Below are 70,455 nucleotides of genomic sequence, written 5' to 3' on the forward strand. Positions count from 1 at the left end.
CAGTCAGAAAGGAGATTAGTGGTTGCCAAGAGCTGGGGATATGGGGGAAGTGGGAGGCTGAAGGCTAAAGGGTATAGAGTTTCTTTTCTGGGTGATGAAACTGTTCTAAAATTGATTGCGGTAATGATTGTACGACTCTATGCACATACTGAAAACCATTGAATTGTACACTTTGAATGGGTGAATTGTATGGTATATGAATTATATCTCAAAGCTCTCACAAAAGGAAGGAAATACACTTGAGCTACAGGGCTTAGTAAAGGTCCATTTCAAAAGCATGTGTGGGTTGGCGGGGTGGGCAATCAGGCAGCAGAAGGATCCTCCTGTGCACAGACACTGTTTATAATGAACTTTAAAAACATGCAAAACAATGCTCTAGGGACTTCCCTGGTGGCGCAGTGGTTAAGAATCTGCCTGCCAATTCAGGGGACACGGGTTCGAGCCCTGGTCCGGGAAGATCCCACATGCCGCGGAGCAACTAAGCCCGTGTGCCACAACCACTGAGCCTGCGCTCTAGAGACCGTGAGCCACAACTACTGAAGCCTGCACACCTAAAGCCCGTGCTCCGCAACAAGAGAAGCCACCGCAATAAGCCCGCACACTGCAAAGAAGCATAGCCCCCGCTCGCCACAACTACAGAAAGCCCACACGCAGCAACAAAGACCCAACACAGACAAAAATAAATTAATTAATTAAAGCAAAATAAAAAAAATTCTCTAGACTATGCTCAGGGTTGCCTGTGGTACAGAGAAATGGTCCACACAGTAAAACCAGGTGCTGGTTCCCTGTGGAAGAATGCAGAGGAAATGAGGGGGGGAGGTACAAAGGGTGGCAATTTTATCTCTACACTTTTCTTTAAGAGCTTTGTTTCTTTTTTTTTTTGCTTGGGCCACAGGACATGTGGGATCTTAGCTCCCCAAGCAGGGATCCAACCGGGCCCCCTGCAGTGGAAGCACGGAGCCTCACCCACTGGACCACCAGGGAAGTCCCTTTACAAGCTTTCTTAATAAGATTGTCAGTTAAATCACCCACATTTCCCCTGATGTCAGTGCCTCTCCATCCCTGCGCAGGCCCAGCACCTCACAGCGAACGCCAGCCCCACGGAGCCTGACTTCCCATCTCTGATGCAGAAAGAACACCGGAGAGTTTAAAAAAACAACCCTTGAAGCTTGTTTTTTGCTTCCCCTGGGAAAGCGCAACTATCCCACCACACTTGCCCCTGCTGCGTCTCTCCCAACCTTCCCAAAGCCCCAGAAAATCTTACCGAGCTGGTGCAGGCTGCCGTCAGCGGAACCTCGTGGGCCCAGCGGGGTAGCTGCTCCTCCGAGCCCACGACCAGGGCCCGCATCACTCTCTCCGCAGCCCCGCCGGGCCGCCACGCCCCCGCCACGAGCTCCCGCACTAGCTCAGCTGCAGCCCGCCCACAGCCTCCAACAAGTAATGCCAAGCTCATGATAACCCCCACCTGCGGGCCGCACGCCCACCTCTTAACACATCAGGAGGGGGTTAAACCGTTCATCAAGCCTGTCCTCTCACTCCAGCTGGCGCCCCTGCCTGAGCGCTCACTTTCTGCCAGCCTGGCCCCCCAGTGCAGAGAGCCCGACAACCCACGGGTGGGGGCTGGGAGCAGGGCTGTGCTCAGGGGACCACGCATCCTTGGGGCGGGACTCCAGGGCCCTGCCCAGCTCCCAGGCCTTGGCTCTGCCAGTTCCTCTGCCTGGGACCGCTTCCCCGACCCCACCCTGTTGCCTACTCATTCTTTTTAACTTCTAAAAAACTGTGAAATGTCACCTCCGTAAAGAAAAGCACATAGCACAAATGTACAGTGTAACAAATCATTAGAAAGGGACACCTGGGTAACCAGCAGTCAGGTCAAGAGACAGAACGCTTAACTTTTTTTTTTTTTTTTTTTTTTTTGGCGGTACGCGGGCCTCTCACAGCCCCGGTCTCTCCTGCTGCGGAGCACAGGCTCCGGACGCGCAGGCTCAGCGGCCATGGCTCACGGGCCCAGCCGCTCCGCGGCATGTGGGATCCTCCCGGACCGGGGCACGAACCCATGTCCCCTGCATCGGCAGGCGGACTCTCAACCACTGTGCCACCGGGGAAACCCCCTACCTGTACTTTAAAAAAATACTTTTAAAAATTATGAAACGTTTTGAGCATAAAGCACAGAGAATAAAATAAACATCTGCAGACCCTCCACCAAGCTCTATGAACCTCTGATGGTTTTCTGTACATGCTTCAAAAATTTTTTGAAAGAGGTAAAGCATTACAGACAGAAACCAAGCCCTTAGGTAGTCTCTGGAGCCCAGGTCTCCCCCGACCCCTACCCTTCAGAGGAGCCAGCGTCCTGCGTCCTGGTTGCACACTCTGACTCCTGGCGTTCTGGGCGCTTCACACAGAAGATTGCATCCCTGAGCTCGTGCAGCTCTGCGCTGCCCTGTTTCATCACCCCACACATATTCTTCCACATTTCCTCTTAACGTGGGTTTGAGAGTCAGTCGGTGTTGAAGCTGGCAGCCCTGTCCACTGTGAAGGCGGAGGCTCCATATCCACTGCACGAACTCACCTCCAGTTCTCCATTTAGTCTCCTGTGTGGACATTCGGTTGTTTCCAATTTTGCATTTTACAGTGTGGCAATGAACAATCTTACCTGTGTGGCTCACAGTGTCGCGACCAAGCCTTTCTCCAGCAAGAAGCCTGGGTCTTCAGCAGTCCCAAAGGGTGCCAAGTTGCCTTCTGGGGGAATGAGGCCAATTACGTTCCCACGATTGCTAACAGGGACCCGCAGCTTTGCATCTCAGCAAAACTTGGTATTAGCAGACTTTAATAAAAGTGTTGCAGGTCCGACAGTGGGACCTACTCATTCTTTGGATCTCAGGATTAAATGTCTCCTCTTCCAGGAGGCCTTTCCAGTCCCTGTTGCCCTCCCAGGAAAAGCCGGTACTTCCTCTGGCCACCCACAGCCCCAGTGGACACCCTGACCCCCACCCTCCCCTGTACTGTAATTTGCTTACACACCTGCCTCCCCCAGGAGACCACAAGCCTGTTCCTCATTTGCACAGTTTCCCACCATGCTGCAGAGCCCTGACATGCACTCAGTGCTTACTAAATGCTCACAGAGTGAATTGACGAGTCCAGCCTTCATTTCAGAGACATGACCACAAATACACTAGAAAAGCCTCCAATGCAGGATCTGACCTTAGTAGCTGCTCAAGAAACATCAGCCCAACCTGTGTATCTGCATCCTGGACGTGATTTGGGGCCTCCCAGGAGGCTCTCCAGCTCTGCCTCTGGAACATGCTGGGCAAGGTCCTGAGGGGTGAGGGAGAGGTTTTAGTGTGGCCCTAAGACCAAACAAGAGGGCGTGGAGAAGGGGAGACCTCCAGGCATCTGTCGCTCCTTCTGCTGCTGTGGCAACTTTCAATGGAATTTTGTGACAGTGGGAATTACTACCTTTCATGTCATTTGATTTTAGTTTTTGCCAAGAACTGGGGCTTTTTTTAAAAATTTTCTTTATTTTTTTATAGAGCAGGTTCTTATTAGTCATCCATTTTATACACATCAGTGTATACATGTCAATCCCAATCTCCCAGTTCATCACACCACCACCCTCACCCCCCTGCCACTTTCCCCCCTTGGTGTCCATACGTTTTTTCTCTACTTCTGTGTCTCTATTTCTGCCCTCCTAACGGTTCATCTGTACCATTTTTCTAGGTTCCACATATATGCGGTAATATGCAATATTTGTTTTTCTTTTTCTGCCTTACTTCACTCTGTATGACAGTCTCTAGATTCATCCACGTCTCTACAAATGACCCAGTTTTGTTCCTTTTTATGGCTAAGTAATATTCCAGTGTATATATGTACCACCTCTTCTTTATCCATTCTTCTGTCAGTGGGCATTTAGGTTGCTTCCATGACCTGGCTATTGTAAATAGTGCTCCAGTGAACATTGGGGTGCATGTGTCTTTTTGAATTACGATTTTCTCTGGGTATATGCTCAGTAGTGGAATTGTTAGGTCATATGGTAATTCTATTTTTAGTTTTTAAAGGAACCTCCGTACTGTTCTCCATAGTGGCTATATCAATTTACATTCCTACCAACAGTGCCAGAGGGTTCCCTTTTCTTCACACCCTCTCCAGCATTTGTTGTTTGTAGATTTTCTGATGATGCCCATTCTAACTGGTGTGAGGTGATACCTCGTTGTAGTTTTGATTTGGATTTCTCTAATAATTAGTGATGTTGAGCAGCTTTTTATGTGCTTCTTGGCCATCTGTATGTCTCCTTTGGAGAAATGTCTATTTAGGTCTTCTGCCCATTTTTGGATTGGGTTGTTTGTTTTTTTAATATTGAGCTGCATGAGCTGTTTATATATTTTGGAGATTAATCTTTTGTCCGTTGATTTGTTTGCAAACATTTTTTTCCCATTCTGAGGATTGTCTTTTTGTCTTGTTCGTAGTTTCCTTTGCTTTGCAAAAGCTTTTAAGTTTCATTAGGTCCCATTAGTTTATTATTTTTTTTTATTTCTATTACTCTAGGAGGTGGGTCAAAAAAGATCTTGCTGTGATTTATCTCAAAGAGTGTTCTTCCTGTGTTTTCCTCTAAGAGTTTTATAGTGTCCGGTCTTACATTTAGGTCTTTAATCCATTTTGAGTTTATTTTTGTGTATGATGTTAGGGAGTGTTCTAATTTCATTCTTTTACATGTAGCTGTCCAGTTTTCCCAGCACCACTTATTGAAGAGACGGTCTTTTCTCCATTGTATATCCTTGTGTCGTTTGTCATAGATTAGTTGATCATAGGTGTGTGGGTTTATCTCAGGGCTTTCTATCCTGTTCCATTGATCTGTATTTCTCTTTTTGTGCCAGTACCATATTGTCTTGATTACTGTAGCTTTGTAGTATAGTCTGAAGTCAGGGAGTCTGATTCCTCCAGCTCTGTTTTTTTCCCTCAAGACTGCTTTGGCTATTCGGGGTCTTTTGTGTCTCCATGCAAATTTTAAGATTTTTTGTTCTAGTTCTGTAAAAAATGCCATTGGTAATTTGATAGGGATTGCATTGAATCAGTAGATTGCTTTGGGTAGTATAGTCATTTTCACAATATTGATTCTTCCAATCCAAGAACATGGTATATCTCTCCATCTGTTGGTTTCATCTCTAATTTCTTTCAACAGTGTCTTATAGTTTTCTGCATACAGGTCTTTTGTCTCCCTAGGTAGGTTTATTCCTAGGCATTTTATTATTTTTGTGGCAATGGTAAATGGGACTGTTTCCTTAATTTCTCTTTCAGATTTTTCATCATTAGTGTATAGGAATGCAAGAGATTTCTGTGCATTAGTTTTGTATCCTGCAACTTTACCAAATTCATTGATTAGCTCTAGTAGTTTTCTGGTGGCATCTTTAGGATTCTCTATGTATAGTATCATGTCATCTGCAAACAGTGACAGTTTTACTTCTTCTTTTCCAATTTGGATTCCTTTTATTTCTTTTTCTTCTCTGATTGCCATGGCTAGGACTTCCAAGACTATGTTGAATAATAATGGCGAGAGTGGACATCCTTGTCTTGTTCCTGATCTTAGAGGAAACGCTTTCAGTTTTTCACCATTGAGAATGATGTTTGCTGTGGGTTTGTCGTATATAGCCTTTATTATGTTGAGGTAGGTTCCCTCTATGACCACTTTCTGGAGAGGTTTTTATCATAAATTGGTGTTGAATTTTGTCAAAAGCTTTTTCTGCATCTATTGAGATGATCATATGGTTTTTATTCTTCAATTTGTTTATATGGTGTATCACATCCATTGATTTGCATATATTGAAGAATCCTTGCATCCTTGGGTTAAATCCCACTTGATCATGGTGTATGATCCTTTTAATGTGTTGTTGGATTCTGTTTGCTAGTATTTTGTTGAGGATTTTTGCATCTATATTCATCGGTGATATTGGTCTCTAGTTTTCTTTTTTTGTAGTATCTTTGTCTGGTTTTGGTATCAGGGTGGTGGTGGTGGCCTCATAGAATGAGTTTGGGAGTATTTCTTCCTCTGCAATTTTTTGGAAGAGTTTGAGAAGGATGGGTGTTAGCTCTTCTCTAAATGTTTGATAGAATTCCCCTGTGAAGTCATCTGGTCCTGGACTTTTGTTTGTTGGAAGATTTTTAATCACTGTTTCAATTTCATTACTTGTGATTGGTCTGTTCATATTTTCTAGTTCTTCCTGGTTCAGCCTTGGAAGATTATACCTTTCTAAGAATTTGTCCATTTCTTCCAGGTTGTCCATTTTATTGGTATAGAGTTGTTTGTAGTAGTCTCTTAGGACACTTTGTATTTCTGCAGTGTCTGTTGTAACCTCTCCTTTTTCATTTCTAATTTTATTGATTTGAGACCTCTCCCTCTTTTTCTTGATGAGTCTGGCTAATGGTTTATCAATTTTGTTTATCTTCTCAAAGAATCAGCTTTTAGTTTTATTGATCTTTGCTGTTGTTTTCTTTGTTTCTATTTCATTTATTTCTGCTCTGATCTTTATTATTTCCTTCCTTCTGCTAACTTTGGGTTTTGTTTGTTCTTCTTCCTCTAGTTCCTTTAGGTGTAATGTTAGATTGTTTATTTGAGATTTTTCTTGTTTCTTGAGGTAGGCTTGTATAGCTATAACCTTCCCTCTTAGAACTGCTTTGGCTGCATCCCGTAGGTTTTGGATCATTGTATTTTCATTATCATTTTTCTCTAGGTATTTTTGATTTCTTCTTTGATTTCTTCAGTGAGCTCTTGGTTATTTAGTAATGTATTGTTTAGCCTCCATGTGTTTGTGTTTTTTACATTTTTTTCCCTGTAATTGATTTTTTAAAAAGTTTTATTGGCGTATAGTTGATTTACAATGCTGTGTTAGTTTCAGGTGTACTCCCCTCTGTTTCTTTCTTTTTTAAAAAAAAATTGATTCGTTTGTTTATTATTTATTTTTGGTTGTGTTGGGTCTTTGTTGCTGCACACGGGCTTTCTCTAGTAGCCTGTAATTGATTCCTAATCTCATAGCGTTGTAGTCAGAAAAGATGCTTGATATAATTTCAATTTTCTTAAATTTACTGAGGCTTGATTTGTAACACAAGATGTGATCTATCCTGGAGAATGTTCTGTGCGCACTTGAGAAGAAAGTGTAATCTGCTGTTTTCGGATGGAATGTCCTATAAATATCAATTAAATCTATCTGGTCTATTGTGTCATTTAAAACTTGTGTTTCCTTATTAATTTTCTGTTTGGATGATCTGTCCATTGGTGTAAGTGAGGTGTTAAAGTCCCCCACTATTATTGTGTTACTGTCGATTTCCTCTTTTAGATCTGTTAGCAGTTGCCTTATGTATTGAGGTGCTCCTATGTTGGGTGCATATATATATTTATAAGGTATAATAATTTATAACATTTATAATTATTATATCTTCTTCTTGGATTGATCCCTTGATCATTATGTAGTGCCCTTCCTTGTCTCTTGTAACATTCTTTATTTTAAAGTCTATTTTATCTGATATGAGTATTGCTACTCCAGCTTTCTTTTGATTTCCATTTGCATGGAATATCTTTTTCCATCCCCTCACTTTCAGTCTGAATGTGCCCGTAAGTCTGAAGTGGGTCTCTTGTAGACAGCATATATATGGGTCTTGTTTTTATACCCAGCAAGCCTGTGTCTTTTGGTTGGAGCATTTAATCCATTCATGTTTAAGGTAATTATCGATATGTATGCTCCTATTACCATTTTCTTAATTGTTTTGGGTTTGTTTTTGTAGGTCCTTTTCTTCTCTTGTGGTTCCCACTTAGAGAAGTTCCTTTAGCATTTGTTGTAGAGCTGGTTTGGTGGTGCTGAATTCTCTTAGCTTTTGCTTGTCTGTAAAGCTTTTGATTTCTCCATCAAATCTGAACAAGATCCTTGTCGGGTAGAGTAATCTTGGCTGTAGGTTCTTCCCTTTCATCACTTTAAGTATATCATGCCACTCCCTTCTGGCTTGTAGAGTTTTTGCTGAGAAATCAGCTGTTAACCTTATGGGAGTTCCCTTGTATGTTATTTGTCATTTTTCCCTTGTTGCTTTCAATAATTTTTCTTTGTCTTTAATTTTTGCCAATTTGATTACTATGTGTCTCAGTGTTTCTCCTTGGGTTTATCCTGTATGGGACTCTCTGTGCTTCCTGAACTTGGGTGACTATTTCCTTTCCCATGTTAGGGAAGTTTTCGACTGTAATCTCTTCAAATATTTTCTCAGGTCCTTTCTCTCTCTCTTCTTCTGGGACCCCTATAATGCAAATGTTGCTGCATTTAATGTTGTCCCAGAGGTCTCTTAGGCTGTCTTCATTTCTTTTCATTCTTTTTTCTTTATTTGGTTCCACAGCAGTGAATTCCACCATTCTGTCTTCCAGGTCACTTATCTGTTCTTCTGCCTCAGTTATTCTGCTATTGATTCCTTCTAGTGTATTTTTCATTTCAGATATTGTGTTGTTCACCTCTGTTTGTTTGTTCTTTAATTCTTCTCGGTCTTTGTTAAACATTTCTTGCATCTTCTCGATCTTTGCCTCCATTCTTTTTCCGAGGTCCTGGATCATCTTCACTATCATTATTCTGAATTCTTTTTCTGGAAGGTTGTCTATCTCCACTTCATTTAGTTGTTTTCCTGGGGTTTTATCTTGTTCCTTCATGTGGTACATAGCCCTCTGCCTTTTCATCTTGTCTGTCTTTCTGTGAATGTGGTTTTTGTTCCACAGGCTGCAGGATTGTAGTTCTTCTTGCTTCTGCTGTCTGCCCTCTGGTGGATGAGGCTATCTAAGAGGCTTGTGCAAGTTTCCTGATGGGAGGGACTGGTGCTGGGTAGAGCTGGCTGTTGCTTTTGTGGGCAGAGGTCAGTAAAACTTTAATCCACTTGTCTGTGATGGGTGGGGCTGAGTTCCCTTCCTGCTGGTTGTTTGGCCTGAGGCGACCCAACACTGGAGCCTACCCGGGCTCTTTGGTGGGGCTAATGGCAGACTCTGGGAGGGCTCACACCAAGGAGTACTTCCCAGAACTTCTGCTCTCAGTGTCCTTGTCCTCACGGTGAGACACAGCCACCCCCTGCCTCTGCAGGAGACCCTCCAACACTAGCAGGTAGGTCTGGTTCAGTCTCCTATGGGGTCACTGCTCCTTCCCCTGTGTCCCGATGTACACACTACTTTGTGTGTGCCCTCCAAGAGTGGAGTCTCTGTTTCCCCCAGTCTTGTAGAAGTCCTGCAATCAAATCCCGCTAGCCTTCAAAGTCTGATTCTCTAGGAATTCCTCCTCCCATTGCTGGACCCCCAGGTTGGGAAGCCTGACATGGGGCTCAGAACCTTCAGTCCAGTGGGTGGACTTCTGTGGGGTATCTTTTTTGGTGAGTTTCAGTGTTTTCTTGTCGATGACTGTTCAGCAGTCAGTTGTGATTCTGGTGTTCTTGCAAGAGGGAGTGAAAGCACGTCCTTCTACTCTGCCATCTTGAACCAATCCTCTATTTGTACTCATTCTTCAATCCAACTCAAGTTCTGAAATCAATAATGAGTCGTACGAGATTTGAGACATTCCTTTTTTATTTTCCTATCACTCATACTTCTTTCTTCCTGGCAGTTTGTTGGGGCGGGGGTACGAGGAGGACTCTCCAAACTCCGGAACTCCACACTCCAGAGGCAGCCCTTTGGATGTGCTGCCTCTCCACTTCTGGGCGGGTCCTAAGCAGAGGCTCTGCCCCATGCTTGAACGTCACCCCACCTAGCAAGAACTGGGGCATTTGATATTCAAATTTTCTTTTTCATAATTTAAAACCACATGAGACCCACCTGCCACTCACATCAGCCTTAGACTCTCATTTTCCTGCTGTGGAGCTGGCTGATGGCCCAAAGCCCACAGTAACGAAAGGGGAGACAGACCCTGCTGCCAGGTCTGGAACCTACTCCTGACTCGCAGTCCAGGGCTCTTCACTCCATTCCCATCCAGGAAAATTGTGTCTCCTTTCTACAAGATTCCCGGACACTAGCCTGGGCCCAGCCATGCCTTGTACCTACGGCACTGTTGTTAGGCAAACATGCTTGAAGACATGGAAGATGTTCACAGAGTTAAGAATAAGAACAATAGTCTTAGATTTCCTGAGTACTCACTGTGTGCCGGGCTGCACGAAGAGTTTTCCAAGCTTCACCCTCATAACAACACTGTAAAGCAGATATTATTATGCATAAGCTATAGGGGAAGAAACTGAGGCTCAGAGAGGGCGAGTAACAGTGGAGGGATGGGACAGGCAGGTGTAGACCCAGATCTGACTCCAAGTCTGCATCCCATAGTTTGTCATCAGCGCTGCCACTTCCTGGCCCATGCTAGGTGAGTCTGAGTATGGGTCCAATATAAAAAGGAGCATTTGATATCCAGCTACTGCAAACCTGAGCCAGGGTTTAAAGACAATCTTTCTTTCTTTTTTTAAAGAAAAAAGAGATTTCCAAACAGAGCGCTCAAGAACAATTAAGCTAACAAGATCCATTTTTAATGGAATGCAAGCATTTTGTGAAATGAGTTATTTTGAACTTATCATTGATGCAAAGTGGGTCTAATTGGCTTAATTTTTGAGACATTCCTTTTTAATTTTCCTATGAAAATGAAACTCATGATTTAAATCCAGGAAGTGGCTCAGAGAGGTTTTGCCAATACTATCGATGGCAGGTTTCTAAAGGTCTGTGGTTGGCCACAGCTGTCTTGCTCTTGAACCATGTCCCAACCCTCAGCTGGGACAATGGGTCAATGCCACCTGCCAGCTGGAGGACATTGACTTATGAGTTCCTGGGGTTTGGTCACCTGTCGCTTCTAATGTCACAAGGCAGGACTGGCAGCCACCCTTGTTTTACCGACTCCTTACCCATGCCTCCAGAGCAGGGGGAGGGGAGCTCATATCAGTCATTCACACCTTAGTAAGGAAGAAATTGGGGAAATGGGATTCTAATTGTGTGATGGAATGGGGTTGAGATTTGGGGCAGCCCAGAGACCCTCTTAATGCCAGGGGAGCTGTCTAGATGTGTAACCTCCACATCTCTGAATCTCTTCAAAATGGTCCTCGGGCACCCCCTTGCTGGACTATTTCCCCAGGGACTAATGACAGGAGGTGGTTTAGGAACCGAGCACTGTACCTGGCACAAAACGGTCCTCCCTGGGCCTGCAAGCCTGCCGGCCACCAGAGGGCACTGTAGCTTCCCGGGGCCGCCGCAGGCTCCCTCCCTTAGGGCCCACCGATCTTCCGCCTGTGATGGGCGCTCACGCAGGGGTCCCAGGGTCCAGCGGTGGAGCCTTCCACACACGGGGGCTGGGCGGTACTGGCTGGCGACTTCGCCTTCCAGGGTGTGGCCCACTCACAGCCGCATCTCCTTGCTCCACCAGGACGACTGGGTGAAATGCAGATTCCCAGATCTCAACCAACTGGCTCTCAATCCTGGTCCCCGTTGGACCGTGGGGCGCTTTAGCAATACTAACGTGGGGTCCCTTCCAGAGATCACCTAGAACTAGACGCGGGGCAGCCTGGGCATCAGATTCCTATGTACAGTCAGGGCTGAGACCTGCTGGCTAGAACTTGGCATAAAGGGTGTGTCTTATCAGTGTGCTTTGCACGCTGACTGTGAGAGCCCCTGCCTTAAAGGGATTGTGGTCTGCGCAGCCCATGCATTCATTCACTCATTCACTCATTCATCCTTCATTCCACCTTTGGGTGCCCTCACAAGCTGGCACATGGAACCACAGGGTGGAATCACTCGGAAGTTCTGGTTCTCTAACTTGCTCATCTTGATTCCTTGGCCCTGCACCATTTTCCACATCAGGAAAGTATTTAACTACCTCCCCAGGTGCTGGGTGTTCTGCTTGCTTCCAGTTTTTCCCAATTAATCCACGAGGTGGTGGGCATCCTGGGCCAGCCTCCTAGGGCCTGTGGGTGAGACTCCTCTGGGTAGCTCTGCTTGGGAAGGGAGATTGCTGAGCAATGGGGCGGGTGCATTTTAGGGTTCATTCATTCATTCATTCATTCCACGCCACATGGCTTGCAGGGTCTTAGTTCCCAGACCAGGGATCGAACCTGTGCCCCCTGCAGTGGAAGCGCAGAGTCCTAATCACTGGACTGCCAGGGAATTCCCGCATCTTAGGTTTTAACTGAAACTGCCAAGGTGCCCTCCTGCAGTCTGGTCAAAAGGCCCACGGGTTCTGATGTGCAGCTGACAGGCCCGCTATCCTGAGCATGTTTCATCCCCTTGAGGGGATGGGGTCACAGTGGCTGCTGTTTACTAAGCATCTACTGTGTCCTGAGACCGTGGGATGCACTTACAGAAATCATCCTAGTCCACAAGCATCAGCATAGTTACACGCATACCTCGGAAATATTACGAGTTCGGTTCCAGATCACCGAAATAAAACATGAGTCACAAAAAATTTTGGGTTTCCCAGTACATATAAAAGTTATGTTTACACTATACTGTAATCTATTAAGTGCAATAACATTAGGTCTTAAAAAGCAATGTACATACCTTAATTAAAAAGTACTTTATTGCTAAAAAATGCTAACCATCATCTGAGCCTTCAGCAAGTTGTAATCTTTTTGCTGGTGGAAGGTTTTGCCTCGATGTTGATGGCTGCTGACTGATCAAGGTGGTGGCTGCTTGAAGATTGAGGAAGCTGTGACAATTTCTTAAAATAAAACAAAAATGAAGTTTGCCATATCAAATGACTCTTCCTTTCATGAATGATTTCTCTATAGTACACAGTGCTGTTTGATAGCATTTTACTCACAGTAGAAGTTCTTCCAGAATTGGAGTCAATCCTCTCAAGCCCTGACACTGCTTTATCAACTATGTTTATGTAATATTCTAAATCCTTTGTTGTCATTTCAATAATCTTCAAAGCATCTTCACCAGGAGTAGATTCCATCCCAAGAAACCACTTTCTTTGTTCATTCATAAGAAGCAATTCCTCGTTCGTTAAAAGTTTTATCATGAGATTGCAGCAATTCAGTTACATCTTCAGGCTCTACTTCTAACTCTGGTTCTTCTGCTATTTCCATCACATCTGCAGTGACTTCCTCCACTGAAGTCCTGAACCCCTCAAAGTCGTCCATGAGGGTTGGAATCAACTTCTTCCAAACTCTTCTTAATGTTATTTTGACCTCTTTCCCTGGATCACAAATGTCTTAATGACATCTAGAATGGTAAATCTTTTCCAAAAGGTTTTCAATTTTCAGATCCATCAGAGGAATCACTATATGTGGCAGCTATAGCCTTGTGAAATGTATTTCCTTTAAAAAAAATAAATTTATTTATTTATCTTGGTTGCGTTGGGTCTTCGTTGCTGCACACAGGCTTTCTCTAGTTACAGCGAGTAGGAGCTACTCTTTGTTGCGGTGTGCAGGCTTCTCATTGTGGTGGTTTCTCTTGTTGTGGAGCACAGGCTCTAGGCGCATGGGCTTCAGTAGTTGTGGTACGTGGGCTCTAGAGTAGTTGTGGCTTGCAGGCTCTAGAGCGCAGGCTCAGTAGTTGTGGCCCACGGGCTTAGTTGCTCCGTGGCATGTGGGATCTTCCCAGACCAGGGCTCGAACCCGTGTCCCCTGCATTGGCTGGTGGATTCTTATCTTTTTGTGTTTTTCTTGGCTGCGCTGTGCGGCATGTGGAATCTCAGTTCCCCGACCAGGGACTGAACCCATGTTCCTTGCAGTGGAAGCACAGAATCCTAACCACTGGACTACCAGGGAAGTTCGTATTAAGTTCTTATATGGGCACAGTTGGTGGTGCTGCAAAACAATTACAATAGTAACATCAGACATCACTGATCACCATAACAAATATAATAATAATTTAAAATTTGAAATATTAAGAGAATTACCAAAATGTGACACAGAAGCACGAAGTGAGCAAATGCTGTTGGAGAAATGGTGCCGATCGACTTGCTCCAAGCAGGGTTGCCACAAACCTTCAATTTGTAAAGAACGTGATGTCTGCAAAGTGTAGTACAGCGAAGTGCAGTAAAATGAAGTCTGCCTGCAGCCCCATTTTACAGTAAAGGAAACTGGAGCTCCAGGAGGTTGTCACTCACTGAGGTCACACAACTAGGGACATGCAGGGCTTGAAACCAGGGGTATCTGACAGCAGAGCCCTGCTCCTGCCTGCAGGCCCTCCTGCAACTGTGTTTACTTGGCTGTGAGTGTGCGGCCTGGTACACATTTCAGGTGGAGGCCAAGCTCGCTGCTCTGCCTACACACCTACCTGGCAGGTGGAGGGCCGTCTTCCAGACCCCCAGTTCCCAGTGAAAGCGCAGCTCCGGGCCCAGCCATGAGAGGCATTTCCTGGGCCACCCGTCAGGCCTGGTGCCTACGCAACTCTGGGAACAGGCCTCGAGCCGCACAGCTTCCCAGGCAGTTTGGCAGCATCCCTGGCAGCTGCTTCCCCGTCCCCCAGGCTTTGCCCGGCCCCATGGGGTACCGAGCATCAGTCTCTGAGGGGTTCCCCAGAGCCGGGAGCTCCAAGAGCCAGTAGGGAGTAATGGTCCCGTTTTACAGATGAGGAACTGAGGCCTAAGGAAGAAACTCATGGTGGTTACAGTGTGTGAGAAGCAGAGTAGAACTCACACTTCCATTCTTCCCGCCACCCTCCACAGCCTCTGGCTGAAAAACGACTTAGTCTCCCAGCCCACGCAGGAGGAAATGGGCTCTGGCTGCACGGCTCTGCCTTGGAGCTGCAGGACGATGGGACAGGCTCTGAATTCACTCACCAACTGTAGTTCTGTTCTAAACACACTCTGGACCACCCTGGGGGCTTCTGGGGCCTGTGCAACAGAAGTAGAGAACAGGGGTCCCCAGGCTCCTCCTCTGGGCTCTCACAGCCCCAGCATTCCCCAGCACAGCCCATGTCACACTGTGTCTCCCCCACCTGACTGTGAGCCCAAGGGGAAAAAGCCCCACTTCTGGGGCTTTCACTGCTGGACGCAGAGCAAGGATTCAAGTGTTTCCTGAGAGGGTGGCAGGTGGAAAGGACAGGGGGACACTTAGGTCTCTCTGGGGAGGCCTCGGCCCCCAATTCCCACAGCATCAGCCCCCCCTCATCCGGCTCCTCTCCAGCTGTGGAAACTTGTACCTCAGCCCAGAAAAATGAACTTGCTTGAAGTCAGCTGCTTGGCTGCCAGGGCCAGCCAATCCGGCACTGGGGGCACCTCGCTCACCACCAGGGACGAGGGCCGGGGGCTGGACCAGAGGGGCTGGAGGGAGGGCCCTGCCTGAGGCCTGTGCCCAGAGAGAGGTGGAGAGGAAGGAACAGGAAGCTGAGAGTGGGTGTTGAAGTGATGGGGACAGAGAGCTGCACGTTCAGGGGGACACCGGCTGCCACCAGTTTCCTCGCTGCACACGGGCACACTGAACAAGTCTCTCAACCTCAACCCGGCCACTCGGTATTTTCTCACTTTTTTCTCCTACCCTGGTCCCCTCCCTGTCCCCAGGTAGGAAAGAGCTCCTGAGATATAGATTCTAGAACTCAGACACAGACGCCTCTGTGGCAAGGGCAGGGACAAACGTGAGATGAGGAGTTACACCGAGTACCGCCTTGCTTTGTCCCCATTTTACAAATGAGGAAACGGAGGTTTCAAATGATTAAGTGACATCTTAAAAGCCGTACCTTTTGGCTACTCTGCGATTTGAATCCAGAGCTGTCTGAAGCCTGAGCTGTATTTCCTTCCTCTCCCCTGTCCTCCTCACCGGTCTGGGCTGGCCTCGACGACTTTGCTCACGTCTCCCGGCCAGACCTTGCACTGTCCTGCTTTTCAGCGCTCGCCCCTCACTCTTCTGAGATAGACTCTCTGCAGCTGGTCCCACCTCCTCCCATCACCCCACAGAGACACCTGGGGCTCCCTCAGCCACCCAGAAAAGTTTTCTGCTTTTGGCCCACGGCCCTGGAGCCAGAGGAAACCCATAAATACGAACACATTTGCATGAAAGCCCAGGGGTCTGCATCTGCAGCTAACAGCTCGGTTTAACTTCCAAGACAGAGCTGCCAGAAGTGGGAGCAGCAGCCACCAGCTTCCTGGGAGAAACATGTCCCGACAGCCAGGTCGGTATCAGTTGGTGTTTATTTAGACACACAAATAAAAGAACCTGGCGGTTCAAACAGCTTGTGCTCCTTTTTTTTTTTTTTTTTTGGGTGGGGGGGTGGTGGGAGGTGGGGAGGGTGTGCGTCATATATATAATATATATATATTTTAAAAGATCAACATATTACCAGTCCCCCACATTTTTCTCTACTGAGCAATATATACAGCCTATATATATATATATATATATATATATATATATATATATATATATATATGTGCGTGTATATATGTATATATTACATATTTTTTTCAATAGATAACTACATTCAAGTAATGAAACACAGGATTTACAATTTCCCTCTGAGGGCAGAGGAAAAGCAAATTCACATACAATTCACAGAGGAAGTACCATGAAAGCCCAGCCAGACAGGAGCTGAGGCCTCTCTGGGGGACGAGGGAGACAGGCAGCAGCAGAAATTATGACAATCACACTGCTGCTTATCGTGGGGGACAGGCAGGTGCCGATGAAGTGGGGGGCCCTGCCTGCTCTGCCTGGGCCAGGTCAGCAGGCCGTGCTGGCTGACCCAGGCTCCCTGGCTGGGGTGGGTTGGGGGCACATGTCTGGCAACCTCAATTTTCCAGGAGCCTCTCGAATTTGGGGTTCACAAAGGAGAAGCCGGCAAATGCTGTTTGGTCCATGGAGTCGATGAGGTTCTTGTCGCTGTAGGAGAGGCGCGGCTTCTCGTTCAGGAACTCCTGGTCGAAGTTGCTGTAGTCTCCAGGGGACCTCTGCAAGCAGAAGGCAGGGGTGCGTAAGCAGGACCCAAAGGGCAACCTTCCCATGGGCTCCTGACGTTCCGGGGACCCATTCCCGGAGCCATAATCCCTGTTGGACTGGGCCAAGCCAGAGCTGTCCTTATTTAGAACAGAAAAGAGAGTCTTTCCGCTGGAAGGTGGATGCTGTTACCAAGGGAATGAGGGAAGCCAGCAGGGGGCCTGGAGGAGGAAAGGTGGACATCCACCCAAGCAGGGTTCTAGAAGACCACAGCCCTGGGCCAAAGCCCACCCACCACCTGTTTTTGTAGGTCCCACGAGCTAAGGCTGGCTTTTGCATTTTAAATGTTTAGGAAAAAATCAAAAGGAGAATAACACTTCATGACATGTGAAAATTAAATGAAATTCAAAGTTCGGCATCCATAAATAAAGTTTTATTAGTACCCAGCCACACCCACTCACTGACATACCGTCTATGGCTGCCTTGAGACTATCCGGCCTCCAAAGCCTAAGATATTTACTATCAGGCTGTTCACAGGAAAAGTTTGCCAACTCTCTGCTTCTGAAGGTACAATGAAAGGGTGATTGAAAGAGGTCTTAAGCTGGTGGCCCTCAGGCCAAACTGAGCTGCAGGTACAACCATTTTGACTAGCCATGGGTTTTAATGGCATTTGAGCCAATATTTTAAAATTGGGCAATTTGGGGCTTCCCTGGTGGCGCAGTGGTTGAGAGTCCGCCTGCTGATGCAGGGGACACGGGTTCGTGCCCCGGTCCGGGAAGATCCCACATGCCGCGGAGCGGCTGGGCCCGTGAGCCATGGCCGCTGAGCCTGCACGTCCGGAGCCTGTGTTCCATAACGGGAGGGGCCACAACAGTGAGAGGCCCGCGTACAGCAAAAAAAAAAAAAAGGGCAATTTGACATAAAAATCCTGGTTTCTGGCTTCTTTGAAAACTGACAGAGCAGAGCAGCCCCAGGCCCATTTCCTGGCATGACCGCCCACTCTTGGTGCTGAAACCACTTGGCCAGCTCATCACAGGCCCCACTTCCCACTGACAGGGGCTGCCCATCAGCTGCCTGGTGTTATTTAAAATCAATCTATCCCTCTTTCTATCAAAAGTGAGACACTGAAAGCAGGCTGTGTGATTTTCCCACAGCTGGCCTGGCCTGGTAGTGACGTGCCCAGGGCAGGAGGCACTGAGTTTGAGATCCCTGGAATGGGGGTTGCTCTGCGGCTTCAAGACACAAACACGGGGGCACATTACACAGGCTGCTCAGTGGGAACAGCGTGTCCTGACAGAGGAGGGGGAGCAAAGGAGAGAAAGGGGAAGGGAGGGAAGACCTGCGATCAGAGAAGGGCCACAGAGTTCAACTTCTGAGAAGTCCAGCCTGCCTCTGCTCTCCTGCTGGCTCCTTGGCGGGTTCTCTAGATTCTAGGCCTTTATGCAAACCATCCCTCCTTTACCTGGAATACCTCCCATCTGCCCTTGGCCTGGCCGAGCTTCCCCAGCCCTGCCGACATCCCATTTCCTCTCAGACCCACCCCGATCTCTGCATCTTGGGCACCTGCCCACAGACCCTCCCAGTGGCAACTGATTGTGTGTGGCCTTGTCTTGTACTGCTGTCATTTATCACAAATGACCATCAGTGTGCAAGTTTCCTATCTGAGGAGCTGGGGCCCCTCTAGCTCTGGGACTGGGCCTCCCACTTCGCTATGCAGCCCAGCACAGTGCTGTGTACCCAGAGGGCACTCAGCATTTCCGGTATTTTTTGGAAAATGGATTGAATAGATGGGTAGATGGAGGGAGGGGGGCCTTAACTCTGATCCCCAAAGCTTACTCCCCTGCACACAGTGGGTTTAAAGAATGTATGCTAAAGGGTGGCTGGATCCACTGTCACCAATGTTTGTTGAATGACTGACTGAGGAGAGATGGTGAGGATATGAGGGTAGAGGCTGTGGCTCAGTGTGCCAAGGAGGTTGGGAAAGCAGATTTGCTAGAAGAAGGGAGAGGGGGAGAGCATGTGAATGATGCAGGAGAGAGGCAGGGCAAAGCAGGAGGAGTCCACTCCGGAAGGCAGTGAGGGACAACATTGAGTGGGCAGCCCCCACTGGAGTGGGATCACGTACCACTCTGGGCTTGAAGGGTGGCTCCACTGCACGTTTCTCCAGCAGAGCCCAGTTGATGGTCTTGAAGAAGGGGTGGATTTTGATGTTCCCTGTCACTCCCAGCCTCCTGGTCGTATCCCGTTCAAGCAGCTGCAATGCAGCAGGGAACCTGGTTAGCACCCGAGGGCTGTAGGAAATGGGAGCCTCAGACAACCCCCAAGCAGGCCGAGGGGTGCCCAGGCTGGTCCAGCCCAGCCTGGTGTCACAGCCCAGGGCCTCTGGGGCTGAGAAGTCCTCTCTGGTCTCTGGTCCCAGGCCCGGTGGAGAAATAGGGCGTGGACTGGGGCTGCCAGGACTCTCAGCTGGTGGGACTTGTGAGTAAAAGCAGTAGCCCTTATTGGGTGTTTACCACCTGCCTGGCATCATACATTTATGGTTTTTTCCCCAAAACTCTGTGAGAAAGGTTCTCTTCTGGCCTCATTTTGTAGATAAGGAGACAGACTCAGAGTTTAGCCTAAGGTCTACCTGTCTTCTGACCCCAAGCCCATCATTGCCAGGCCAGGCTGATTCAGTGCAGGGAACATAGACAGGAGGTCCCAGGAACGTGGCAGGAGAGTGACCCCCCAATGTGTTAGGACCGGAGCACTGGTGAGGCTGCCATCCCTGAGACAGGAGGCTTCTGGCATTCCCGTGACCTGGCGTCTGCCAGCTCCTGCCCCTGCCAGCCCAGCCCAGGGGCTCCTACCTTCTCCAGGATATCCTTGGACTCCTTGGTAATCCAGCGGGGATAATATGGTGAGTCCACACGGATGGACTCAAAGAGTTCGTCCTCATCATCACCGTGGAAGGGGGACTGACCAATGAGCATCTCATAGAGAAGGACTCCAAAGGACCACCAGTCCACGGAGAATGAGTACTTCAGGCCCTGCAGGATCTGGGGCAGAGTGGGTGCCGGAGCTGAGGGGGCCCTGGAGCACAAGCCCCGGCCAGCCCTCCTCAGCCTCTCGGCTGTGACTGGGACATCGCCACCTGTGGAGACAAGGTGTCAGCCAGAGGCGGGGCCGGGAGGGTGCTACTCACCTCGGGGGCGATGTAGTCAGGGGTGCCGCAGAAGGTGCTGGCCAGTTTGTCCCCGAACATGTTCTCCTTGCACATGCCGAAGTCAGCAATCTTGATGTGGCCGTCCCGGTCCAGCATCACGTTGTCCAGCTTAAGGTCCCTGCGGGGAGGGGATAGGAAAAGGAGTCGTTAGGGTCCAATTCCCCTCCTCCCCGTAGTCCCCTCCCATGTCCCCATTGTCAGCCCGGAAAGCCTAGGACTCTCTCCAGCGGACGAGGGAATGAGGAAGAGGAGGGGAAAGAGGTGCTAAACACAGGTGCTTCCTGCAAGCTGCCTACTGTGTGCTGTGTGCTGGACACACACCATCCTACTTCCCGAAGCCCAAAATGAGGCTCAGCGAGGTGCTATCACTTGCCTAGGGTCACCCAGCTAGTCAGCTGTGGAAGCGCCCTGGACTCAGGTTTGTCAGACTCCACAAGGGCAGGGAGCCCGTCTATTTTATGTAGGTAGTTGAGTAGGTAACTTAGGCACACGGTAACAAGCACCAGAAAAGCAGAACAGCACAAGGCCCATCTTCCACTAACCTTGCTTGCCGGGCCCTCCCTAGACTGAGTCCAGGCACGGACAGCACATTACAATGTGCATCTCATGCCACCTTTTACAGCCTGGCCCCTAACACCCAATATGCACTGTCCCATGGATTGGTTTTCCACTTGACAACATACCTTGGGATCATCCCACAATAGTACACACAGCACGGGCTCAGCCTTTTGGATGAGTACATATTAATCCATGGCAGGATGGGACTGTCATTTATTGGGTGAGAATTTATGAAACCTGAACCCATTGGTGGAACCTCAGAGTGCTCAGCTGCAGCTGCAGAGGGAGACTGATGGCTCCGAGGGAGGGAGACACCATACCAGTCAGTGCTGCGCTCCCGCCAAAGGTGTCGAGTATGGGCAGGGAGTTCCCAGTCCCTGGAGCTGTGCCAGCCTCAGCTAAGGGGCCACAAGGAATTGTAGCAATGGAGTAGGTGGTTTAAGCAAATACCCAACTAAAGACTGACTCCAAGAGGAGATGGGGCCACAGCTGGACCGGGATCCACTCAGAGCATTTCAGAGGATATGATGGGGTTGGGGCCTCCCCTCCTAAACACCCCCCACCTTCCCATCCCCGCACCTGTAAATGACCCCTTTCTGGTGTAGAAACTGTAGTCCACAGACTATCTCAGCCGCATAAAACCTGGATGAGACACACACACACACACACAAAGTGTCCTGAGATTTCTGTGAGCAGCCCCTGCTTCTCCCTGGGTCTTCATCCCCACCCCCAGTGACAGGAAATGCTGAAAATAACTCCACGGACAACCTGGTCCTGATCAAGCACATCTTGTATCAGGCAAGTAGGGGCTGGTAGCCAAGGCAGCAAAGAAAATTGTGAAGAAAAAAGCTCCAAATGAGACAATTCTCTGTCCTAAGAGTGTATGCATTTATATAGATACGCCTATGTGCACACACACACAGTCTGGGGGTGCATGCTAGTTTGGGGGCCACCCACCTGGGTCCTGCATTGTGCAGGATCAACCACCCGCTGAGGCCCAGGGAGGGGACAGGACCTGGCATGTCTAGGTTGTGTTCCCAGCCACAGCTCACCCCTCACCCCTAGCTTCCCACATGGGGCGGGGGATGGCCCTGGCCACCCCAAGTCTCTCCAACCCCAGCTCCAGTCCAGGCTGGCTTCATCAGGGGGAGGGAAGAAGGAATGGAAGGCAGATGGGCAGAGGGCTCTTCCCCCGACAGGGCCTCGCGTACGTGGCACGGTAGAGCTCGAAGCGGCCTTTGTCCTGGATGTGATACATCAGGTCGCCCCCATTGAGGAACTCCATCACAAAGAACAGGTGGTCCTGTTGGGGGAGGGTGGTGAGCAGAGGCACAGAAGGCAGCAGGAAGCTCCCTCACTGAGGACCACTAGGGGCAAGCCCCAAAAGGAAGCAGGGGACATCTGCCCTGGCGGATGTGAGGGGGAAGAACGGCCCTGCCCTGAGGAGTCTGAGGAAGGGGGACTCAGCCTTGCCTTAAGTGGTCTGAGGAAGAAGACTGGGCCCTACCCTGGAGAATCTCAATGGGAGACATGGCCTTAACCTGAGCAACTGAGGGGGGCTGTGGGCCAGGGGCACTGATAGTGGGCGGGCCGGCACCTTGGTCTGGAAGGTGCAGAAGAGATGGGTGAGAAAGGGATTCTCCCCGGAGAGCGCCAGCACCCGCTTCTCCACCATCGTGCACTCCACGTCATCATCGATCAGAACCACGTCCTTCTTGAGGGCCTTGATGGCGAAGAATTCCTTTTTGCCCTTCAGCTCTGCGAGCAGCACCTAACAGATGGGCAGAGGTGCTGAGCAGGGGAGGTTCGGACCAAAGGTCAGGGCGCACGGCCCAACCCAACCCGGAAGCACCCAGGGAGGGTGGGAAGCAGGTGCCCCTTGGCTACCGAGCCCAGGTCCCTCGGGCTGCCTGCCCCAGGGCCATGGGGCCCTCACCTTCCCGAAGCTTCCTTTGCCCAGGACCTTGACGAAGGTGAAGTTCTCAATGCTGCACGTGGTGCTGCTCTCCCAGATCTTGCCGTAGGTCCCAGTTCCTGCCCGAGAGACAGCTGCTTCAAACTCATGTCTCATGTCCAGAGGGTGGGCCTCCCCTGCTGGGTCCCTCCCCACAGAGGTGCCTCCTCTCCAGTTGCACTCAACTGTGTGGAGAGGCTGGGTCCCATGCTGGCGTGGGGGGGTAGGGGCTTTCCTGGAAGGAATGGGCACAGCTTCACCTTGGACATCATCTCCAGAGACTCCTGGCTTCTTCTCAAAATTCTGGTAGATCCCAACAGTCTCTGCAGTCTCGGAGTCCGACCTCCGGGCAGGTCTCTGGAGGGGGTAGGGGTTGGGGGGCCAGAAGTCATACCATGGTCAGAACTCCCAACACAGAGGGAGGACCCCAACCATCCATAACTCTACCCTCAATACCAATGGGGGACAGCAGGGGCAGAGCCCGGGACCCCAGACAGTGCATGTGCATGTACACATGTGTGAACAAGTGCACACATGCGCGCACGCGCGCACGCACACACACACACTTCCGGCACAGAGACGCCTGGGTGGTCTGGAAGGCACTGATTACAAACAAAAGTTCTGGAAATTGAACCCTAACTTCCCAGCCACTTACTCAATAGATTTTTATTTGTGTTGCCTTCACTTTTTTTGTTTTTCCTCACTTGTGATAGATTCTAGAATCTTAAAGTTCTGTGGCCTCCTTCAAGCTCCACCCATACCCAAACACACACACACAAAACATGTACACACTGTACTTCCCTGGTGGCGCAGTGGTTAAGAATCCACCTGCCAGGGCCTCCCTGGTGGCGCAGTGGTTGAGAGTCCGCCTGCCGATGCAGGGGATACGGGTTCGTGCCCCGGTCTGGGAGGATCCCATATGCCGCGGAGCGGCTGGGCCCGTGAGCCATGGCCTCTGGGCCTGCGCGTCCGGAGCCTGTGCTCCGCAACGGGAGAGGCCGCAACAGTGAGAGGCCCGCATACCGCAAAAAGAAAAAAAAAAAAAAAAAAAAAAAAAAAGAATCCACCTGCCAATCCAGGGCACACGGGTTCGAACCCTTGTCCAGGAAGATGTCACATGCCGAGGAGCATCTAAGCCCATGTGCCATAACTACTAAGCCTGTGCTCTAGAGACCGCAAGCCACAATTACTGAAGCCCGCACGCCTAGAGCCCGTGCTCCACAATGAAGAGTAGCCCCTGCTCGCCACAACTAGAGAAAGCCCGCATGCAGCAACAAAGACCCAACACAGCCAAAAATAAATTAATTAATTAAAAATAAAAAGTAAAGGAGGAAAAAGAGATTTTAGGTAAACTCTTTTTTTTTTTTGAGGTACGCAGACCTCTCACTGTTGTGGCCTCTCCCGTTGCGGAGCACAGGCTCTGGATGCGCAGGCTCAGCGGCCATGGCTCACGGGCCCAGCCGCTCCGCGGCATGTGGGATCTTCCCGGACTGGGGCACGAACCCGTGTCCCCTGCATCAGCAGGCGGACTCTCAACCACTGCGCCACCAGGGAAGCCCTAAACTCTTTTTTAAAAAAAACAAAACATATACACATAAAGGCTTTAGTTCCAAGTGTTCCAACCTTGCAGTCATCCAGGTTCACCCTCAGGAAAAGCACTGCTTGAATAACTAATTTCTTAGGAGAACAAGCCCACCACCCTCTAATGTCCAATCCTTGAACTGGATCTTCCAGAAGTAGGGTCTTATGTATAAACGCCCCTCACTGCAGTTCCCCAGGAGCGGGCATGAGCCCTGACTCGTCCCCAACCCTGCCACCCTCTGTCCAGGGTTCCCACAGTGCCTGCCCACCTGGGTGACTTGGTTCAAAGCCTCGGCCAAGAGCTTCTGGTTGATGCCACAGAGGTTGGCCACCTTCATCTGGCACTTATGGTGCACGTTCATGCCACAATCTGGGGTGGGAGAGAAGCAGAGCCATCAGGGCCCCCGCCCAGTCAGGCAGCCAGCAGGCTCCAAGAAAACTGTCCCCTTGTCCCAGGCCCAGCCAAGGGCAGGGAGGGATGGAGGAGAGAGCAGGAGAGACAAGGGCTTTTGGCAGGGTCTGCGGGGTTTCCTGCCTTTAGAAAAAGATGTATCTGAAGCCATCACGAGCACCTCAAATCTTTCATTATTTAAAGAAGAAAAAGAAAAAACAAATGTCTGGGACAAGCTAGACAAGTCACTTTTCCTCCAGATGTCTCTCGTTTCAGTGAAGCCTGAGGTGGGGGAGGGCCTGCGAGGAGCACAAGCTGAGCTGGTGTGAGACAGCCCCGGCCAGGGAGCACCTTCCACCTGCTTTCCCCTCGGTGACTCTCTGGGGCCGACTCGACTCTAACGCCTATTTTATACTTGAGGACGTGGAGCTCTCAGCGGTGGGGCCACCTTCTGACGGTCACACAGCAGTAAATGACAGAGTCAGTCGGGCCAGTGGGGAGGGGCCAGGAGGCCTCACCCACATGAGAGTCCCCGAGTGAGGGGGCAAAGGCAGCCTCAGCTGGTCTCAGCTTCCGGGGTCCGGGTGGGCCCCCCTCCCACTTCCGCCGCAGCCCCCGCCCTAGCCGGCACGCACCTTCACACTTTAATCCCTGCTTCACCAGCCCCCAGAGCAGGCTGCCGCAGTGGTCGCAGAAGGTGGGGCTCATGTAGTTATAAACCTTGAACCGGTGTGGCATGTCAATGTTGAAACGTTCTTTCTGGAACTAGGGGTGCGGGATGTCACAGATCAAGGGTCACATGCCAGCTCCAGCCCCTCACCCCCTAACTCTCCCTGACCCAACCCCATGCATGGCAAGATACCCAAGAGGGCTCCGTGGGGACTGGGAAATCCAGGGATCCCAGGGGCCAAGCCAGGGGAAGGAAGGAAGAAGGAAAACGGGGAGGAAGGGTGACCCCACAGGGAAGGGGTGGGGAGAGCTCGAATCCCTCCCGCCCTGCCCTGGGCCCGGCCTCACTATGGTGTCCCGGCTGTTGGCTGCAGTGCCCGTACACCGGCCAATGATCTTGTCGATGCATTTCTTGTGGATGGCAGCGTTGCATTCTTGAGGAGGCCCAGGCCCAGGAAGGGGACGGGAAGGCCCCGGAGGGGCAGAGTCTGTGAGCTGGTGCCCTCTGGCCCAGTCCTGCCCTCCACACAAAGCCCCCGTGCTCCCCGACCACCCACACCCTCACCACACGGAGCCCTCGGCCTAGAGCTTGACTTTTCTCTCCTCCGGTCAGTCCCTGTGGGAGGAGTCTGGGAAGGATGCGGCGGGGAGGACAGGTCGATCTGGGGGGGGTCTCAGAGGTTAGGAAAGGCTCAAGGAGTCCCGGTGGGCGGGGAGGGGGGCATGGCAGTGAGAGAACTAGAGGCAGGGGAGCCCTCTCTGTGGCTCAGGACAGCAAACAGCTCTTAAGCACGCACACGCACACACACACACACACACACACACACACACACACACACTGACAGATGCACCCCAACACAAAGGCACTCAGATACACGTACACAGCATATATAATGACAAACCTTCTTACATAGAATGCTTACCGGGCACCAGCCACACTTAAAATACAGCTTTACATATTTTATCCCATTTGATCTTCACAATGACTCTACTGTCCCTATTTTACAGATGAGGAAATTGAGGCACAGAGAGGTTAAGTAACTTTGTCTAAGGTCCTACAGCTAGGAAGTGGTAGAGCTGGGATTCAGACCCAGGCAGGCTGGCTCCAGAGCCTGTGCTCACCACCACCGGTCCACACTGCCTCATGCATGCACCGACGGCCATAGAGAAGGGTGTGCTCATACGTGTGTAACAGATGCACACAGCTCTCAACAGAAGCACATGCAGCCAGGGATGTGCTGGCAAAGGTCTAATAGCCTCTCTTGGGGGAAAGAGCCCCGATGTGCAGCACTGGCAGATTCTGTGTACATACGCCACCGGGGCCTATTTCAGGCCGCCAACGTGATGTCACTGAACGGGAAGCGCTGGGAAGAGACACGCCGGCTCCAGCACTCACTGACGCAGCCGCCGTCCACACACACGCTACCACATGGAAAGCCTCACGTGCACACACTCAAGCACAGGCTTCATCCAGACACACCGTCCCAACACAGGGACACAGGCTTCTCTGTGAAGGCACGCAGGCACATGCGTGCACACACATGTGCATACAGACCGGGCTGTGGAGACACTTACGCCTGCACTTGTAGCCTTGCTTGTTGAGACCCCTGAAAGGCAAGTACCCAGGCAGGGTGAGTGAGGGGAAGCACCGGGGATGGGGGCCCTCCCTCACCCACCCCACCCCAGCGGACACAGCCAGTCTCACCAAACAAAGTCTCTGCACACAGAGCAGAAAGTGGGCTGTCCAAAGAAGGTGGCGATAAACTCGTGGTTCTTGATGTAGTGAATTTTGGCCTGTTTGATGGCTCCACGGCGGTTCATCGTTGGGAACTTGGCCCCGTCTTCACTCCGCATTGATTGCTTGCAATCTGGGGGCCGGGTAGCAGTGAAGTCAGCCCCAGCCCACGGGAGGGGCCACACCCCTTCAGTTCCTCCCAGGGCAGTCCTGGACAGAGCACCAATGGAGGCTTCCCTAAACCTCCGTTCTGGCTCTGGCCTCTGAACCTCCGTCCCCAGCCCAGGTAGGGAGGGGCTTACCTATGTCTTCCAGGAAATACTGCACAGACATCAACACCTTGGCCTGGGGTTGCAGGTCCAGCTGCAGGAGTAAGGGTGGGGGAGTCAATGAGGGCGAGCCTGGGCCAAGCCAGACTCAGAACCCGCTCCCATGGTTGGTCCCTGAAGGGCCAGGGAGTCCCAGCAGCCTAGCCAGACACCTGTCTGCCCAGAGTGGGCAGGGCCCCACCCCTGAGCCCCGTCCCCAGCCCTCACCCAGGAGTATTATTACATTTGGGGAAGTAAAAGGATCCAGCCCACACCCAGCTTGGCCACATGGCCCAGGGAACAGAGTGGGAAGGGAAACTCCCCACCCCCACCCCCGGCTGCCCGCTTCACAAGGATCTTAGAATGGAGGCACCGCATGCCCCCACACATGCAGACACACAGACACACGCATACTGACACAGCGTGCTGGTTCTCTCTCTCTCTCTTTCTCTCTCTCTCTCTCTGTCGGGGGCTCTGTCTGTCCACTCTCCTCACACAGACTGGCTCGTCCTAAGGGCAAGACCCTCAGCTCCCCCAGGGCCTGGTGACTGACAGTGTCCCTTGGGGTGGCGGACAGAGAGCACAACAGGAGTCTCTGCCGGCTTCTTCAAGGGTGGGTGCAGCCCTGGGTCAACCTCTCTCGGCCCAGTTCCTTCACCCCTCACTGGAGGCTGAGTAGAGTCTCCATGGTCACAGGTCTTTCCTGGCGGGGACATCTTGGCTGCAGGAGCCCACATATAACCCCAGGGGGCAGGGATGCCCTGCCAGAGCTGACGTCCTGTGGCCACAAGGGACATATGGCCACGTGTGCGTGCAGAGTCCAGGTTTCAGCAGGTGAGTGGAGGGCCATGAGCCTTCTCCTCCCCGACCCCCCCGGCTGTGGAAGATCATAACTGGTGTTCCCCGATGCCTGCCTGGGTTTGGAATATCTGTGAAGATTCCAAACAGAACTGGGAACAGTGGGGTTCTCTGAGAAGGGGGACCTGGTGTTGGGGCTAGGACCCACCCTTTCATAAAGCTTGATATGTTTTACTATGTGCACATACTGCCTTTGCAAAATTAAAAGGGAAAAAAGCAGCTGTAATACCAAGGAGGGCTCTCTTTAGCACTGCCTACGTGCCAGGTTCTGCAGTAAGCCCTTTGCATCCAGCTGCTCATTCCATCAAAACTGACCCCACTGTAGGTCTTTTAGTAGTTTCTCCTTTTACATATTCAGAAGCAGACTCAGAGAGGCGAAGGGTCTGATGAATCGCAAGACCAGGATTCGAACACAAGCTGTCGGCTACAGAGCTGCCCCAGTGGCCGGAGCGGCCGGGTGCCCTCAGCCATACCCGCTCACGTTGCCCACACACACGCGTGACTGTGGCTGTGCCCCTCACCCAGAACTCGGCCTTGCCATTGTTCTTCTTGCAGCGCTCGGCCAGCACCGACACACCCACTGTCACCTCGGACACTGGCTCCTCCGCGGCTCGCATCAGCACGATCTGGATGACGCGACCTTCGTAGATGTGGGCATCGAACGAGGACTTCCACTCGGGGTACATGGTGGGCTTCTTCTGCACCAGCGTCTTCCCACGCTCTGCAATGGGCCAGGAAGGCAAGGTCAGGCTAGGGACCCTCTGTGCTTCAAATCCCGGGCCTTCCACCAGCCTTCCATCCTATGGAATCTGCCTGCTCTCTCCCCCAGGGCCCAAGTCTCCACTCCTCAGCTCTCATGACCATGCTCTGCTCGCCTCACCAGCCCTATCTCACTCACAACCCGCCTGAGAGCACAGAAACGCCGGCAGTTTCCCCCGGGTGCCCTGCTAGGTTCCACCCCGGGCCTCTGCTCCTGCTGTCCCTTCTTCCTGTGACCCTCTTCCTCTAGCCCCTCTTAGATGTCACCTTCCCTTAGACATGTACTCAGTGACACTGCCACAGGCTCCCACATGCCAGCCATGGTGTTGGAGGAAAGAACACGGTACCTGTCCTCCTAGAGTCCTAGTCCTGGGCAGAGACATGAATCAGTTCACCCCTCAAGTGAACATTAAATCACAGCTGTCATGAGACTGAAGAGGGCAAGGTCACTGGTTCTAGACCCGCCCATGGTCACGTGGCCTGCCCCAACCTAAGGGTCAGAGAAGGCTTCCTAGAGGAAGGGACAGCTCAGCTGAGACCTAAGGGATCAGCCAGGGGTTCACCAGGTGAGGGTAGAAGAAGGAATGGCGTGAGATGTTTGCTTCTTCCAGGATGACCTCCCTGACTGCAGCCTGGGATGGTTCCTCATCTGGACTTCCCTATCACAGGATTCACTGTGTGCCTCCTCCACCAGACTGTAAGCCCCATGAGGGCAGGGCCTGGTCAGCCCTGGAGCATGGCAGTGTTCTCAGTGCCCAGCACAGGGCCTGGCACAGATGGACATGTGGAGCTCCTGCAGGGAGCCTGTTCTTGGGTGAAACAACCAGTGGGGGAGGAGCCAGAAGCCCTGAGCTCCACAGAAGGTTCCATGTAGCCAGTGCAGGTGGTCCTACAGGCAGTGAGTAGCCTCTGTTGTCCTGTATCGCAAGCTGAGCTGGGCAGGGAGACGAGGACAAGGAAGAGAAGGATCCCTCAGAGGCTCTAGGAGAACAAGGCACAGTCCCTTCCATTGCCTCCTCCTGGCCCTGGCTTCCCCACCCCACTGGCTGCTGCCAGTGCCTGCAGCACAGGTAGGGTCCAGCCTACAGCCCTACCTGTGCTGAGTGCCTCCTTCATCTTCACAGCACAGAAGGGTTGGCTTGCCTCATCTGCGGCCTGCAGGGAGCCCAGCTCGTAGGAGTTGAAGGAGATGCGCAGGAACGGTGCCATGTTGGGGCTTGCAGCAGGGCTGTGGAGACAGAAGGTGTGAGGCGGGCAGCAGGGACAGCCCTGGGAGGTGGTCAGGTATCCGCTCCCCCCCAGGGCTCCCACAGCATTGAATTTGGCCCACGTGGTGCTTAAAATGCACTAGTCCTAGTTGCCACCATTAAAATTGAGAAGTTTTATTTAAGACTAGATTGGTGGCCTCCCTGGTGAAATTGGAAGGTGCGACATCAGGCCTACTGGGCAATATCTGGCTGGCACTGACCCCTTTGTTGGGCACCCCTGCCGGTTGACTCCAGTTCAGAGGCCCCCTTCCACTTCTCTCCAAATCCTATCTAGGCCCCGGAGGCGTGTGAGCCTGTGACTCCCATGTCATTCATTTGGGGAGTCGGTCGTTCAATGCCTCCTTTAATACCCAATGGCTGTTACCTAGTATGTGCTGGCCATAGCACCTTGGTGCCAGCCAAGATGGGCAGGACAGCACCCCTTCCTCCCTGTACCCTGCCCCATGCAGCCCTCTTTGGTTTCAAAGTTTGTTTTTTGCTCATAACTACCCAGGCAGACAAGCAGGGCCAAGACAAGTAGCAGGGCCAAGATGATCACCCCCACTTTTCAGATGGGAAACTGAAATCCTGAGGTTGAACCAGAACCCAAAGCTGGGATTCTACTAATTAAGCACCCACTTTGCCTGGGACCAGGGTAGTGAAAGGCCCCACCCACATCAGCGTGCCTGACACTTCTGAACCTGAGCCCCTTGGGGTCAGGCGCTCTCGCCTACCTGGAAGTTTGTCCGCACTTTCAGACTAAGTTTTTCCAACTATAAAACTACTTTAATGTCGAACGTAACGCTGACTTTGCTCCTTAAACCACACAGGTTGGCCCCACACGCCCCCATTCCTCACAGTTCCTCAAATCGAGGATCACTACGGGTGGCCCTGAAGGTCTTTCGGCTTGTCCTCGTGGAGGATGCTCAGCTGTGCAAGCCCACAGGTGTACACTCGTACACCTGCGCAGACACTGGCTCCGGGCCGAGGCCCCACAGGAGGGAGCTCCACAGCCGAGGCTGCAGGAATGCTCACTAACGTTCGTTCCCGTATATACGTATTTGCTCCATCCTGAACACAAGCCGGCACGGAGGCAGACTCAGACACGCACCCCTACCCACACATGCGCCTGTGTGCACAGGCAACAGCCACCCTGGCCCTGGGACAGCCCCCCCAGCTCCTCCACATGGCCGCAGAGTACCAGCCAGGCCTGCTGGCAGCTCCAAGCCCAGATGAGCTCACAGGAAACACTTGACCTCAGCCTACAGCCCAGCCCAATGGCCCGGCCAGTCCTCTGAAGCCTGCAGCCAGAGTAGAGGGGAGGGACCATGTGGGGCAGACTCCACCATGTCCCCTGCCCGGGCCAGGCTCCTACTCAGAGGGAGCGAGAGTGGGTGTGTGAGCTCACGTCTGAGACCAGACAGGCCAGCCACAGTGACCCCTCAGCAGGCAGGGAGGGAAAGCCAGCTGTGGGCGGCTGCTGCTTCCTCCTGGGGCCCAAGCAGGCATGAGTGTGCAAGCTGGTGTTGGGGGGAGGGGGGCGGTATGTGTGGGTGTGACTGCACAGCCATGGAGATGTGTGTGCCTGCGAGGACATGTGAGTGGGTGGCAGGTAGTGTGCACTCAGCCAATGTTGAAGTGGAGAGCGAGCTGCGTGGGCCTGGCTGGGAGCGTGCGTAGGAGCCTGGGTGAGTGTCTCAAACTTCTAGGCAAAAGGACATCGTGCCCCTCCTGCCACCCAGTGTGGTCTGGGGGTCCAGAATGATCAGCAGGGCCCCTGCACAGCACACACTTGCCATGTGTCTGCATCCACGTTCCAGGGCCTGACCCCCGGCAGATGTGGCTCAGCCTCATGCTTCCCAACAGGATAACCTCGAGACCCAGGTGCGGCCGTGATGAACTTCCTGAGTGTCTCAGAGGATGAGGGGGCAGGTGGGCAGGGACAAAGGAGGAGCAGTTGTGCTGCAGGGGGCTGGGCTCATATGCGAGAGGGGGTCAGGGCAGCCCTGGGTGGCAAAATGACGGTCAAGCTGCCTGGGTATAAGATCCTATCACCCACACTGCCTTGGCTGTGGGACTCTGTGGGTCACCTGGCCTGAGTCTCAGTCATCCCCATCCTCCAGATGAGGAACAGTCCCTCGCTGCAGGGTTGCCACGATGATGAGAACTTGTATAGGACGAGAGCCAACACCAACCCCACAGACTCAGGGAGGGGGCCTCTTCCACTACAACCCCTTCTTGCTAATAGCACCCCTCCTTCATCTGTGCACCTTCCTTCACCGCTTACAAAGTACACTCATATTCCCACCACATCCACTCCACGCCCCGCCCCACAGCCTGGGAAGACGGTCCTGATAACTGACTCTACCTCTCGGGGAAACGTCTCCAGGAACAGAGCTGCTCACAGAGCTGCTACCCCAGGTGGGCCCAACACCTACCGGCCAGCTCCTCCTCGGCCCTTCCCCCACCTCCCCTCGGGGCCCAGTCCAGGTGGCCCATGGGCTCCGGGTCACCCAGCAGGAGCCGTCCATGGACCACCCAGGGCAGCGAGGCAGAGACAGGATCATCAGCCTGCCCTCCAGCTCTGCAGCACACTCGGAGCAGTTGCTGTTCGCAGTCAGTTAGAAGCCACCAGAGGGAAAACCACAACCACAGCAGGCCCCAGCCCTGGCCCCAAACCTGCACACCCAGGCCGCAGCGCCGTAAGAGAGAGGACCCACGGGCTGCCCTGGGGCTACTCGGCAGTAACCCTAGGGTTAGGTCACCTAGCCCCAGCTACCTAGGACTAAAACTAGAGCATGGGCCCCGGCCAGGTTCTATCACCTCCTCCACCTCAACTGCACCGCCTGGACCCCCAGAGGAAGACAGGCACCACGAGCTGGCATCTTCTTCCACTGATGGCCATGTGACCCTGAAAGAGGTCTTGGGCCCCTGCACACCAGGACCCCCCTGCACAGCAGAGCCAGAGTTGCCCACCTACCTTGCAGAGCATCTGAACACTGGTGGGAAGGCCAGGCGGTAAAGGATAGCACAAAAGCAAGGTGGGCCAACTATTTATAGCCCCCATGCAAATTGGCTCAGGCCCACAGGCCCCAAAGGGAGGCCACTGGCTCAACCTCATCCCCACTCTGCAGGGCCACGGAGGTGGCAGGGGTTGGACTCCACACAGGCCTCCATGGGGACCAGCTCCTTGGAGCCAGCTGAGGCCAGCCAGGCCTTTCCCAACTGCCTGTGGGCTCCAAGTCTCTACTCTCCTGCTTCTCTAGCCCACAGCAGAGGCAGCCCTGTGAAGCAGAGAGCTCCGGACTTGGGAGTCAAAGGGCCTGGGTGTGAATCAGTACCCTCACTTATAAGAAAGCTCATCCTTCTCTGAGGCCAACATACACCAGACCAACCTTGTAATGGCATTAGCTCACTTTATCCCTGTGCAGGTCCCAGAGGTGGATATTTTACTGATGAAGAAACAGGCTCAGAGAGGCTAGGTGACTTGCCCAAGATCACAGAGCCAGTAAGTGGTAGAAGGAGGTTCTGAATCCAGGCCTGCCTGACGTTGCAGCCCACACTCTTCTGGTATGCCATGTCAGGAAGAGGAGACTAAGGGAAAGAGGGGGCAGAGCTAGAGAAAGATAAATGTGCAGGGAGCAATACACACTAACACAGCCATGAGGACAAAGTAAACAAGAAGAGGGGTGAGGGCACCAGGAGACAGGTCCCCTGTGCTTGGCCACCCAACCCCCTCCAGGCTGGTCCTAGGTCTGACCTTGGGGACCCCCTGCTACTGTACAAAGAGGGTGGTACAGACCCCTGAACTGCTACTTCTTCTCCTGACCCAGCTGTTTGGAACAGACTCCAGTTCTTAAAACCTGGGGAACGTCTGGCTGCATCCCAGCCCCAGGAGATGAGGGCTTGCTGGCCCTGCTCCCCACCCTGCCCTAGACCAAGAGCCCAGAGGTACGGAAAGGCAGGGCTGGGCCGGACCAGAACAGGCGGCCCGCTTCCACCAGGGCAGCGGAAACCTCCCAACCAGTCGGGGGCAGTGGGCAAGGCCGACCTCGAGGTGACCAGAGTGACTGTGCCAGTTGAAGCTCCTTGGAGCTTGGGCGTGGAGGACAAGTATGCACATTACACATCTACGTGTGTGTGCGTGAGTGTGTTCCAGTAAAGGGGGCAGGTGGGGTGCATGGCCTGAGGGGCACTATCAGGAACAAAAACGCATCTTCTCATTTTTCTACAGCAATCACATATAACTTGTTGGATAACCATTTTTTTAGAGGTAAAAAAATAAAACCCATCAAGCCCAAAATATCTCCCAAGAGATGGGCCTTCAGAAACTGACATGTCCATCTCCTCTTTGTACGGAGCGGGGGAACTGAGGACCGGGTCCTGCAATGAGGGTCCCCTGGCCCCCAGGTAGGGCCCGGTCCCCTCCACCCTAGTCCTTCCCTGACATTTGATTCTGCCTCACAGGCCACAGGGTGATGCCTGCTGGACAGAGGAGCAAAGCAGGGCCCGAGAAGAGAGGCCTTGGGCAGGCTCTTGGGGAGACTGTGAGAATGTAGAGGGGGGCTCCCTCGCAAAGTCCGCCAGGGAACAAGAGGAGGCAGGCTGAGGTCAAGCAAAGCAAGGGTAAGTAGGACCAGCTGAGGCCCCTAGTGGGTCTAGGGTCTGGTTCCCTTGAACAGACCCCTGAGGAGAGGGGGATACACCCCTCCCACACAACCCTCCCCCCACACACCTGCCCAGCCTGGGGCAGCCCCTGCCACCTGCCCACCTGCTGCCGGTCAAGGCTGGTGGTGGCGGCAAAGCAAAGTGGGGCAGTGTCGGCCTAGGCCCTCTAGGGACACAGACCCTGCCTGCGGGGAGCTCAAGGTCCGGCCCACATCAGTCTTGAGGGATGAACAGAAGAAGGAGGACACAGGAGGCACACGCAGTGGGAGGGAAGGAGAGTGAGAGGCAGTGTGATTGCAGGAGGAGCAGGGCTGGCCCTGGCAGGGTTGCAACAGGGCAAGGGGGCTGGGCGTGGCAGAAGCTGCCGGGCAGGGCAGGCAGGCGGGTAGCAGCTCAGCTGGGAGGCTGGCTTCCCCAGATGGCCTTCCCAGACAGAAGCAAGTTAAGGAGGCCACAGGGGTTTCACAACCCAGGAAATGGGCTCAGCAAGAAGAACAGGAGGTGGGGGAGGGGAAGGGCTAGCAAGACCCCTCCAAGGCCCTTCCCCCAGGGCCTGTGCCCCAGCCCCCATGTCCTGGGAGAGGGACCAGCCATGGTCTCAGGTCATGGCCAAGTCCCACAGCAGGGGATGCTCCCCACCCCTGCTCTCCCCCAGGACTAGCACCTTATCCCCCAGCCAGACTCCTTCTCAGCCTCTCCCTCGCCCCACACAGACCACCCACTGCCGTGGACTCTCCTCCCCTTCCCCAGTGACCTCCCCTACTACCTGTCACCACTCCCGGTCCCTCCCCAATCCATTCTTCTCACAGCTCAGAACCTCCTGGACTCCCACTGCCCTTGGAGAAGGCCCAAACCTCAGCCTGGCCCTGGCCTCCCGCCACCTCAAATCTCACCCCTGGCTACTCTGTGAACACATGCCTCACTTTCCAGCTTTTGCACAGGCTGCTCCCTCAGCCAGAATGTCTCCCTGAATTCCTCCATATCCTTACAGATTGCTCTGAAGTCCAGCCCTTCCTTCCCCACTTGCCAGGAAACCAGCTGCTCCTCTATCTCACGTGCCCCAGCAGGTCCCCTGTGCGTGTCTGAGATCACACTCAGCAGAGGACCTGGGTGTCTGCCTGTAGCTCAGCCTTGTCAGCTCTGGCCACACATCTGACTATCCTGGGGACATGCAAAAACTCCACTGCCAGCTGACCCGGCCCACTGATGGGAATCAGAGGTGAGGCCTGGGCAGCACAACTGAACCTTTTCCAACTGTCCTTCCCTCAGAACCAGTGAAACACCTGGCTTTTCCCTCAGGAAAACCCATGCCTGTGGTGACAAAATTCTGCACATGATAGGGTGGGGACTGTAGGTCTCGAAGGCCTAGCCTGGTCCCAGGTCACCCCCAGCCAGCGGGCATCACAGTGACAAGACACACCAGGCCCATGGAACTCACAGCCCCACAGGGGACAGCCACATAAGTGTGTAATTACAGAGAAGATGACCGCTGCTCAGGCAGTGAGAAGGCCTGGGGTAGAATGGGGGCTGGAGGGGCCTGTCAGCCGGGGCGGAGGGGGCGGGGTTTGCCTTAGGAAGGGCTTCAATCTGAGAGATGCCCAGGGCGCCACGAGCCCATCTGGCCAGAGGGTCTGGAAGGGTAACGGGGACAGATCTTGGGACCCTGGCTGTCACTGGCTCACACTCACCCCTGCCGGCCCATGTGGGGTGTAGGACCTGTGTGGGGCACAGTCCACAGCAGCCACAGGCCAGAGCCACTCAGCTGGCCCTAGGACTGGGGAAGCCCTGGGCTCAGCCAGAGGGAGGGCTCCAGGTACCCCTGAGGGGGGAACAAAAGTCCCTTCATGGCAAGACTGAGGACAAGGGGCCTCTGTGAGGAGCCAGGGTAGGGGGTATGTCAGGGCCTTTCCCAGAATAACCACACCTGGGTGCCCACATGGGCACACCCACCAAACCAAACACAGTTACACGTGGGGAGTCCTGACTGCAGTTGGACATACACACACAGCTGTAGCCATAGGCACATACACAATCCTATGACAACTCAGTAACGCACACACCAAGAAAGACACCCCTGCTCCCCGGCTCTCACATGTTGACAGACGTCCAAGCCCACGCAGATCACACAGGACATTCGTACCCTCACGCATTCACCAGCACAGGGAGATCTGTGTGCACACAGGGAGCCGCGAGAACACAGGCACAGAGACACTCTAGGCTGGCAGAGATCAACTCACAAGCCTGAAAGGACCCACACGTGCCTGACTACGGTCTGCCACCGGAAAGTCCAAATGTAGCTTTTTCTCCTGCAGCCCGTGGGGCACAACAACTGGGGACAGGGGAGGCAAGGGCAGCAGGACACCAGGCAGGCTGGGCCTCCCCACTGAAGGAGGTGGAGAGAGTCCCTCCTGGCCTGGGACAAAGTCCAGTGTACAAGGGAAGGAGTGGGCCGGTCAGGCTCATCACTGGGTGGCCTCCCACTGCCTGAGGGGAAGTCAGTGGAGGTTGGGGACGAGGCTGGGGGCCACAGGTGCAGTCACAGGCCTGGCTCACAGGAGGAGGGGCGGGTGCACCTGTGCAGGTAGAGCAGCCCTGCGGGCACCCCACACAGGACCTCCACAGAGCTCCAGACTCACTGGGCAGAACCTGACAAAGAGAGGGCGGGTAATTCACCCAAAGCCACAAAGCCAACAGGGCAGACCCCAGGGTGGCAGAGAGGGACTCTCCGGTTCTAGCCCCAGAACTGCCCGTCTAGCCTCCCCGCGGGACAGGGCAGGTGCTTAACTGAGGGCACGGCTCCTCCATCAGACCCTACTCCTCAGCCCCTCTCTGTGCACCTCCTTCTAGAGTCCCTGTGATTTTCCTGATTGTCGACAACAGCCTTTGTGTTTGAGAGACGGTGAGATGGCCATCTAAGGCTTTTGCCATCCATCCCCACAAGGTGAGTAGGGCCTAGATGATGCCTCCCCACTTTAGGGATCAGGAGAAAGCTGGAGAGAGGCAGGACCATGGTGTCCCACGGCGGGCAGTGAACACAGGAACTGGAGAGCAGGGGCTGGTTGTGGGCTGGACGGATCTAGTTCAGTGGGGTCTACCCTGGGTGCCCTGCGAGCTTGGCCAAGGCCCTCTGGCGTCATCTGTGAAAGGGATGACCTTGCCCTGCCCAGGAGGTGGTGCTGAGTGTAGGAGCTGTACCGTCATCCTTATCAGTGCCGTCATCCTCACGCTGGGCCCTCTCCCCACCTGCCCCACCGCACATTTCCAGCTGTCTGATAGCCACAGGGGCCTCCAAACTTCCTTGGATCAGTGGGTAAAGGGGCTCTCTCAAGCCACCCAGCCCTGTGGTGCCCTGCTCTGGTCTGTTGCTCTGGAAAGAGACCAGGCTGGGCAAAGACAGCTGAGTCCACTGGCAGACCCCCGGCCAGCTACTGTCTCTCTCAGGACCTCAGTCTCCCTACGTTGACAATGGAGACCTCTCAGCTTCCTCCAGCTCTGACACTGAACGACCCTGCAGTTCTCCTCCTACCTCCTCCCAGCCCCAGCCCACAGCAAGCGGACACCTGCTCCAGCCTCAGGCCTTGGCGACTGGCTACTCCACTGTGCCTGTTTATCCAACACAGCCACAGACATAATCCAAAGCTTCCGGAGCTGTTGTGAAAACAGCAGCTCAGTCACCACAAGCCTGCCCTCCTGGGCACCCTGGCAGGGACCTTCGAGGGACAGCCACCCCAGCCCTGTACCCAAGGCCTCTCAAACTTCCCCACCAAAGGCCTGCTGAACCCCTCCTCCCTAGTCCGGGCTTTACGTGCTACCTCTCGACTCTCAGGTTTCACTTTCAGCCCAGACCCTCCTGAACTCCAGGGTCCCCAATCTCGCCAAGCTCTGGAGGTGCTCAAACACATCCAAATGAGGCCTACTGATGTTCTCCACGCAAGTGCCCCTGGTCTCCTAGCAGCGCCAGCACTCAGGCCAGACATCTGGCGGTCGTTTCCACCTTCCCCTTCTTCCCAGCACAGCAAGGCTATCACTTCTGCCTCCTGTCCATCCCGAAGTCCTCTCTTTTCTCCATCACCACCCCATCCAGACACCATCGCCTTCTGCAGGCCTGCACCAGCCTGCTCACTAACCTCCATCCTCTACTCTGGCCCCCACGGTCCCTCTGCCCCAGTGACTAGGCAGGTCTTTTAAGACAGTAAAGCAAATCTTGTCACCCCCTGCTCAAGGCCCCAGTGTTTCCCATTTCCCTTCTGATCAGCCCAGACCCCTCTCCCTGGCCTCTTGGCCATACCCTGCCCTGCTCCTGGGCCCCAACCCCAGCGACCACTTCTGGTTCCCTAAATAGCCACGTTCCTTTCTGCTCAGGAGCCTCTGAGCTCGCTGTTCCATCTTCCTGCTCCTCCCAAAACACACACTGGCTCTTTCTCATCATTCAGGTCTCAGATGGACACTCCCTGATCTGCCCATTTCACAGGTGAGGTGACTGAGGCTCAAAGTAGTCCAGTCCCTGGCTTGAGTACACAGCCAGTAAATATCAAGCAAAGATTTGAAGCCAGATCTGTCTGACGCCTGCAGAGGTCTTGCTTCTAAACCTTCGATGCCCTCGCTCACACTCCTAGCCAAGGCCCCTGCCCATCTCCAGCTCTCCAGGCTCCTGGCCCCTGCCTACTACACCGCCAGCATTACCATTCAATACCCCAGAACCCCAGCCCCTTGGCCCCAGATAGCAAAAGCCGAAGCTCAGCCCAACCCTCACTGGGCTAACCTTCTGTGTGTCCCTGGAACAGGCAGGTCCCTGCCACCAGCTGCCACATGGCAAGGATGTATGTATGGATGTGTGTAAGGGGATTTCCAGCTCTCCCCACTCCTCCAGCCTCCATGAGCCGCACACGTCCGCCCCCTTCCCCAGCCCAAAGGCCAACTCCAAGGGTCCGAAGAGCAGGCAGGCTGGCGGGAGGGCTCAGCAGCTATCCCCTCACTGCCAGCCTCAGCTTTTCCAAGCCCCATGTCCCGCAAGGGGCCAGGCAGGGGAGGGGCTTTGGGGAGGCCAGAGAGGGCAGCAGGCAGCTGCGGCCTGCCTTTTCCTTCTCTGCAACCGTTTGTCAGGAGATCTATTTTTCTCCCTTTGAAAGGGAGTGAGGGGGAGAAGAGCTGAGTGGGCACAGCTGTTCCACCCTGGAGTTATTCTCCTCCGAGAACGCAGAACCTACTGAAACAACAGAACTGTCCCCACCCTGCAGCACTGCCGCTGGAGGCAGAATCGAGACCCGGCTTCTCAGCCACAGCCACTTGGCCCCGTGACACTGGGCCCGTGCCCAGGCCATCAGAGGATAATAATCCCATCATCAGTACCACCTGCTGTTCTTCGAACAGTTACCATGAACTGGGTGCTGAGTGCTTTATACAGCTAGTTTCTACTTCTTACACACGAACAGCGTGTCAGGCACGGTCCTGGCTACTTTGCATACATCATCTGTTGTTTCCAGCACAACCTGGTAAAGGTGGATGCTGTCATGGTCTCAGGTGTCAGAGGGGGACACTGAGGCACTGGGTGTCAAAGCCACTTGCCCAGGTCCATTCATACAGCCGCTTAGAGCTGCCTAATCCCAGAGATGCAGCCCAGCTGATGTCACTCACACACAAGGGGCCATCCCTGCCTGAGCTAATGCTCTGAGCCTCAGCTTACAGCTTGGTGGAACGGAGGAGCTGGGGTTATGGAGGCTGCAGGGGACTCCGTGGCCTCTGCACCCCCAGCCCACTCCTTGAGTTTCTGTCCAGGCCTGACCAGGCATGGCCATGGAAAGCCTGGCCGGTTGACCTATCCACTGGCCAGACACTCTGCTCCTCTCGGAGGCAAGGCTGAGGTGGAGCAAGCCACAGATGGAGAGCTGGTCAGTCCCACTCTAAAACCACTTCCTGGGCAGCCCAGAGGAAGTGAGCCTCCGGAAACACCTCGGACGGTCTCTCCTTGGGCCCAGGCCTTGGAAAGGGCACAGACCGCCCCAGGAGAAGTCCCCTGCCTGCCTCCCAGTCCCCAGGGCCCAGCAACTCCACGTGTACCAGGCGTGGACACTGCAGGGAACACAGGAGCCGATAGGATCCCCCACCCGCCTGTGAGCACCTCGGCCCCGTGACCACAGGCAGCCCACTTCCTCCTCTGTGGCAGTAGCCACAAACGGTGCCAGCACAGCTGACATGGCCCCTCCCCTACATTTTTCCCCCCTCCCCCCAGTGCCAAGCCCTGGTCAGCCTGGGGGCCTAGCCCAGGCGGGCAGGATAGCTGGTGAATGCCTGGGAAGAGCTCACCTCCCACTGTGGCCCTGTCCCCTGGAGTGCCTGTGGTCACACGGCCACACCTCAAACCTCACCCTCAGTGCCAGATGCAAGCTGAGCTGTGACCCTGACCGAGGGCCGCCCCCCTTCCTGACCCAGAATGGGCACAGTGTGGTATGTGTGGGCAGGCGTCTGAGTGCACGGATGACTGGGTGAGCCTCTGTGTGCGTGTTTGAGCGTGCCTTCGGGTGAGTGCATGTGAACACCTGTGTATGTGTGTGCGCATGTGTGCTACGTGTGCAGGCACTCATGGGTCTGCGGGTATGGGTGCCGAATGCGGCTCAGCTTGTCTCCCTGTGTGTGTTTGTATGTCTATGCCAGCAAGGTAGGTGAAGTTTGAGAGTAGAAAGTGGGCTGGCTTTAAGGCTAATTAATTGAACTTAGGGAATGAGGCTCAGTGGTGGGCGGGAATGGCCCCCTGATCTCACACAGCAGAGTCCCCCAGCCAGCCAAGGACACATCACCTCCTCCCCACCAGGTTTGCAGGGAGGCTGAATAAACAGAAGACCCAGAGTAGACCCTGCCCTTGTTCAGTCCCTCCAGGAAGTGAGGGCCCTGACCTCTTGCCCCCCCCTCAAGGGGGAGCCCGGCCCCCACCATCTATTCACCCCTGAGACCTATAGGTGCCTGGCAGCCAGTAGGGGTGGGAGTGAGGGATTCATCTGGGAGGACTCCTGGGGCAAGAACACCTTGGCCACCCTGAGCACCCTCAAGTGCGCCCCAGAATCCTGTTCACTGGATTTCGGACACTCAGTGGGTAACTCACACTTATCCCTGTAATGTGGGCTGAAGGAGGCAAGTCTGGCCCCAAAGGAGGGAAGTTTTAGCTTTATAAGGGGCCTGAGAGAGTGCAGCCTTTCCCAGTATTCCTTAGAGACTCCCAGCTCACCCTGAATCTGGGGGCTGGGGATGGGGATTTAGAGCCTCTCCCCTGGCCCCAGAGAGGCTGCGGAAATGGGGGAACTGGGGTGTGGAAGAGAGCTGTGCCAGGAGCTGGGAGACCTCGTTCCATTCCAGCTCAGTGTCCAACCCCTACAGGGCCCAGGGCAAACCTCAGTTTCCCTTCGTGATGACAAGGACAGCCTGAGGCAGAGAAAGGGGCCAAGGAAAAGCTGATACATCTACTCTCACCCTGGCTCAGACACCACCTCCTCTCAGCACCAAACCACTGGTGGGCCCCAGGCCTCTGAGCTCCAAGGCCAAAGCCTTCCCTGGGCCAGAAGCCAGTTCTAGGCAGGGAGCTCTCAGGGGCAGGGCCAACTGCTACCTGCTCTGGGTGCCCAGCCCCATACCCAGACCAAGGACTCTGTGTGTTCCCCCACTCCAGTCCCAGGGCAGAAGGGGAGGAGCCCAAAGGGGATGGTCATCCCTGTACACTGTCCATCTGCCTAAGAGGACCCCATCTTACCTGGGGCTCCCGGCTCCCCTTTGTCTGTAGTCCTGGCTCCTGCTGCCACCACCGCCACACAACCACCACCAGAAGTAGGCCCACCGCCCTCACCTGGGCCAGTTCCTGGCAGACCTGCAGGAACAAGAGAAAACAGATGAGCTGGGAGGCACCACCAAACAGGCTCTTCCCATCAGTCAGCCCCAGCATGGCTGACAGAGGCCCGCCTCAGCCTCGTCTGGTTCTGAGACCTTGGCCTGTGGGGACCTGGCTTTCTCTTCTATGAAATGAGGTATTGGGCTTGACTTTTCCAGGGCACTGGCTATGTGTCCACTCCATGCTTGGGGTCAGAACACTATGTCTCAGCCCTTGGAGCATTCCCAGACTACAGATACAACAAGAAAGCTGTTCCTAATCCTCCTGTCTTCAAGAGCCTGCCCTGTGGGCTTGGAGACCTAGGGTGCAATCAGGTACCACCGCTTTGTGGCCTGGGGCAATTCCTCTGAGCCTCAGTTTGTCTCATCTTTAAAGTGGGGAGACTAAATTTCCCCAGATGGTACTGAGGCTCCAATGATGTGCTGTGCCAGCTGCTGTGCTGAACTCACACTGGGAGTGCCAAATGAACAGTGACACTTTTTTATTCTTTGTTTTGCACCTTCTAGTTCAGGTGATTCTCACATTACTGTTGTGCCCATTATACAGCTGAAAAAATGGAGGCCCAGAGAGATCCTAGAAGGAAGGAACAGCAAAGGCAACAAGGTGCCCTGGGTCTCCTGGCTGAAAGGCCTGAGCACTTTCTCTGCATGCCAGGCCTCCACAAAAGTTTCTCCTCCCCAGATGTGAGCCGCTCCTCCAGCTGAAGACCCCCATCACCACTCCCTCGGGGCTGAGGCATCCTCGAGCTTTATCTTTTTGCCTGTGCTTTAAGTTATTTCTAATTTTAAACTCCAATTAGCTGTGCCAGCTAAACGGTGTCAGTGGCCTGCGGTCACAGCTTCGAATCACCCCCACCACTCTCTCCCCATCACTGCTGCTGAGACTGGTAGGGGGTATCATGTGGGCTCAACAGGGCTGGATGCAGGTGGGGTCTCTGTCAGCCATCTTCCCTCCACAAGCAGTCTGGTCAAGCGGATGGGAGGGGGCAAAAGATACATCACAGGCAGGAAATTGGGTTGGGACTATCTGGGCTTTTATTAGCTCCAGCTCCCAGGAGAATGGGGACCATATAGTTTGCGGGGAGGTGAGTGGTCACCAAACAAGACTTAGCATGTGCTGAGCTTTCACTATGGACCAAGGCTGTACTAAAGGACCTCTGACACAGGACTTCTGGTCCTCACAACTTTCTCCACCCTGCAAATAAGGAAACTGCCTTAGAGAGGCCTAGTTCCCAGCTCTTGCTCTTAAAAGGCACAGTGTGTATTTGAGCCCAAATCTCTCCTGGGTCCAGAGCTCTCAGTCTTAGTCACAACACTGTGACCTCAGGTGCCTGTGAACTTGGGAGAGTAGAGGAAGGTGAGAGATGGAGGCTTTCCCCGTCTCCCCAGGAGCCAGGGCTGGGCCTGAGTGTATCATGTGCACATCCACACTCTCACAGCCTGCCACATGCATACACACACACACACACACACACACACCAGGGCTCTCACCTTCCCTCCCAGCACTGCCACCCCAGGGCACAGGCAACACACACCTTGTGGCATCCCCTCCTGCTACTGACACCCACGCCCAAGCACTCTCGGTTCCCCACAATCACAATGACTCCCCAAGCACACATCCTCACAGTTTCATACAGTCAGACTGTGAGTCTCCCACCAGTCATACACTCAGCCTCGGCCCCAGCCAAACTCCTGTCACACGCCAGATCCCTCATACCACCCTATAGCCAGGTACAGCTGTCCAAACACCTCCACATCACACACACACATACCCGCACAACTGCCTTCTATCGGCCTGCCCACCACACCCCAGCTCAGTCCACGGCAGGAACGAGGAAACCCAAGGGGCCAGTCCCCTCCCTCAGCGACTAGGTCAGTCTGGTCACAGCCTGGTCACAGTGGCTCAGTGGCAGAGAACAAGAACATGTAAGTGCACACACATACACACACTTATACAGACACACTCACACATGAGCCTGGTGGGCTGACACTAACACTGCGGGCTGCATGTACTCATGACCAACAAGACATACCCAGTGTACAACACAAGACCCTCCAGGCACATGGGGACACACATCCCAACACACAGAGGGGAGTCTGGTGACAAAGAACATAGTACACACATAGCTGCAGAGGGCACACAGAGCCTCAGGAAACTCAAAGAGGTATATACACATACACACAGGCAAGTCACACATGTTTAAAAGGACACACAGGGTCAAGTCTCAGACCCGGTGACAAAGAACACTCAAGGAGACACAGATACACAACATACCTACATGACAGATACGGACAACTCGGCAGAAGACAGGGTCCACGCACATAGGGTAGGGGCCAGAGGAGAAAGGAACGTCGCCTCACTCACACCAAATCCTTCTGACCCGGTTCTGGTGGGGGTCTCAGTGGGGCTCTCCCCTCCCCGACAAGGACGAATGGAGGAGTTGGGGAAGTGCGGCAGTTCTGACGGTGCCCACCTCCTGCCTCTTCACCCCTTCCCTCCTCCGCCTCCTCCCCTCTCCCGGCTGGGCCCCCAAAGGGGTGGCATCTGGACTGGGAAGGGGCCACTGGAAAAGGGGGCTGGGGGGGCGTAGGGGTGGGAGGGGAAGGGCAGGGGATAGTGTAGCATGGAGCCACGCCCAGCCCGGAGACAGACGGGGAGAAACACACAGAGACTGAAAGAAGAGAACGAGCGAGGAGGAGGCGCCGCGCCGGCTGTGCCGGGCAGGGTCCCAGAGGCGGGAGGCGAGGCCCAGCGGGCGGCCTGGCCTCAGTCCCGCGGTAGAAAAGATGAGGCGGCGGACAGGCAGGGGGCGGCGAGCGTGGCCGGGGGCGCCGCTCGCGGAGGACAGGATCTAGGGGGTGGCGGGAGGTGGACTGGGGGTGGGGTGATGGGGCGCAAGCGGGGCGAAGGGCAGCCGGATGGGTACTAGGAAGAGGCGGACGGGGGAACATTGAGGGGGTGGGGACGGATGGACGGACAGAGGGCCCCAGGAATTCGGAAGGGACGGTGGACCCTCGGAGGCGCTGGGGGCATACGCGGGTAGAGAGGGGCCGGGAGCAGACGGACAAGAGCCCCTCAGCCCTTACCGCTGGGGAGAGGGCCAGACGGACAAGAGCCCCTCAGCCCTTACCGCTGGGGAGAGGGCCAGACAGACGGACGGGGCCACGGAGACTCCGGCGGGTCTCAGAGCGCGGCGGGACTTTCGCCAGCCGCGGCTCAGTTTCGGAAACGGGAACCGGAGCGGGGAGGGAAAGGGAGGGACGGTGCGTCCTCGGGGCAGCCCGATCCCACGTCCGGGCCCGGCCCTCACTCACCTCCGGGCTCGGGCCAGGCGCCAGGGGTCGCGGTGGCTAGAGTCCGGCTCTCGGCGCGGCTCCCGGGAGCGCGCGCGGATGGGGGTTCGGTGCGCACCCGACCCGGACGGGCCCGGTGGCCGGTGAGGTACCACCCGGACCTCGGCGCGGCGGGCGAACGCCGGGGGTCGCTCAAGTGATCCCGGGTCCGCAGCCTCTAGCTCCCGCGCAGCGGCACACGGAAGTGCGAGGGGGCGGGGCGGCGCGGCGCGACCTCACCCAGGTGCCGGCCCCGGCCGCGGCCCCGCCCTGGGCCCGCCCCCACGAGGGCCCGCCTCCACCCGCGGCCCCCGGGGGTCTAGCGGCTAGGCTTTCCCTGGCCCGCCACTCAATGTCTGGGCCTCTCCGCCCGCCCCGGCACCCCTCGCCCCTGCCCGCCATTGGGGCACTACCAGACCTCAGAAGGGGCCTCATTTTACGGAGGACGCTGAGGCCAGGGTGGGTGGGGGGCGATCTTCCCGCCCCACGCCCCGCACAGCGAGCCGGAGAGGCGCCGGAGGGGGTTCCCCAGCTCCCAGCGCCGGCGCCCGGGACTCCCGCCCCGCCAGCTGGCCCGCCTCGCCGGGCCCTCGCTCTTTCTCTTCCTGTTGGCTGGAGTGCGGACGCGGCCGGGCTCGGTGCCCGCCGCCAGGCCGGCTAGTCCCGGCCCTGCCCCCGGAGACGAGTGGGAAGACTCCAGGGCGGGAGGCTCTAGATGGTCCACCGCTGCTGGTCAAGTGATTCTGGAAACAGCCCCTACCCCGATCCACCAGTATTCCTCCCTCCTGCCCCTGCTTTTCAGAGTTCCCCATCGCCTCTGGGAGGCTCCTGATCTTCCTTTCCAGACTTAGAACTTGGTTGTCTGGCATAACTCATTCATTCATTTCATTCACTGGGTATCCTCTGGGCCTCAAGTCTGGGGAAAGAGTAAGGCGCAGGGAATCCATTCTCTTGCTCCCAAAGATCAGAAAACCAAACCAATGACTCCATACTCCAAAGAAACGTCACTTTTCAGAGGAAAAGAAGAGGGTTCCAGTTCCAGGCCTACCTCCTGTGGGACCACCTAGAGGACAGTCTGGACAGCTCTTCCCAGCTGAGACCTAAGGGATGAAAGTGGGAGGCAATCCCTGAGGAAGGCTGAGCTGATCAAGGGGCCCACAGCCAACACAGGCCATGGCCAGGACCTTAGTCTTCTCAAAGAGCAGGTGGTTGCAGCTGTTAGAGTGGAGTGGGCTTGTGGGGGAAATGGATGGGACAGAGTGGCGGCAGGCAAAGAGACGGGCTGGACAGGGGCAGAGGTGCTGCCATGTTTTTCAGGTGGGAGGACCCATGTTGTTCAGGTTGGGGAAGATGGGTGGGAAGAAGGGGTCACACCAAGTGGGTTACAGGGCTGTGGGGATGGGAGGAAGGGGTGTCCAATGAGACCTCCAGGGATGGAGAGCCTGGCAGAGATGTGAATCCTGAAACTGTTTTAAGTGTGTGTCTGGGGTGGGTGGGGGTGGTCTGGGCTGGAAAGAGAAAAACTACAATGATTCTTCCCACAAATGGGAGGCTGGGCGGGGGTGGGGGTGGTGGTGGGCGGCTTCTACATTCCAGAAGGAGGACCTAGTTTGAAAACTGGTTATTGTCTAGGTTCCCAGCACTGGTGCCTGTCCCCTACCCCACTGGGGGAGGCTCTATCCACCAAACTGAACCTTCAGGTCACACTGGACTATCTTTTGGGAAATAGGGCTTATGCCCTACTCCTCACAACCAGTCTTTTGTACACACTGTTCCCTGGGACTGAATGTCATTTCCCACCCATCCCCAAATCTCTACCTCTCTTGGTTGTGTCCATTCAAATGCCACTCCTCCGTGATGCCCAGCTGTGAATCCATGGCACTTCCCTGAGCTAAGGGACTCCATTCATTGTGTGATTTGTGTCCTCACAAATCACACTACCCCGACCCCATGGCTTCCCTGGGGTTGGGCTGGAGGAAAGGGGAGCAAGGAGAGCTTCAGGTGACTTTTGCTCACCTGGAATCAAGTTTCCCTCCTGGCTCCTCCCTCCAGGTCCACAGTGGCCAACCTAGCCTCTCCCTCAACATCAACAATAGGCCCAGCCTGTGCCAGGGATCACTGGAGGGAGGGCAATGGAGGGCTGCCTCTTGGGGAGCTCCAGGACCAGCCACCAGACCTTTGCTCCCACACCCTGAGGTTCACCTTGGAAAATGGAAAAGAATAATCGCTATCACTGATGGAGCTTCCCCTGTGTCAGGTCCTGTGCTGGGTACTGGATGTGTGCAATCTGATCAGTCCTCAAGGCACTTTAAGGTGAAGGCCACTATTAGGGCCACTTTTGGTGATGAGCAAACTGAGTCTGAAGGAGAAATGAAGCCACTTGCCCAAGGATTCACAGCTAGTAAATGGCAGAGGTGGGATTCAAACCAAGGTCCACCTGGCTCCAAAGTCCAGGGGTTCTCAGTTTCAGCATTACTGACCCTTGGGTCAGATGATTCTTTGTTGTGGGGGCTGTTCTGTGCATTGGAAGATGTTTAGCAGCATCCCTGGCCTCCACCCACTGGATGCCAGTAGCACTCCCCTCCCTTAAGTCATGACAGATAAAAATGTCTCCAAAAAGGGAACCCTCCTACACTGTTGGTGGAAATGTAAATTGGTGCAGCCACTATGGAAAATAGTATGGAGGTTCCTCAAAAAAACTAAAAATAGAGTTGCTATATAAGGCAGCAATCCCATTCCTGGGCATATACCCAGACAAAACTATAATTCGAAAAGATACATGCACCCCTATGTTCATAGCAGCACTATTCACAATAGCCAAGACATGGAAACAACCTAAATGTCCATCGACAGATGAATGCATAAAGAAGATGTGGTACATATATACAATGGAATACTACTCAGCCATAAAAAAGAATGAAATAATGCCATTTGCAGCAACATGGATGGACGTAGAGATGATCATACTAAGTAAGTCAGAAAGAGAAAGACAAGTACCATAAGATATCACTTATATGTGGAATCTAAAATATGGCACAAATGAACCTATCTACAAAAGAGAAACAGACTCACAGACATAGAGAACAGATTTGTGGTTGCCGAGGGGGAGAGAGGTGGGGGAGGAATGGATTGGGAGTTTGGGATTAGCAGATGCAAACTATTATATATAGGATGGATAAACAACAAGGTCCTACTGTATAGCACAGGAAACCATATTCAATATCCTGTGAAAAACCATAATGGAAAAGAATATGAAAAAGAATGTATATATATATATATATAAATATAAAAATATACGTATAACTGAATCACTTTGCTGTACAGTCAAAATTAACACAACACTGTAAATCAACTATCCTTCAGTAAAATAAAATAAAAAAAAATAATCTCCAGACACAGTCAAATGCCCCCTAGGGGGCAAAACCACCCCTTGTTGAGAACCACTACTTTAGAGCAGGACTGGTGTTGCAGGAACAAGAAGGATTTAAATTAGACACCAAGAAGCACTTTCTTGGCCCTCAGGATTATGCAGACTCATGAACTCAGGGGCTGTGGGCACACACTAGCTTCAGCCAATCTTTCTCCTATGGAGATTCCAAGGGGATGCGAGATGTCCCCAGAGAAGGGCAAGGGGCTGAGGCTGTGCAGGCCACACTGTGGCCAATGCAGAGAAAGGATGCAGGTGGGCTTCCCTCTAGAGACAGGCCCTGGGATCAGGGGACCCAGGGAGAACAGGCTTGTGTGGGGTCCAGGGAATCCAGGCCAAGCTTGGATGGAGCCACTCTGCATGTCGGAGTTGCCCTTTGGTGCCACACTGGGTGGGCCAGGGCACAGTCCAGGTGAGCTTGCTTCTGTGCCTCCACAACCTGACTGGTACTGACCTTAGAAGGGCCTGCTGAGGCTTGGGAGCAAGCCTTGGCTGTGTCACATGCTAACTGTATGACCCTGGGCGGGTGACCACACCTCTCTGATCCTGAGTTCTCACCTGTGAAATGGGCTAATGACAAACCATGTTGGTGGCTAAGTGTTGGGTGAGATGATGTGTGTGCAATTTCAGCCAGTGTGGGCACCTGGTGAGGCTCAGCTCACACTGGCCAGGGCCACAGGTAAGGTCACTTTGCCAAGTCACAGGCTGTCAGCCTCGGAAGAGCCCTTGTCAGCCTCTCATGATATGGGGCATAAATCCCCAAGCAGGGCTGGGTCCATAGCAGCCACCCAGAAGTGGTACTTTCCCTTTTCCCCTATCCAGGTTTGCAGCCAAGGAAACAGGCCCATCAGAGTTAGCACTGAGCAGTCTCCAGACTCCTACCCCCAGCATCCACCCAGGGCTGTCCCCCTGCAGGCTCCCTGGAGGGTTAGTCTAGAGGATCGCCAGCCTGACCCCTGCAGGTTCCACCCCACCCAGAGGCCATTAACCCTGGGGGCCCTCAAACCCCTCCACAGGAAGTCCAGGACTCAGCCAAGCAACCTGGAAAAGGCCTGGACCTCCCTCCATCTCTGGGGCCCACCCACCTGAGGGAGCAGGATGGGGTCCCCCACTTGATCCCTGCCAAGAGTTGGTCCTTGTTCTGGCCTCTCTGCCTATGCTGCCTCTCTGTTTCTGCTTCTCTGTATCACCATCCCTGTCCCTGAAGCTTTGGCTGCCATCACCATCCCCATCACATCCAGAGCACTGGCCTGACCAAGGGAGAGTGGGCTCATGTTTCTGGAGCAGAAGGCCTAGGCCAGCAGGGATGGTGCTCCTGGGCAACTGCTAGGGATGGCAGAGCCTGGATGGGTCCTGTTGGGGGTAGTGCATGCAGATGAGAAGGGCACTTGGAACATGGTCCAACCTGTGACCATGCCTCAGGTCACCAAGATGACCATGGGCAGGGATTTCAGCCTCAGGCACTGGGTAGGCAACAAGTAAGGGAAGTGGCCTTGGGGGTAGTACCAAATGGTAGGGAAGTGCCAGGTCAGGGGCCTGAACAGGCCAAGTTTACATCCTGGCTCCACCCTGGACCTGTGCCTTAACTGTGCCTCACCTTCCTCATCTGTGGAATGGAGAAGAGAACAGTAATATTGGCCTGGTGGGTGGTTGAGAGGATGGAAGAGATCAAGACTCTGGGGCACTAGGGGCAGAGCTCAATCCATGTTGGTGTTAATTACCAAAGAGTTGGTGAGGCCGGCTAATGGTCCACAAGTTCTGTCCTCAACACATCTATGTTTGGGTGAAACTTGAGAAATACTTGCGCTAGACAAGGGGAAGGTGCTTTCTGGGAGTTCAGGGCACAGGGCTTTCCCCGGGCTCTCACAGAGCAGGCAGCCCCTGGACTACCCCAGTCCTGCACTGACCACCGCACAGCCCCTGCTCTTCTGAGTCCCCTCTTCAGGCTCCTCTACTCCTCTGCCCACCAAAGGGGCGTGGATGGGCACTGGTGCTGTCAGGGGCAGTCACGGACTAGCAGCTATCCCCTGGCACAAAGACCCAGGTGACCCCCCAGTCTCCAGCATCACCCCTACTCCCCCATCACCCGCACGCAGCAGCACCCCCTCTGCTAAGATCTGCCAGGTCTCACACTAGGCTCTGACACCTGCGGAGTCGGAGGGGCTCTGTCAACCACAGGGCGGGGAGGGCCGCCGGCCTCACCAGCTCCCTCGCTTGCTCACCTGCCTCAGTCTCCCTCCGCAGCGGGCAGCTCACCGTGCCCAGCTTGGCCGGTGGGAAACGGGGGACGGCGGGTAGGGGTGGCCCTGAGCTGGAAAGGGTGGGGAAGGACCGCCAGGCACACCCGGATCCCCACCCGGACAGCCTCGCCCCCCAGCAGCGGCTGCGGCGCACACGCCCCCGCAGGCACGTCTCCCGCGCTCGGGGCCCAGCCCAGCCTAGCCCCGGGGAGACCTTTCCCAAAGCGGGCGGAGGCGTCCGCCTCGCCACGTGACTCAGGCCCGGCTAAAAATGACCGGGCTCTATTCCCGGGTCGGGTCGCCACCTGGAGGCTGTAGTGGCGCCGCCTCCTGGGCCCGGGCGCTGGGCGGTGTCTTCTCCTTGCCCTTGGTTGCTGGCTCCGTCCGGGAGAGTCAGGGAGACTTGAGCACGCCCATTTCATGGATGGCGCAACCTAGAGCCTGGGCGAGAGTGTCGTCCTAAGGCACCAAAGCCTGACCCCTGGGTGGGAGGACTGGGGCTGGGGGAGGCGGGTGGTGAGAGATGCGGAGGGAGATTCACAGAAACCTAGAAAAGTAATGAAGTAATGACACACATTGGCTGTTCCGATGAAAACCAGAGCAAATAAGGAAAATAATGACAAGTTTACAGAGAAAAGTAGAGATTTCTCATAATTGCACGGATAATTTCATCTCCTCAGACGGACCTACCCTCCACACTGTTGTTGTATCTTAGAAATTGTCCTACTGGAAGGCACAATCCAGGCAGGCTTTCTGGAGGAGGTGACTGTGAGGAGGTGACAGAGCAGTCTGGGGCTCAGGACCCCTTAATCATTTTACCCTAGGACCAGGATGAGGGATCCTAGGTTCCTGACCCAGCCTTCTCCCAGGGTTTGCCAACAACTCTTGGCAGGGCTGTGAGCAGGGGCAGCGAGCAGTGCCTGGAGAGAGAAGTGGTTGGGCCAGTTGGACCAGCAGAGCCTGAACAAGGTACTTGCACAGCCAGCACCCTCCATCCTGGGTGTGCTCATGTTGTGCTCTGCTCTTGAAGATGCCATTCCATCAAGCTCTTAGCCGTCTAACAAGGCCCCATGCAAAAGGTCCTCCTCTAGGGAGACTTCCAGATTCCTGTCTCTAACTAAAGAGGTCCTCTGCTTCCTATGAGCCCTCCCCTCAGTTCTAACCCACTCCCATCCCCTCTGTCCAGGGCCTCTCCTGAGGCACCAACCACATGGTCCAGACGCTCCAGAGTAGGAAGAGCTAGCATGCAGCTTCCACACTAACTCACTGTGTGACCTTGAGCAAATGCCAGCCATCTCTGAGCCTCAGTTTCCTCACCTGTAAAATCCCCAGCCCTTGAGGCTGCTCTGAGGATGGATTGAAATGCTGGCTGCAGAGGGCCCAGCCCTATGCCCAGCACTAGAAACAGGCAGCTGGGCTGTTCATGTCCATCTCCCCCAGGCTGCGAGCTCCCTTGGCAGACATACGCCTCCTCCTCAGTGCCCAGCAGCCTGTGGTGGGCAGAGACAGAGGTTGCCAGGTGAGGAGCCTCCCCAGGGAGCTGAGTCTCACCCTTAGGCTACTTGCCCACCCCACCACCTTCATATGCCTGGGCCTTGCCTCTGCCCACAGGATTCTGCAGGAACAGACTGTGGCCATCTTGGCCACAGTGGCTAGGCCAGTGGCCAGGCTGCTGAGCAGTCCTGGGCAGCAGGAATGGTGAGCCCTTGGAGCCAGAAACGCAGACAGTTCCCAGGCCAGCCCCTCAGGGCCTGTGGGCACCAGGCAGTCATCCCAGGGCAATAGAGGGAAGAGTGGAGAAGGCTGGAATTTCTGGATGGGGGTGGCATTTGGGTCAAAGGCTGAGATATATAATCTAAGCCCTCAGGTGGGGCCCATGTGGGACCCTTTACACCCTCACTCTAGGCCAGTGCGGTGAGGACTCCAGCTAGCTGCATCCAGCTATACCAAGTTTACCCAGGTGGGCACTGGAACTGGGGCCTCAGCTTCAGGCCGCTTCAGGATCAGCTTCAGGATCACAGGGAGATTTGGGAGCCTTGCAAAGAAGATGAACTAGACTTTCAACTTGGCCTCAGGTTTCACAACCTGGAAGCCTGGGAAGTTCATGCTGATATCTGCTCTATAGCTCTACTGTGTTGCAGAGCAACCATGCTGGTCCGTCCTTTGGGGTAGGAAGGTAGCTTTCTTGTGTGTGGGGCCACTCTTTGCCTCGGAAGCAGCTCTCTGGAGGGAAAGCAGAAAGGATGAGGAGGGAACTTGGGGAAGTGTGAGTGGGTTTTAGTGCTGGGCAATAGGGGTTGTGGTGGGAGTGTTCTGTGAAATCTGGCTTTGGGTTCTTGTGTGTGCACCTAGGTGCCGGCTGGTGTGCACGTGTGGGGGGCTGGGGGGTGGGGATGGAGGGAAGCTGGTAGCAATGATGCCCAGTCTTCCCTCCTGTTCCTCAAGCCCTCTCCTTCCACACCACCCACATGAAGCTGCCAGAATCTAGAGGAGAAGACTCCAAGGAGGACTCCGCTGCCCACCAGGCTCTTGAGAAGCCAGGTTGTGGCCAAACCGCAGCTTCTGTGGGGTGGGTGTGGTGCATGGCATAGCCGTGTCACAGGAGACGAGAAATGAACTTTTCTTCCCTCAGGCAGAAGCTTTGCTCCGAGAGAGGCGGTGAGGGGACAAAGGATTCCCAGCCCCTGGGGTGGATCCAAGTGGGCCTGTGCTGGGCAGCCCCCTGCCCTTTCCCCACAGCTCAACCTCCACCCCCCACAATGTCGCCACCCCAGCCAGGCCCCAGGTCACTATGGAAGCGTGTACAGGTCTTTGTCCCCTTGGTGCCTCAGTCTCCCCATTCTTTTTTTTTTTGGCCACACTGCACAGCATGTGGGATCTTAGTTCCCTGACCAGGGATCGAACCCACTCCCCCTGCACTGGAAGTCTTAACCACTGGACGGTCAAGGAAGTCCCTCAGTCTCCCCATTCTGACTTCTCCATTCTTTTGCCCCCAGCTGCTGCTGCCCTGGGCCACCAGTGCCTCTTGTCTGGCCACCTGCAGTCTTCTGTACTCAGGACCCCAGCTCCACACCCCCAACAATTCTTTCTTCTCACAGGAGCCACACACTCCTCCTGAAGAGTCCAGGACTGCTCAGTCCCAGCCCCGAAGTGACCATGGATCTCTCGGGATAAAGGACAAAGTCTCGGGCTTCCCTGGTGGTGCAGTGGTTGAGAGTCCGCCTGCCGATGCAGGGGACACGGGTTCGTGTCCCGGTCCGGGAAGATCCCACATGCCGCGGAGCGGCTGGGCCCGTGAGTCATGGCCGCTGAGCCTGCGCGTCCGGAGCCTGTGCTCCGCGACGGGAGAGGCCACAACAGTGAAAGGCCCACATACTGCAAAAAAAAAAAAAAAAAAAGGACAAAGTCTCGACATGACTGTTAGGCCCAGCCTGGTTCAGCCCTGCCTCCCTGGCCCCTGCCAAGCACCCCAGCTCCTGTGAGAGGAATTTCTTTCAGTTCCTACCAGAAAACCTTCTGCAGTTTCTCACCTCCAGGCCTTTGCCCATGCTCTTTTCTTTGCAAGGTGCACCATGCCTAGCTAACTCCTTCTCAGTCTTCATATAGGTTCTAGCTTAGTTACCACCTCTTCCAGGAAGCCTCCCCTAGTCCCTGTACCAGGTTAGGCAGAGCTCAGACATCAGGGCAGAGTGTGCCCTCTCTCCCTGGGGAGCACCACCACTGGGGGGTTGGGGGATCGTCCTACCACCTCCCCACCCAGGCCTGCCCAGCTTCCAAGCCCCAGCACAATGCTTTACCTCAGCTCCCAGGTGTCTGAAGAAGAAAGAACAGGGTGACCAGGAAGTAAGGGGACAACCGGGGTGGGGGCAGTGGTTCTCAGGATGACTCCTGCAGCTCTGGCCCACCTGCCCTACAGGGCCTCCCCTGGGAGCTGGAACCACCAACTGATCCTCCAGATTTGCTCGGGGCTTCCAGGGTTTGGGGGACTTGGCCTCTCAGCTAAGCCCCAGCTCAAAGGGAACCCTAGCAGCTGAGGATGGGCCCGGCATCCTGGGTCTTGTCTGATGGGAGGTAGGCATGAAGTGAAGCTTCTGGAGAAGGACAAACCTCTGGGCTGGGGTGGGCCTGAGTGCACACAAGTAAGCGAGTTTGTGTCAGGGGTGGGGATGGTGGCAGAATGCAGCTAGACACAGGCCTCCGATGGGCATGCCTGAGGAGGTGCCTGGCAAGCAATGTGAAGCTGGAGGCTCACCCTGCGGTGCCTCTGACTTGCTGCAGGATCCCAGGAGGCCCCTCTGCCCCTCCAGGCCTTGATAGCTCCAGCTATACAAGAGAGGCGACAGGATGGGACGTATTAAGTTATCACTAGGATGATACTGGCCCCTGCCAAGGACAGGCTGAGCAGTTCAAAACAGCCTCTCGTTCAGTGCTTGGGGCAGCTCCAGTTTACAGGTGAGGAAACTGAGGCTCAGAGGGGTGAGGTCACCACCCAAGGCCACTCAGCAGGTCAGGAAGAGGCCGGGCCCCAGGTCTGTGTGAGGTCGCAGCCTCCAGCCTTTCCGCAGGAGGACCTGGTGGCTTCAGAGGCAGGGGCTCCTAGTAGTTAAACCTGGTCTCTGGGTTCCCCTCCCAGCTCAGCCCTCACTGGTTGTGTGACCTCGGGCAGGTAGCTCAGCTTCTCTGAAACACGACGAAGGATGATAAGAGCCCTAGCTCTCCGTGGCCACGAGGATTAATTGACCCAGTGAGGGTAAGGAGGAGGCCACTGCCTTCCCTATCCCATCTCTCCCTCCTCCCCAAGTCCGCATGAGGATGTGCTGGGGGCATGGACAGGAGTGGGCCACTCTGAGGGTTGCAGGCATCAGGTCCCGCAGTTCCACCCAGATACATTCTTCTCTTTACCCCTTGGCTAGGAACCTCCCCCAGGCACCATGGCGAGCCCCCCAATTGCCGTCTAATTACCTCCACCTGGGTAGAGCAGGCATTCTGATCCCATCCCACAGAGGAGGAAACTGAGGCTCGGGTAAACCCCAGCCCAAGGCCACACAGGTTGTTGGAGGAGAATGAGGCAGGAGCCCAAGGCCTGGCTTGTCCATGTGTCCTGCAGAGAGTCCCTGCCCCTTCCATAGACAAAGGCAGGATGCTGTGGTGGGGACCGGCTCTGCTGCCCTCCAGTTGGTTCTGACAGGGGCATTGTCAGGACAATTCCTCAGGAAACTGGAATGGAGCAGATGTTCTGCCTGGCTTAGGCCAGGCCCAGATGGCAGCCTGGACTTTGGCCAGTGTCTCCACCAGAGGAGGGGATGGAGTCCAGCATGATTTGGGAGGCCGGGCATCTGTCTTCCTCTGCCTGGCAGGGATGCTGGGCTGGAGCAGCCGCATGCCTGGGTGACTGCCCTCCAGGGTCCGCTCTTCCCTTCCACGTGCCTGCGGGGTTCCCAGCCCACAGTGCAGCCCAAGCCCCTGAGCCTGAGCCTCCTGAAAAGGGGCTGTCCTCATAGGTTGTGTTGAAGGGCAATGGCCGAGCTCAGGAGGCCCAAGCCTGAGACCAGGAGTCCCCTGGCCATTGGGGGTGGGCTTCTTACTGCGAGTTCAGCCACTCAGCTGTGTGACCTTGGGCAAGTCACCTCCCCTCTCTGGCTTCAACTCCCTTATCTCTGAATGGGGTTGTTTATAGCCCCTCAGAGGCTCAGGGAATGTAGACAGAGGAGGGTCTAGCACTGTGTCTAGATCAGAGTGAGTTCCCAATAGATTACTGCTATTTTTGTTATATGATTTAATTTTGATATTATCAAGGTGCATTTAAGGATGGGATGGGAAGCTTACATGGCCGGAATCCCTCTGCATAAAACCTGAGGCTCTTAGAAGCTTAATGCAAACCATCTCATCTAACTCCCCATCAAATAGATGGGAGACTAAGGTCCCAAGAGGCAAAGTGACTTGCCCAGGTAACCAGCACAGACTCCAACAGAGCCAAGAATAGAACATAATTCATTGTTCTTTCCCTCCTGCAATCATTTAGCAAACACCAACTGTGTGCTAGACCCTGTACTAGAACTGAGGAAGCAAGGACAGCTCCACCACAGGGTGCCCCTGGCCTGAGCCAGAATGACGAGGAGGAATTCCTTCTCGGGCAGTGGTGAGGAGACAGAGAAAGCACTCACAGCCGGAGCAAAGACTACATCCAAGGCCAATCCTAGGAAGAGCGAGGTGAGCCTGTGGGGCTGGAGCATGGGGTGCACAGGGTACCCCAGGGGTAGTGGGGGATTCACATTCTCAGGGGCCTTGGATTCCATGCAAAGGCCTGGGTCTGCATTTGGGCCTGTGCTGAAGATAATGGGAAATGAAGCCTTGGGAAAGGGGTTTTCCAGGCAGAAACTGGAAGCGATAAGGTTGGGAAGACAGGCATTCGAGGCAGAGGAAAGGGCAAGGGCCTGGAGGCAGGCTCGGCTGCAACAAGCCCCTTTAAATGAGTGGATAAGTGCAGCATGGCCTTTATCATGCATGCTGCCTGGGTCTGTGGGTCCAATAGGGTATCGATCAGAGTGCCCTGCCACATGCTGCTGATGGCACCTGCAGTGCAGGGGTGGAGACACAGCTGATGCAGAGACCTCCACCCCCCCACCCCCATGCCCAGCTCCCCACCCCCACCCCCCACCCCCGCCGGCAGCGCCTGAGGCTGATTACAGCCTGCTCCCTGAGCACAAGGTTGGTCATGAAAGGGCATACATGGGTGTAGGTCCAGGGAGATTTCTCTAATCTTTGCCCTTCTGACCTTTGCTCTGTGAGGTTGGTGCGCAGCCCCGAAGGATGGGCTGCTGGGTCTCCGACCAACAGACTCATGGGTGAGGGTGTGGCTGTGTGTAGGGGGTTCCTGAGTCACCTCGAACCCGCTTCCTTTTGTTTACTGCTAGTTCTGGAACCTTTACCCATGGGTCTCTGGGCTCCCTGGTGTCATCATTCTAGCACGTGACCCTCCTGGTGCCTGTAGGATTGAGCCTTAAGCTGTGTATGTCTTTGTTCCTTCCCTAGCTGCAGAGTCACACCCCCTTGAGGGCCATGTCCTCTCCTCCAGATCCCTCCCCATTCCACCACACACATGGCTGCCACCCTGTGAGGGTCAGGCATGCTGTAGGCTCTTAGTGAAGCCTGGTTTTCCCGGGGCAGCACCCCATGCCCAAGCAGTGCTCAGCAGCATCTGCTCACCTCACGTTTGTCGGCTCCCTCTGGGCCCTGGGCCTCCACGGGCAAAGGGCCAGGGAGCTGCTTCCCCATGGAAGTCAGGCTGGCTGGGATTGGCCTGAGCCTCTGGGGATCCCTGTCCTGTACCCTCCTGCAGCTCTGGCAGGCCCTGCCCTGGAAGCTCCTCTGCGGATCCAGAGACATCTCAGCCCTGCCCTGGGGAGAAAGATGCAGTAGGCGGGGATGTGCCCAGAAGAATTAGGAGCAGCAATGCATGATGAAACAGCACGAGGCAGACCTGCCTGTGCTGCTGCCCACAGCACTCAGACACAGGACCCTGACCTGGAGGCTGACCCCTCAAGTCCCCACCTCTTGCTGCTTTAAGATGGGGAAGTTTGGGGTGGGAAGTCACCATTACTTCCTCCATCATCACCCTGCAATTGCTGACATGGTTGAGTGTACAAGGACGTGTCTGTGCATAAATTCTTGTGTGTGAGAGGCCTGGAGTGGGGGCAGCAGTGTGGGAGAGCAGGAAGGTGCAAGTGCACACGACGGTGAGAGGAAGACCAGGCTCCAGCCAGCAAGGGTGCATGACCTCCAGAGACGGCTCAGGCTCAGGGTTTGCCCTTGAGGCACCCTTATTCCCAGCCACCCCAATGCCAACATCTGCCCACCTAAGACCAAGGCCTGGGCACCTGAGGGGAGGAGGGGAAGGGGACAGTGGGGAGGAGGATGAAGATGGAGAGTCCACTGTGGGTCCTCTGGAGCCTCCCCATTCTGGCCTCACACTGTGTCCAAGAGGCCCTGGAGTACTCTCCAATCAGCTCTCCTGGCTGCCAAGGGTCCCCAGAGCAGTCTTTGCCCCCAGGGCCTGGGCAGAGGTGGGTCTGTGAAGACTGTGGGGTCCTGAACTCTTGGATCCTGCACTCAGAGGTCAGCTTCCTTGGAAGGGCCTCCTCCCCAAAGAACTCAATCTTTATCTGTGTCTGGCAGTGGTCAGCCGGTGTGGGGAAGCCCAAGGGCACTCACTGGGCATCAGAATAAAACTTCACAATTGCTGCCCCCGCCCAGTGCCACAGAGCTCTGCCAGAAGGTAATTATAGGTGGCCTGGGATGGCTGGCTCTGCTCATAGCCCAGAGCTCAGCAGGCCCAGGGGCCTCAGGGCTGCAGGGAACCCCTGCCCAGCCCATTTTGCTCTGCCCCAGGCCTTCAGGTTCAAAACATTCCAAGTCCCCAGCTCCAGGGCCCTTCACCAGCCTTGATGCCTACCAATCTTGAAAGAGGTCCCCTGGGGGTCCAGGTGGAATCAGGACTCTACAGAGGATGTGGTGAACATGAGCTTGGTCTCAGAATCTTAGAATCATAATAAGAACAATAATTCCAGCCCCTGCATATCAAGTACTCACTACCTACCAGGGCCTGAACTGATACAATGTTTATTAACTCACAATCTTTCCACAAAGCCCTTACGACGTGGGGACCATCATTAGCCCCATTTTACAGGAGAGGAAACTGAGACCCAGGGATGCTAAATGACACGCCGATTCTCACACAGCCAGGACGTGGCCAAACTGAGCCTTACATCCCAGACTGCTCTGAATTCCAGGCCAGAGTTCATAACCACTAGGCCAGTCTACCCCTAAAGCCACAGAAACAAGGATGGGGGTGGGGGGACAGTTGGAAACTGGCCTGGGTGGAGTCAGACGAGTGATGGGTGTGGAGGTATTGGCAGCTAGCAGGGGAGGGACACAGCTCCCCTTCCAGAGGCTTGTTCCCCAGCTGTGAAGGCTTGTGCAGACCTTTCTGTGTGGCCTCACAGGGTGGGTGTCCAAGGGGAAGTGAGAGGCTGGGGGAGCAAGGGTAGGTGCACACAGTCTGGCTGCCCCACTGTCAGCCTTCTCGGTCCTGCCCAGGTTCTCCCAGACCAGAGGGAGCATCCTGCCCGGCCCCACCTGCTCCAGCCCCCACAGTATTCTTCCCCCACGGCCTGGGAAGCTATGTGAGGGCAGGAGCTCACACAGGAGCTGCACCTGGGACCCCTATGTGCCCCTTGCACTGCCCCGGGCCCAGTGGGGATGCCTGAGTCTGCCAGGCATAGAAGGCTTGGGTCCGGCCTCCTGCAGCACAAGCCTCCACCTCCTGGGTCCTTGCCAAGATTTATCTCTGGAATTTGCCTTGGAAAGCTCCTGGTTCCTGCTGACTAGTGAGGGCAGAGCTGTGCCTGGGTTCAAGATCTCAGTCCACACTGTCCAGAAGTTCTCATGGGCATCTAACTTCTCATTTGCTGTCTGTCATTCTTCCCCATTCTCTTCTCCCTTTTCCCTTTCTGGTTCTTGCAGATACAATAGTAAAGAGGCCCTGGGTTCATAGCTCCACCTCCATGAATGACTAACTCCAAATGACTTCTGCGCTGACCTTGATAGTAATCAACAATGAACCCACAGACCTTTATTGGGTCCCTACTCTGTGCTGAGAGTTGAGGAAAGGTGAAAGGAGGGCCTGACAAATTCTGAAGTAGGCTACTGTGCCCCCCTCTGTGCTGGTGGCCAATATTGCTAATCGATCACAGCACTTCTAACTGAGCCCGGAGGGATACAACTCAGAATCCTTCTCAACAGAGCTGCAGGGAGCCATTGGCAACCAGCCGCAAGTGACACATCAGTTGAAACCCATTTACCCTCCATCTCTTCTGCAGCCCACCTCCTGCCAAGGATCGAGGCCAGGGTCAGGCCAGGGCTTCTTGTGCAAAGCTGTCCTTGTCCTGTCCCACCTCACGCTGCCTGTGCCCTGATTTCTTTGTCCTCGTTCTCAGTGCCTGACACAGGATGGGGAGAGGGCAGACAGGATCATCTGTCTTTGTGTCTCAGGTTCCTCTGAGGCTCTGATGGCCTGGTTAGGGACTTGGCCCCAAAGTAATGCAGTGCCTTTGGATGGAAGGCATCTGGGCCACTGCATCCAAGCATCTTTCAAAGCTGCCTCCGCCTGGGACCCAAGACCCTCCCCAGACACATATCTTCTCAGAGATGCTCTGGGGCCTGGGGGTCATAAGTCCCCTCACCTAGTCTCCTACTCCCGAGGTGCTCACTGTGCATTCCTTCCCAGGTCGGCAACAAGATCCTGACTGCTGCCTTGCCTTTGGTAGGCATTCACACACGTGGATTAGCATCCACTGGGTGCCAGAGCCTATGGTAAGGGTCAAGGACGCCCCAGCAGAAACAGCGGGTCCCTGATTCAAGGAGTTTGAGGTCTGTAGGAGAAAGAGACATGTTCCTGGATGGGTGATTGAGAAAGCACTAAACTCAGGATCAGACAGGTGGCAAGTCAATCCCAGCACTGCCACTGAGCCTCAGTTTTCTTGCCTGTAAAATAAGGATAATTGTAATAAGAAACACAATAACACCTGCTTCACAGACTTATTTAAAGGTTAAACAAGATAACTTATGCCCTCCTTTAACATTATTTGTTGAGCACCTACTATATGCCAAGATTTGCCCTCAGTTCCAGGGATATGATCGCTCTCTTGGAGCTGACAGAGAGAGAGCAGACAAGTCACTAGGAAATGACCACATCCTGTGAGCAGAGCCCACATGGGGGAAGCCTAGGCACTGTGAGAGCCAGAAGAACTCCTGACTCCACCCAGGATATCAAAGAAGGCTTCCTGAAGGAGGTGACTCCTGAAGGAGAAGGATGAATTAGCCAGGCTTAGGGAGAAAGGTGTTCCAGGCAGAGGGAGCAGCGTGAGCAAAGGCTAGGCAGTGAAGATGGTGCATATGAAAGGGCCCAGCACTGGGCCTCAGCACTTGTTTAAAAAATACAAGGCAGGAGAGTGGCCCAGACAGACTGGCCTGGGTGCTGGATGTGGGGCAGATGAACTGGGTCAGGTACGACCGGGGAGCTGCATTATTTACTGTCCCATCTATAAAATATTTACACAGGCTTCCTGATGATTTATGGTGTTTGTTTTCCTACCTTGGGGCTCCTGGCAGGTAAACCATGTGCCCTGCAGCTCACCCTTGGGAGGAGCCCCGGGGCACCGATGCCAAGCACCTAACTGGGCCAGGAGGAGGGCTCTGGTCCATCAGGCCAGGCTATTCAGCAGCCCTAAGCTCTTCTAATGAGGTGTGAGCCCTGCAGACCTGAAGTCCCCACCCCAGAATCCCCAAGGCAGAGTCAGGAATCCAGGGTGACAAAGGTCCAGGCTATGGGGAGAGGCAGACCCAGACGGTGACCCAGTGCTCCCTGGCTGCGTGTTCTTAGACGAGGTGCTAGACCTCTCTCATCTTGTCTTCTCCCCTGTAAAATGGGGTTCTTGGTGGTACAGTGTTCTGAGAAGTAGATTGAGATCACATAGCACAGGGTGTCAGCTCAGTGACAGGAAGCTTGAAACTCTATACATGTTACATTAAATGTCTGCTAAGTGTAATATTAGGACAACCTGTCAACTGGAGCACACCTCACAGAAGAGCACAACTCTTACAAGTGTTTTATGTGGGAAGTGGGTGCCTTTTAATTTGCTTGGGTTGAGAGCCAAGAGCCTGCGGAAACCTTAGAAGGGCTTGACCTCAGCCTCCCACGGAAGGAGACCTGCTGTCCCCTCTGCTCGGCACCTCTCTCAGAGTCTTTTTAGAAATCTTTCTTATAATCTCTGTACAACGGGCCCAGTTTCCTGTCCATTTCTGGAAAGGAAAAAAGGAAAAACCCCAGATAGAGGGAGGGAGGTGGGGTGGAGGGCTTGAGTGGACCTCTGCCCGGGCCAGGTGGTGCCTCCTACTGCTCTGAGGGGGAAGAGCCCTCAGCCAGCGAAGGTGGAGCTGGGGTGGGAGGTCCAGACCCATGACTGATGGGCTGGCAGCCTCATGAAGACTGGACTACAGGGAAAAGCAGACACAGGGCTGGGTGCCCCCAGCCTGAGACAGCAGGATGGCCAGGTATGGTGAGGTCAGCAGATTCCTGAAAGGAGCTTCTGGAGAATCATGGCCTAGATGTGGATGAGAAATCAGCCCACATACCCAGGGTCTTCTTCCAGGGCCCACCTGGACCAGGTTGACCAACCTCTCCATTGAGCAGATGGCCACACTAAGGGCAGAGGGAGTAGGGATCTGCAGGCCACGCAGGATAGGAATTGCGACCAGAACCCAGGGAAATCCATGCCCTTGCTCTAAGAGTCACAGAACCATAGACTTTCAGAGAGCAAAGTATCCTCAGTCACCATCAAATCTGACCCCTGCCACAGTAGACAGAGCAGAATGTGCCTATCCTGGGCCTACTTACCGCAAATCATTCCTCACCCTTCCCCTGCTCTGATCCTCGTCTATAGCAGAGGGGTCAACCTCTTCAGGCTGCATTCCTCATACTTCTGTGGCTTGGTTTAGCCTGTTGGGGGCACTGGGGGAAAGGTGGAAGGAGACAGGAAGAGAAATGCCTTAGGCAATGTTTCCAGCAGTGCCTGCCTCTCTTCTGTGGCCTCAGATCCCCTGGACAGGCCCAATGAGGTTCTAGCTTCTTCTGGATACCCAAGTATCAGTCAGTAATACTTTAGCAAGAATCAACTGATGAAGTTCCTTAAGTTCACTACATTCCCAGACAGCTCTCCATAAAGCAGAAGGAAGCTGGCACAGAGTGAGGGTGAGGAAGGCAGATCTCCAAAGGGAGAGGGGGCTGAGGAAGCAGAGGATGGGTGCCACAGGCAAGCCCTTTGATCCTGGACAAGTGGCCTTACCTCTGTGGACTTCAGGGTCTAACAGGGAAAGAGAAGCCACTTGAGGTGTTTCAAATAGAGGGAACTGAATGTAGGGAATCCATTACACAGGTGATGGAAAAGTAGAGAAGCTATGGGGAAAGGCAAGGCAGCCCAGAGTGTAGCACCAGCAGGAAGCCACCACTGTCTCCAGGCTAAAGGGACAGAGGAGGAGAGAGTGGTGTGCATGTGCCACCCCTGGAGATCCCCTCCCCAGAGCCCAGCAGCCTGGTGGATTTTCCCCACCTTGTTTCTCAACCGGGTGTTTCGGGCAGCAACTTCCCCATTGAGCACATACTTCCTTCCCTCGGCTGCAGCTCTGGGACACAGCTGTCTGGAAAACCTGTGGCCTCCTCTGCCCGGCTCATCTGGGAACTGGAGCGGCTGGGCCTGTGTATCACCCCCACAGTTCCCAGAGGGAGAGCCAGGGGCTGCTGCCCAAACCAGTGACTGGGGGAGAGAGCTGAGGACTGAGGCCCTCTAAGCAAGGCTCCAGAAACCCAGGAAGTTGAAATCTCTACCCCACCATCTAGACTCCACCCCCTAAGGGTCTCAAGACCAGTGCTAACCAAGGGACCCACAAATCTTTACTGAGCACCTACTGTGTGCCAGGCACCATTACATCACCTTGGTTTTACCTGACTCCAAACCTGTGAGGTGGGTATTATCTATAACCCCACTTTATAGATGGGGAAATCAAGGTTCTAAGGGGCTAAGTCATTTGTTCAGGCTCCCTACACTAAGATGCTCTGTACCTCAGAGCCCTGAGGTATAGACATGGAGAACCCTTGGCATTCACCCTTTCAACATAGGGGTTTCAAGTGCTTGAGAGTGACCCCAAAGGCTGGGGATTTTCTGTCATTGGTAGCATTGCCGAGGCATGAATTTAAACCCTGCATAGGTAAGGCTGGTGGTGGGAGGGAGTCACTGACTTTGAGGCTTAAATGGAGTAAAGCAGGCTAAGCATTTCACCAACACCCCGTGTGAAAGCATGGGGGCTATTAGGCCCTGGGGTCAGGTTACCACCCCCCCATCCCTTTACCTCCTCAGCTGTTAGATGAGATAGATAATCCTGACCTTAAAGGGTTCTTGTGAAGACTGCAATCTCGTATGTAAAGGTTCCAAAGTTTCTGGCACATATAGGGGCTGTTAGGACAATGACGTTGGTCTTGGCCTTTGCAAACGGTGACATAATTCAGGGCTCTGTGGTAGGTTGTGAGGCCTGAATTGGTAGGAGCTCCAAGGGCAGGCAGTGTGATCCTCGGGGGCAGGGTGGCCAGGAAGGTCCAGGTCAGTGAGATGCGAAGGGCAAGCAGGCAGGAGGCACCAGGGTGTGTGCTCAGGGCCTCTGGTCTTTGGGGTCGCAGAGGCCTGAGTGCAAATGGCAGCTCTGCCCCTTCCTGGTGGTGTGACCTTGTGCATGTTACTTCAGTGGGGCCTCACTTTCCTCATCTGTAAACTGGGGTGACATCACTGCCCATTTCCTAAGGTGTGTTGAGGAGGTTAAATGCAATAATACACCTGAAGCCCCTGGTATACGCCTGGCACATGCGAAGAGCTTAACAAACGTCAGTAGTCACTGTTAGTTAACATCAGTGGTTACTATTATTTTCATGAGGGTTGGACCAGCACTTCAGGACATGTGTGGAGGTGATGGTTCCTCCATGGCCCCAGCAGTGATTCCCGGGCCCCAGCAGCCTTGGGAACTACTTGCTTCTCATCTCTGGCCTTCTCTGAGGGAGGATTCCTCTAGTCCCCAGGGAGAAGGTTTTTCTCCATCACTTCCCATCAGAATTGGACTAGGGGGAGTTAGACTCTGTGCCTCTCGGGATTTGGGGTCTGACTCATACCCTGAGTCGCTTGTTTATCAACTGTAGATTGAGCCTATGCGCCCAAGCAAGGGCTAGACGGGGGAGGGAAATGGACACTGATTAAAAACTGAGCGAGGTCCTGCCAAGAGGAGTTCACGGTCTAGGGCGCAAGGCAGACCAGACTGGCTGAGGTACAGGCTGTGATACACGTGGCGGTCAATCTTCTTAGATTCACGGTATTTTCTGAGCAGCTGGTGCAGAATTCTCATCCTCCTCAACCAGGTTACATTCTCTGGCATTTGAGCATTGGCAGTACCCTTTCTCTTACCTATGCTCATGTGCCTGCCCTTCCCGCGGGCCAAGGTGTTTTTCCAGCATCAAGCCTGGGAACAGACTGTCACAGGCTTCCAGATGATCAGCCCATCTTTGATCAGCTTCCGGATCTGCTGACGGGATTTGGCATTCGTAATTTCATTAGTCTCATTGGGGTCCAACCAGACCTTCTTTTTGCCACAGCGGAGGACACTGAAGCCAAGCCTTTGCTGAAGCCTGAGCATACTCATGCCTGCGGCCGCAGCAGCAAAAGAGTGAACTGCCATTTTTGATTCCACTTTGCTTTCCTCGAACCATGTCCCAGACACCGAGCCTGCCCAAGGGGTGTGTGTGTGTGTGTGTGTGTTTGTGTGTGTGTAAATGACCTAAAGTTCCCCACCACACTAAAAAAAAATTAGAATGCTATTTCTCCCTTACTGCCCCCTGCCCCAGAATAGAGAGCTCACTTGTCATGGGACTCAACTTCCTCAGACCTCATCAGAGACACACTCAACTTCACATTTCCAAGGAGATTCTTGACCATTTATCCTCTGATAGACACCCAAAGGCTGAGTCCTTCTTTTTCCATTCCAGGTCCCAGGTCTGTGGGCAGATTGCTCATGGGCTCCATCCACTTCAGGCTTGAAGTGGCAAAAGGGAAACACTTTCAAGGGCATAAGCCATATTGCCCCCTGCTTCATGACACTGCTCTTCTAACCTATGAACTGAAGTTAGCTGTGAGGACCTGAATTGACCCAGGCTGCCCCAGTGCTCTTCCAGCCTCCGACATCTCTCTTCTGGTTCTGCCTACACCCTCTTCCCAGCAACCTTAGTCAAGGTCTGAGAAAGCCTGGTGTAGTAGAAAGAGCCCTATTGTCTTGAGTTCCAAGCTCTTCTTTGCCATTTAACAGCATGTGATCGTGGGAAAATCATTTACGATAAGCCTCAATTTTCCCCGTCTTTGAAATGGAAATAATAATAGGTGCCATGCCTGAAGGGTTAAGAAACTTAATAATTGTGATTATAAAACAACACTCAGGACACCAAGTAAAATAGGCTATTTCATTAATTGCTAGTGAGTACAAAGTGGGAGCACAAAGTGTTCCTTTTTTTAAAAAATATTTTAATTTTATTGGCGTACAGTTGATTTACAATGTTGTGTACAAAGTGTTCTTTAACAGGTGAATGGTTAAACTGTGGTACATCCGTATCATTAAATAAATAAAAGAAACAAACTACTGATACATTCAAAAACTTGGATGGATTTCCAGAGAATTATGCTGAGTGAAAAAATCCAATCCTAAAAAGTTACATAGTGTATAACTCCATTTTTCGAATGAAAAAATTTTAGAAGTGGAGGATAGATTAGTGGTTGCCAAGGGTTAAGAAGGGGGTGACGTAGGCGTGATTATAAAAGAGCAACATGAAGAATGCTTGTGGTGTTGGAACTGTTCAGTATCTTGACTGTAGTGGCAGATGTAAGAATTTACACAGGTAACAAAATTGCATAGAACTTAATATACACACATACACAGGTAAAACTGGCGAAATATGACCAAGACTGGTGGATTGAACTAATGCCAATATTCTGGTTGTGATGTCATACTATTGTTTCACAAAATGTTACTACTGGGTAAAAGTGGGCAAAATGTACAAGGGATCTCTTTGTATTATTTCTTACAATTGCATGCGAATCTACAATTACCTCAATTTTCTAAAAAGGATATGATAGATTATTAATGTTTCTGCTGGGTTTAGGAGAAAGAAGGGGCTGCCCTTGTGTTTCCACTGCAGAATTCCAAAGAGGAAGATTAAAAAATATTACTCTCAAAAAAAAAAAAAAGAATTGGACTAGGGGAGTGGTCGAGGCCTCCTGGACTGTGGCACTTGTGACAGCTCCACCTGCCCCTAGAAGATCACTTAGAAAATAGGTCTGAAGACCCAGCTGTGAGGAGCTGGCTCCCCTACCCTGGCCTCAGCTCCAATGTCACTCTGTAGAGGCCCTCCCTGACCACTCTGTTGAAGTAGGCCTCGGGATCGCATCACCCTACTTTTCTGACTTCAAGGCACTTTTCAGGATGTGGAATTATCTTATCAACTTGGCTATTGGTTTTCAGTCTACCTTTCCACCCCAGAGGAAAGCTTCTTGCAGCAGGGTCCTGGTCTGTATCTTACAGACCAGTTTGATGCGTAGCTCTCAACAGGTACACAGTAAACATTTGCTGGATAAATGGACCACAGAGGCAGAAGGTATGTCTTGGTGGAGGCACAAGAAGACCACTGGACAGAGAGGTGAAGACCTGAGTCACAAGCCCAGCTCTGCCCCCACCAGCTGTGTTACCCTGGGCTCCAGTCTCCCCATATGTACCATGAAGTCTTTGGGGAGAGGGGCTCCAAGTCCCTTTGGTTTCTGACACTCTGTGCCTCTGAGAGGTCCACAGAGCAGCAACTCTAGGAAGTCTTATTGGCCCCCAGGTAACAGGGAGTCCCCATGACAAATGCAGCGGGTCTATTTTGAAATATGTTCTTGAACTGTCTGTGTCTGGGCTTTGAGTAACTAAGCCCAGAGAATTCTACTTTCCCTCGGGGCCACCACCATTAGTAAGTGACCTGGGACACCGACCACAAGCACGTGCACAGGCACATGCACAAACCGGTTTGCAGGCAGAAATAGAGACACAGATGTAGAGAACAAATATATGGACACCAAGGGGGGAAAGTGGCAGGGGTGGTGGTGGTGGTGGGATGAATTGGGAGATTGGGATTGATGTGTATATGCTAATATGTATAAAATGGATAACTAATAAGAACCTGCTGTATAAAAAATAAATAAACAAACAAAAAACCCCATACACACAGACACACTATCACACTTGCTTGTACACACTCACATATACTTGCTCACATGTCCACACCACACGACACAGGTGGACACTCACACACATGTACTCACATTTTTTCAGACACACTCACACACAGAGATGCTTACACAATCACACATACACTCTGGCATTAACACATACAGGCAGTCACACACATTTGCACTCCTACATGCTCACACTCATTTGTACGCTGTCATATGCACTCACTTGCACTCGCTCACACTTGCACGTAGACTCGCAATGCTTACATACTCACGTACGTGTTTGCACGTGCTGACAGACTTCGCCTGACACACAAGTGCACTCACTCAACCTGCATCCACACACTCACACACATTCACACATACCCACTCCCATACCCATGTTTACTATCACACATGCTTAGTCATGCTTAAAGTCAGTCATGCACACATGCACACACACAACGCACACACAAGCACACATACATACTCACACACACACACACTCACACACATACATGCACTCACACATGCACACACTCACACACACGCACACATACCATTCTGTTGTACAAGCCCAACCCCCACCCATCTGCAGCTTGCCTCTCCAGAACCGCCCAGGCCTGGCCCCATCTGATGGCTGCTCTCTGCTCTCTTTTCCCTCTTGGTTCGATTTATTTGTCTTAGCCGCAGTGAGCATATTTGGAGAAGGATCTATTTTCACCCTATCTGGAAACATACTTCCTTTCAGCCATGAGCTCGGCAGACCAGTGAGAAGGCGCCTGGCTGCCGTGGCACGGGCTGGGAGGGGTGAGGCGAAGCCGGGATGGAGACCAGAAAGTCCCAGAGGCCAGACAGCTTCCTAGGATGGTCTGGCTGCCCCTCCTGGGGCTGCTGCCTCTGAAATTCTTTTTTGGGTAACC

At 53.8% G+C, this 70,455-nt stretch overlaps 1 protein-coding gene across 2 annotated transcripts; it reads right to left on the minus strand.

The window, feature by feature from the left end:
• Positions 1–16,014: 16,014 nt before the first annotated feature.
• On the minus strand, positions 16,015–46,169 carry PRKCD (protein kinase C delta). 2 transcript variants are annotated; one of them, XM_081246705.1, is made up of 19 exons: positions 45,963–46,169; positions 42,514–42,627; positions 29,955–30,088; positions 28,689–28,822; positions 27,238–27,298; positions 26,906–27,068; positions 26,776–26,807; positions 25,549–25,634; positions 25,167–25,296; positions 24,410–24,510; positions 22,820–22,916; positions 22,542–22,639; positions 22,203–22,376; positions 21,817–21,908; positions 21,185–21,247; positions 20,027–20,165; positions 19,692–19,880; positions 18,968–19,096; positions 16,015–16,856 (listed from the first exon to the last, which is right to left on the minus strand). In XM_081246705.1, exons 3-19 carry the CDS (start codon positions 30,067–30,069, stop codon positions 16,698–16,700), a joined length of 1,962 nt encoding a protein of 653 aa, XP_081102831.1. In that variant the 5' UTR covers positions 30,070–30,088; positions 42,514–42,627; positions 45,963–46,169; the 3' UTR covers positions 16,015–16,697. The 2 variants fall into 2 exon arrangements, with proteins under 2 accessions (XP_081102831.1, XP_081102830.1); XM_081246704.1 differs by having other exon boundaries at positions 16,017–16,856; positions 28,623–28,822.
• Positions 46,170–70,455: the final 24,286 nt, after the last annotated feature.

Source organism: Mesoplodon bidens, assembly GCF_964165515.1.
Source record: "Mesoplodon bidens genome assembly, chromosome: 10".
In the NCBI taxonomy this organism is placed as follows: domain Eukaryota; kingdom Metazoa; phylum Chordata; class Mammalia; order Artiodactyla; family Ziphiidae; genus Mesoplodon; species Mesoplodon bidens.

Excerpts from the sequence above, each read along its gene's own strand:
- PRKCD (XM_081246704.1), bottom strand. The coding sequence starts at position 30,069 with ATGGCACCGTTCCTGCGCATCTCCTTCAACTCCTACGAGCTGGGCTCC. Across the intron at positions 25,297-25,548 it reads CCAACAGCCGGGACACCATA|TTCCAGAAAGAACGTTTCAA; the intron begins GTGAGGCCGGGC and ends CCGCACCCCTAG. Across the intron at positions 24,511-25,166 it reads GCAGGGATTAAAGTGTGAAG|ATTGTGGCATGAACGTGCAC; the intron begins GTGCGTGCCGGC and ends CTCCCACCCCAG.